This window comes from Bidens hawaiensis, unplaced genomic scaffold (assembly GCF_021521415.1).
Source record: "Bidens hawaiensis isolate Kalapana, Puna unplaced genomic scaffold, B.hawaiensis_p1.1 tig00044780_1, whole genome shotgun sequence".
In the NCBI taxonomy this organism is placed as follows: Eukaryota; Viridiplantae; Streptophyta; class Magnoliopsida; order Asterales; family Asteraceae; genus Bidens; species Bidens hawaiensis.
Window position 1 is genome coordinate 43215 of NW_027497961.1, and position 72089 is coordinate 115303.

At 37.0% G+C, this 72089-nt stretch overlaps 3 protein-coding genes across 4 annotated transcripts in view; 1 reads left to right on the forward strand and 2 right to left on the reverse strand.

The window, feature by feature from the left end:
• Positions 1 to 3787: 3787 nt before the first annotated feature.
• On the reverse strand, positions 3788 to 23204 carry LOC143595185 (protein FAR1-RELATED SEQUENCE 5-like). Its single transcript, XM_077074288.1, has 7 exons — positions 22952 to 23204; positions 5782 to 6037; positions 5490 to 5620; positions 5261 to 5372; positions 4916 to 5174; positions 4468 to 4675; positions 3788 to 4389 (listed from the first exon to the last, which is right to left on the reverse strand). Exons 1-7 carry the CDS (start codon positions 23202 to 23204, stop codon positions 3788 to 3790), a joined length of 1821 nt encoding a protein of 606 aa, XP_076930403.1.
• A 19648-nt stretch (positions 23205 to 42852) lies between these two features.
• Positions 42853 to 50600, forward strand: LOC143595186 (alpha-crystallin domain-containing protein 22.3-like). The gene is made up of 3 exons (XM_077074289.1): positions 42853 to 42978; positions 49106 to 49332; positions 50288 to 50600. Exons 1-3 carry the CDS (start codon positions 42962 to 42964, stop codon positions 50458 to 50460), a joined length of 417 nt encoding a protein of 138 aa, XP_076930404.1. The 5' UTR covers positions 42853 to 42961; the 3' UTR covers positions 50461 to 50600.
• A 16834-nt stretch (positions 50601 to 67434) lies between these two features.
• LOC143595187 (lon protease homolog 2, peroxisomal-like) overlaps positions 67435 to 72089 on the reverse strand; it is a 9844-nt gene continuing 5189 nt past the window's right edge. For both annotated transcript variants that reach the window (XM_077074291.1, XM_077074290.1), the window contains exons 12-17: positions 71664 to 71877; positions 70631 to 70936; positions 69557 to 69751; positions 68459 to 68707; positions 68198 to 68299; positions 67435 to 67687 (exon numbers count right to left, since the gene is read on the reverse strand). In XM_077074291.1, coding sequence (XP_076930406.1) covers positions 67601 to 67687; positions 68198 to 68299; positions 68459 to 68707; positions 69557 to 69751; positions 70631 to 70936; positions 71664 to 71877 — 1153 coding nt within the window. In that variant the 3' untranslated portion in view covers positions 67435 to 67600. The remainder of the gene's footprint in view (positions 67688 to 68197; positions 68300 to 68458; positions 68708 to 69556; positions 69752 to 70630; positions 70937 to 71663; positions 71878 to 72089) is intronic.

Consider the following 72089-nt stretch of genomic DNA (forward strand, 5'->3'; position numbering starts at 1 on the left):
CAAAAAAGTTTTATATATATAAAAATCACAAAAAAACACACACACACAAAAATTGTATATTATAACTTAGTTGTACTATAGGACTGGTTGATGTTAATGTTGAAGAAAACTATGAATACGACAGTGAAGACTTGGATTCAATGATAAGGAACACACCTTTTTTTTAATCAAACAGCACAATGTAGAACTCCTGAATCTAAATAAAAAAAATGACCCTTGTTGCTACATCTCCTACACCAGCTGCAAGTTATCATGAAATTGATAAACTACAACGAGAATAAAGAGAAAAAAGACTAGCACCAGCCTTGAAATCACCTTACCTGAATCGAGAAATTGGAATGACTGAAAAAATAATAACTGATGAGCGGATTGTTTCACGATTTGTTATTGTTGATCTTTCCGATAAACATAAATTTGAAGTGATTTACAAGTCAGAATCCGTCACTGCTTTCAAATTTGTGTTTGAATGCTTTTGTCCGGATATATACATCTCGGCCGGTGCTATGGACATTTACACCGAATTGTTGGATCATGAAGAGAAAAAGAGAGATGAAAAATTATCCCCGTTAAGATTTTTTGCTACATCAACGCTTCTAGTAAGTATTACTCCTTAATTTTATATATGCTAACAAAATGATATAAATATTAATCATATAAAAATTTGTTGTTGATACATGAAGCCAACCATTTATTATTTAAAGGAAGCTAATGTCAGCAATCATAAAATACTAAATACTAGAAGTTTTCACAGACAACCTTGACAAGATATTGGCATTACATAAATACAAGTCTCTCGACCCAGTTACGCTGTTTGTTGTGCCAGTAGTTTTCGAAGACCATTTCTATGTGGTTGTTTTCAATTTGAAACAGGTACAATCGTGCTGATTGACAACATGGCAAACGGAGATATATCAAAAAATGCTACCTTTAAATTAGCTCAAGAAAAAACAGATGCTACAAAAAAAGCTTTTGAAGTAAGATACAAGGGTGTCCCAGAAAAATTGGTAAACATTTAAACATTCAATAAACCGATTCAATGAGTATATTAAAAAAATAATAAATACGTTGTTTGACCGCAGAGGGATTTTTTTGCATGTACTTGTTGAGAAAGAAGCACCCGATTGCACCAAGGTTGGAAATATCACATATCAAGAGGCTGCAAATGGATTGGAGAACAAAAAGCAACACACTAGATTGTGGTGTGTTTGCTATAAGACACATGGAAACTTACAAAGGAAAGTGTCCGTGGACATCCGGATTTTATAAAGAGTGTCCAAGGCATAAACGACAACTAAACGATTTGAGGGTAAAATACATGTCAAAGGTGTTACTATCCGACATCAACAAATCCAAATCCGATTTACTTAGACTAGCAAAGGAATTTGATGCATTATCTGACAACCAACTGTTCAGTAACAACATGTTAACTGATAAAATTGATGAGAGGCAAGACGAATAAACCTGACAGATGAGAAAAGATTGGGGAAAGCAAGTTTGACATGTTTATTATATTTTTGTATGGAAATAACCTTTTAATGAGTTTGTGCTTATACTTTATGGTAGTTCTAAATAACTTGGTTTAATTAGATGTTGCTTATACGTTCTATTACATTTTGTATGGAAATGACAGTGAAGACTTGGATTTATAAATTGGTATGCAATTTGGTTTCATTATATTTTGTATGGAACTGACCTGTTAACAAGTTTGTGATTATACGTTCTACGTAGATCTAAATAACTTGGTTCACTTATATCTTGCTTATACGTTCTACATATATTAAAACATAGAAAGTTATCACAAAAAAAACATATTACATAAAGCTAACACATTAAACAAAATAATGTTAAACATAAAAAACATATTACATAAAAAAACACATAACAAAGTTATGACAAAACACATCACACATTAGAAAAAGAACATACAACAATTATTGGGTAAAAACACAGAAAACACAGCGAATCCAATTTATTACATAGTAGACTTGAGAAACTCTGTCTTCAAATCAAGATAGCAATTGAGAAGTTTTATCGCCTTACACAGGTCTTTCAACTCATCCACCTCCTTTTTCCCTGTGTCAATCAAAAACAAAGCACACAAATAGGTAATAGTACTACCTGGCATGTTTACTAGCAAATTTGTAATTTCATCCCTCATATCAATATTAACACCAACGGTCTTGATAAACTCATCGTGTAAAGCAGCACGATTCTTTATATCTTCCTGGATCTGCGCTTGAATCTGTTTCAACAACAAATTCTTAGCTGATGAAGAAGACGACGATGAAGATGATGAACCCTCACAATCCATATCTTGTGGAATGATTTTTGTGTGGATAAGTGAAAAGGAGTGGTTGAAAATAAATAGATAAAAATAAAGGTATAAGACAAAAAACTACAATAAACGAAATTATTGGAAACAGTGAGAATCTTTCAAATATCTCATATTGTTTGAAAGTACACGTTCTTACAGGTTCCAAATCAAATGTCATGTTGAATAAAAATGACAGATGTATGTAATTATGAAGTTACACGTTCTCACACGTTCTCATGAATGCCAATTTGAAAAAAAAATTAATTAGTCCGTATAAACTTTCGTTAGATTTTAAAGTAATTATGTTACTATTACACATTCTAAGAAGTTCCATCAAAATGTCAGTTTTGTCAAAACACTTAAACGTTCTAATACGTTCCCTCAAATTGACCACAAAAATAAACCTACTGAAATGACAAATATTATATGTTAAAACAATAACCAGTTAAAAATTACAATAAAAAAGAAATTATTGTGGAAAATGAGAATCTTTCAAATATTAACAATTTCTTTAATAATTTATGTATCTGACAAGCTATAAGTAGACTTAGACGTCCTTATACGTTCCATCAATGCGGATTTGAAAAAATTGATCACAAAAAAGTAAACCAAGATATAAATATACTGGCAAACTAATTAAAATAGAAAAAAAGGAATTGATTACAAATTGAAAAAAATGGTAATGTAATCATGGCTACTAAGCTGTTAAAATCTAACTAGATATAATTATTCTGAATTCAGATAATTTTGTATGACGCTTGGGCTATGAAAAGAGAGCTAAAACAACACACAAAAAAACACACCAACACCAAAAAAAAATGAAAAAAAAATGGATTCTGGGAATGTTACTGTGAAGAGCATTTTCCAAGCAAGAATCAACATTGAGCTTGCTAGAGACTGTAATCGGCTAAGAGTGGTTGAAGAAATTCAAGGGAGTGAATGATGAAGCAACAAAAAACGACGTTCCGTACCAAGAAGTTCTGAAGCACCCTGATAGCAACTTCAAGAAAGAGGCAACAACCTACCTGGAAAAGCAGGCTTCATGCTATGGTCAGCTTCATGATGTTCTGGAGAAAACAGTTCTCAAGGTGAAGGTTAATAAGAGAGTCAAGCGTGAAGATGCTCAAGAGATCCTTGGCAACAACTAGGGTTCGAGATGACGGCTGGTGTGGTGGTGTGGTGCTGGTGTGATGTGGTGGTGTAGTAGTTTAAAATAAGTTTGTAAATAGGTTATTTTAAAAAGTTTCTAGATGTGGTCCTCTTTTGTAACCTCTGTGGAACCTGGTTTAATCTATCTACTGTTTTTAGTAAGTATTATTCACCCAGCTTACACGTTCCAGTAACCATAAAATGCTTACACGTTCCAGAAAAATAAAAACATAAAAAAGTTTAAAAAAAGAAAATATGAACAAAACAAGAACACTAAAAAAACTATTTTTCTCGAAGTTGAGGACAAGTTCGGCTGTTATGACCCTATTGATGAAAAACTTTGCATCTCTCATATTTTTTGCCAGATCGACTTATAGATATCTCTTTCTGTGATTTAATCCGTTTATGCGACCCACAACCCTTGTTTTTTATACCACTAGGCACACGGACAGACACCTCAGATGGTTGATCATACCCTAGAATAGCAGAAAACCTATCCCTTTTTGATAAATGAGTTCTTTTGTATCTTGTCTCATCGGCTTGTATGATCATTATATTCATTTGATCTCTGACTTTGATTAACTCATCAACATCAGTTACATAGCTATTTATGAGATACTTGCCGGCCAATGTTATTTCCCTTGAGATCTCTTTAACTTTTAAAAATTTGTCGTTACCGAAACTTGAAATAGGAGCAGTTCTAGGATTAAGTTCAGTGGATTTCAAGCATGCAACACCGCTTCTAATATGAAACATTTCATCTTGAAAATCATTAAAAATAGCCTTTGTATACATCAGCTCTGCTTCCTTCTCAAATGGGTTTGAACTAACCGGATCTGGATGCGTGTACCTTGTATCATGATCATTTTTCCTACCATTGTGCCTTTGAATCTCCATACAATGATCAAAATGACTAAAGAACTCAACTAGTGATAATTGTGAGTTAGAAACTTGACAAAAAAAATGATTTTCACTTTCTGATCTCGATGTAGTTCTCATATGACCAGACAATGGTTCATCCATATAATACGCGGGGATCCAATCATATCTCATTTCAAACATGTCAGACAACCATTTATTTGTTTCGAGATCATATTCCTTCATTATAAGTTTCCATTGCGTCTCGAATTCAAATTGAGAAATTGCATCCGTCCAAACAATGTCACATATTTTACGTTTGAAATCTTCATTGTTACAAAGGGCAACACCAACCTGATGTTGCAAAAATAAGAATTTGTTAAATCAGTTAATATCAGAAAAATGGGTATATACGCTCTTATACGTTCTACTAGATTCATAACTGGTGCATACAAATAATACAAAAACTGATACATACTAAAAAAATGTTTACACGTTCTAACACGTTTTGTAAATATATGCAGCTATGTTTATACATTATAACACTTTCTAACACATATGCATAATGCTTTAATACGATAAAAATAAAGTTACCTTGTCAGCAAGTTTTTTCATAATATGCAACATACATAACCCATGTCTCAAATTTGGTAAAACAAGGGAGATTGTTTGCTTCATTGTAGGATCTTGATCAGTAACAACCACCTTTGGGGCAATACCAAATGAATCAAGAAAAGCTTTCAAAAGCCATGAATAAGATTCAATAGATTCGGACGATAATAACGCAGCACCAACAGTAACATTCCGACAGTGATTATCAATGGCAGTAAATGGCACAAAAACCATATTGTACCTGAAAAAACAAATTTATATAAAAACTAATTAAAAAATATGTGTAAAATATAAAAAGGTAAAAAACAATTGTATCAAATGACATACTGGTTTGTCTTAAATGTTACATCAAATGATTTAATATCTCCAAAAGCCAAATAATTTTTCTTTGAAATATCTTCAGCCCAAAACAAACGATCTAACTCACCGTTAGAATTAACTGTATACTCAAACGAATAACCATCACAACAGTTTTTCTTCCCGCTTAATCTTTGTACAACCATTTCAGCATCATACTCACCAATATAACAAGTTAAACTCTATTTGAAATTCTTACAATCATCTTTTGTAGCCCCAACTTCCTCAAATCCTCCAAACTTTGTCCTCATAATATTATACGTCTTAATAGGGCCCAAATTCAATGTTGACATGTCATATATAATATCTTGTTGTACATGAGTCAACTTCCTATTTGATCGAACAAAATGCATATCATTTGCATGCACCATTTCATGATTATGTCCTTCGAAAAAATCATTTATTTCAAACCTCAACCCATCAACAGATTTTAGAAAATTTGAGCTCGACAACCACACTTAATTGTTGGTCTCTTCTTTCTTTTATAATACGGTCTGCTGGAACGATCTTTTTCAGCCATAGAATCATAACTATTTGCAGGCTTGTGACCTTCTTTCGAACAGGTAAAATATTTAGACTTTAATAAAACCTCATTCATGTATGAACCTCCTTTATGAACACAAAAACCAGCTTTCTTTGCATATTCACAATAGAAATCATATGCATGATCAACAGATTCAAAAAACATTCCTTTTTCAGGTTTGCAAGATGCATTAACTTGAGGTATAACAAGATCTGATGAAGAATCTGATAAAAGAAAATTCAATCTAATGCATTCTTATACATTCTTATATGTTCGAAATCAAAAATGCAAAAACAAAAGCTCCTATTCACAATTTGCTATGAAAAAACACAAAATAATTTGAAGTCCAAAACAAAGCACAATTACTTCACCCCCAAAACTAAACGTTCTTATACGTTCTAATAAAAAAACCATTCCTACTCGCGATTTGATATTAAGACAAATAATTTAATGTCTAAATCGATTCACAAATACTTGGCGCCTATACAAAAACATAAACATCAATCATATAATATACAAACAGAAAAAAATAACCTAAAAAATGATAAAGTTAACTTATCAGTCCATAAAACCTACAGTATACAACTAAAAAACATCAAAATATTATTCTAATCACAAAAACTTGCCCAATCCTATACGTTCTAATACGTTCTAAATCAAACAACAACCAAACCTTCCCGCAAATTGCTATTACGACACATAAATCTGAAGTTTATTCGAATTGCAGTTACTAAACACCTATAAAAACACATAAAAACATAAAATTCATAATCGATCATAAATTCATCAAAAAATTAACCTAAAAACCGAAAAATTAAGTCGATTAAACCTACAGTGCACAGCTAAATACATAAAAATTTGATTAAAACTAAAACTAAAATAACTTACTTTGATGATCGTAATACATGACGTTAAACAAATCAACGATACCGTCCAGTTAATCGAATAACAAAAACCGCCAATTCAATTCTTAATGAGTTTTTGGATACATGATCAAATTTATAATACAACGGTTTCTAATACAGGCGCGATCGATTTTGAAAAGTAATGTAAAAAGACAAAAACACCCTTATGGGTACTTAACTAATCAAATTAATTAAATTGCAAATCAACGATAGGAAATCTATCGTACGTAATGTATGATAACCAATTTTCATATTGGATCTTTTACCTATATATATATATATATCAATCAATTGTTTAAAAAGATGAAATGGAACCTGAAGAATTGCTCCAAGCCTACACAGAGAGAGATGAGGCGTTGATAATTGACCATAGGAAGAGGAAGAACAAAAAATAAAACCCTAGCTCCTTATGTAAACAGTTGGAGTTGAGCCCATTCAAATCGAATTGGCCCATTTGAGATGTATTAAAAACAAAAGCCCTAGAAATATTACTCTTTCTCAAAGCCCAATCCCACATTAACTAAAAACAAAATTACCATTTTCTAAAGCTCAAGCTCTGCTCATGGGTTGTTCTTTTAAGCCCCGACTTGTTTAATTGTTTTTAGAAATATCTTAAACAAGTCTAACCTCAGTTCGAGCTCATGTAGTACCTTAAACAAGTCACAACTATTTATTTTAATATAATATTTATTTAATAATATATTATTGTGTTTTGATTATTTTTAATAAAAAAATTAAAAAAAACAAAAAAATGTACAAGTGACTGGGCGCCACGTGGCGCATAACGCCTAGGGGTGGGGCTTTATGACTACACTCTGTTTTTATAAAAAGTCATAACTCTGACTGGGCGCCATGTGACGCATAATGCCTGGGGTTGAAACTTTATGACTACTCATGGTCTAAAGTAGTGTTTTTATCTTTTTAATTATTATAGTTAAATTAGTTAGATATATTAATTAGAGAGAGATTTATTATGGTTATATTAGGTGCATTTATTGGAGAGAGAGAGCATTTATTGTTCTATTTACATTTTTTTATTTATTTTTAAGCATTTAAAACTTAAAACAAAACTAGTGGTCTATATTCATTTCTTACATTTCTTGCAATAATATCATTTCTCTCTTAAATTAAACCTATATATATATATATATATATAAGCATTAAATGTAATTTTTTAGTTTAAAATAATTATTTTATATAAACTATCCAAATTCTTATAAATATTTATTTAAGTGTTTTTATGTATTTTTGTATAATTATATCATATTATTAGTGATAAAACTTTGATAATAAAATTAATAATAAATCTTTGTAATACTTAATTTTCGCAATAACACCTGATCATCAATACCCAATTCTTCATCTTGTTTTAGCTTTATTATACAATCCATATTTATTTCCTAAATTATTGTAATTAGGATTCCCGTCGGTAATTCCCAAAGAGCGTAATTTACCACTTCTTGTCGTATTCTTTTCCGCTTTATTTCTAAGGTGAGTACCACATTCCCCTATTTTACTTGTTTTCAATGTTTTGTGGACTTATGCGTTTTCTATATTATTTCCCTACTGATTAATATTCAAACTGCATTATTGTCATTTGTGTTAACGATTTTGTACCATACTTGTTACGTGCTTACATGCTATTTTGAATCACATTCGGAGAGGTCCAGCATAATCTCAAAATAGTATGATCACGCGACAGTCGTAATAGCCATCGTACTTTTCGACATCTCATTTATTTTGCTCAATGGTTGAATTGTTTATCTCATTTGACTTGTTGCAATATTTATTTTTCTATTATATGTACATTAAAACTGGTGTGTTGCTCTCTCAACCTTGTGCTGACAAAAATCTACTTTATTTTTAACGCATATATAGGTCATCGTTTGATGTGAAGTTAATTAAAGATTGGAAAGAAAACTTAAGAATCAAGATAGAGAAATAAACAATACATATCTTTCATTATTTATGTTTGTTTGGTGAACTATTTGTCATTTTGGATATTGTATGGAATATTTTGTTTTAATTGAATTTTACTTAATAGATATTGAAATTTCCATTATTTCATGATAGTACCTTGAGAGCTGTGAGCAATCAGTTCACGCCCTGGCATTTTCGTTGTAGGGTGGGGTGTGACATTAAGGATGGTGGAAGCCTTCCAAGATGCTTGTAAATGAGTTGAAGTCAACAATTGTTTTAGAGTTAGAAACAATGGGTTAAAATCTCTTCTGGACTTCCCTTATTTTCTTTCTGTATGGCTCTATAAATTGTAAAAAGGGAGACATGGTTATGTTTTGAGAGAAAAAACATGGTCATGTTCAAGGAAAATGCAAATCTAAGCCTCTAATTTGGTTCTTTGGTATCCAAAAAAAACTATTGTTGATTGAAGTTACTAGGCTTGGTTAAATTAGTAAACACGAATTCCTGAAGACAAAAGGCTGGGTACGACTTTTTCTTTTGAAGGCACGGTTAATTATGTAACATCCATAAATTTCTAAGAATAAATAATTAATATATTATTTATTTAAGATGGAAAAGTTTACTTGAGTTAATAGAAAAATAGTAAAATTATAAAGATGGAAGGATAGGTAGGCTAATTAGATGTAATTTATTATGAACCAAAAGGAAATATGGGCCTAAGGTCCATGGGCTTAAGGGAGTATAAATACCCCTTAAAACCCTAATCCTTTTCATTGTCATACATCTCCACACCATAGCCTACACCATCAAAACACACACTTAACCCAATTCCCGTTTTTGAGAAAACCACCCACAAAGACAAAAAGATTCCCGGATATCTAGCCGTCGGATCGGTCTCAAATTTTAACGTAGTGTTCCTGGTATATACACTGATTAGATCTTCGATCAGAGGTCAGGAAGTCCAATTTTTATCAGCAAAACTATAGCAGCTCAAAAGTGAAGACTCCGGCAACTGTTCAGCTGTTCCGATGACTGTAGCTGCGGTTTCCGGCAAAGGTGAGCTGATGGGTTTGTAGATCGGGATGAGACGGTTCCGTGGCCGCTTGAATCACTCAAATCGTAGTTCGTTTGATATGGTTTTCATACAAAAACCTCAAATGTACATTTTTGTTAAAAATGCTTAATTTTCATGAACGGGTTTACATGAAAATTGGTAGGATGACTAATAATAAACGGGTTAGTTGGTTCGTTTCGGGTAAAACGAGTAGTGTTCGGTTTGCGAAAAGGACGTGTAAACGAAGTCGGTTTTGCATGAAACTTAGTAGGATAGTAAATCGAGTATAGCTATACTATAAAGTTGCAAACTTGAGGATTAAAATGGACTTAACGAAGTTATGGTTATGTACGGTTCATAAAGGAAACCTTAGAACTAGCTAGAACATTTTAACACTATAAAGGTTTAAACTTTATGACTAGAACGGGCTAGATCTTGAAGCCGTAATGATGATGGGTGTAAAACGTTTATGAATGGTGGAGAAAAGTGGTTAAAAGTTCATGATATGAACCATAAACAGTTAACGGAGCTAGGTAAAAGTGATAAAGATAGAAAGATGAGCTGAACACCCAACCTGAGGGTTCTCTATCCAAGATGATGGTTCTCGGCCAAGACTGAGGGTTCTTGACCATTGAGTTCTCGGTGAACTGAGTTCTCGGTCAAGAAAAGAGTTCTCGGTCAAAAAAGGGAGTTCTCGGTCAACATGAGTATTCGGTCAACATGGGTTCTCGGCCCCAAGGGTTCTCTGCCTTGAGTTCTCGGATACTCAGTTTTCTGTTTGGTTTGGGCCTAACCCAGTTAGGCCCAGATGCTTTAATGGACAATGGGACTGACTTAACTAAGTCTACAAGTGCCAAGCCCATAAGTTAAAAAACTAGCCCATCATCATAAACTAAACCAGCAAGCCCAACTTAGAAAATACGTTGATTAACTAAACTGCCAACTTAAGTAATTATATGGTTAATTAACAAATATATATTTAACAGTTAGCTGAGCTCAGTTAAAGAAGGGAATAACGAGCCCAGGTGAGTTTCTAGCCCCACTCCTTGTTATGTTTTTCGGGGTTGTGTGCATACTCGATGTGATTAGTTAATACACTTACCTTAAGTGGTAGGTGTATGCCTATTATGATATATGTGAAAGTTATGAATGTTTGCTTGACGGTATATGAACAATCTTTGGATATCGCATGATTTGTTAGGAGATAGTTTAAAAATGTGATTGACTATATAAGTATATGTGTGATGTATGTTATAGATTAATGAGTATGTAAGAAAGTATATTTATATATAAATGATTCGTAAGAGAAAGAAAAGTATGAAACGAGGAATTGATGGTAAAGGGTGGCAGACCCTAATAATATATGTGAAGGAGGGTGGCATACCCTAATAATATCTGTGAAGGAGGATGGCAGACCCTAATAATATCTGTGAAGGAGGGTGGCAGACCCTAATAATATCTACGAGGTTATAAAGCGAAAGGCTCTTTAAAACGTAGAAGTATGTATGTAAAGTAAGATAAAATTTGAAAGTAATAAAGAAAGAAAGTATGAAAGTAAGAATGAAGGTATATACTTACGTATGTACTAAAGAAAGTAAAAGAGGTTAAGTATGTAATATAAGAACGTATTGTATGTTACTTGTATTAACTAGAACTCACTCAGCGTAGCTGACTTGAGGGGATGAGGTAGCTAGCTTGAGGGGAACACGTGGCATTGAATAAGAGACTGGCATCGGAAGACTCAAGACGTCTATCAGTTTATGTTTAATTACTTAGTTTTCTAAAGATAACATGGGTGTTTAAGACGTGTTATGGATCGTTATGTAATAATTTATGGAAGTTTTTATATTCCGCGTAAAAGTTTTAATTAACTCTGATATTTAGAACTGTGTTTATGAGTAAATCCAACGTCCAATGTGAGGCACCGGTATCGGGGATTTACAAGTTGGTATCAGAGCAAAGTTTGAGAGATTTAAGCATCCTACATGCTTAAACTCGAACAGAGAATGGGATTCAAGTAAGAAAAAAAAGAAGATGTCAGTTCAAGATAGCCATGTGTCACTCAAGCAAGCTTAGTAAAGGTAAAGTATATGGTTAAATAATGTGTAAGGATGATAGCTTAATTGTTAAATAATGTGTATGTAGGGATAGGATTAATCGATTGTTTGATTGATTAACTATTTAAAAGTAGAAAATAGCACAAGTGAAGTCATAAAGGGAAGTATGTAGAACCTGAGGAGTAATGCAAATAGTTAATTACACTTGGCCACTATCATTAGAGATAAGATAGATGACTGCTACAAATGGGGCGGGCGCGAAGAGGTCGTACTAGACGTTGTGGTAAGACACGTGCCAACCAGACACCTGTTGAAGAATGTGTGACAAAGTAATATACGAAAACAATAGGACTTCGACTTTAGGAAGTAAAGAAGAAGGATCACGCCTGGAGCTTGTGATTATATACACCAAGGGAGTTGCTCAAATGTTTCGCACTACAAAGCCAACAATGTTCGCCGAAGCATCAAAGGTAGCCCGAATTGTGAAGTCCAAATGGAAGTAACATGAAATAAACAAAGATAAGCCAACTAGAATGAGTCAAGACAGGTAGTATGTCTGCAATAGTTAACTCCATAAAGGAACTTGCTAGGATCGTGAGTAACGAAGCAAATGACAAGAAAGTAGAGATGATCGAGAAGGACGGGTGAAAGTCGAGGCATCCTAATTGAAAAGGAATGAAAGTACGAGACTACATAGTTTAGAAAATATGAAAGAAGACATTAAGAAGAATATAGTTGTGTACCTGACACTTTATGGAAGAGACCACTAGCAATACTTTCGTCAAAGCATGAGAATGGTTAAGAATTGTAAGGTAGAACTAGAGGGACGTGAGTTCCTTTCTACTCTTTATGATTGACCTTAAGAGAGTTCGATGTCGTTTGGGAATGGATTTGACGTCTGTGTTAAAGATCGTATAGCATGTAAGAGTAAGTTGATAAGGTTTATGTAATCGGATGGCGGAACAGTGACGGTTTATGGTAATAAGGAAAGTTCAAAGCCTAACGTCATTCCGATGATAGAAGCTAAAGGTTTGTTAAGGCAAGGGTGCAGTGCCTACCTGGCGTATGTTGTCAAAGCTACGGCCGACACGAAAGAAATGAAAGATGTTCCTGCAGTGTGTGACTAACCAGAAGTGTTCCTGTAGGACCTTCCGTGGTTACCACTGGAACGAAAGGTGGGATTCCAGATAGAGTTAATACCAAGAGCACAGCCCGTCGCGAAAGCACCTTACCGCATGTCGCCGTCCAAGATGAAAGAGTTAATGCCCGAACTGCAAGAACTCCTCGACAAGGTTGCTTTAATGTAGAGTGTTTCCATGCGAGGTGTACCGGTGATGTTCGTGAAGGAGAAAGACGGAAGTATGGGGATGTGAATAGATTACTACAAGTTGAATAAGCTTAGTGTGAAGAATAGATATTCGTTGCCACAAATAGACCTCAGAGCAGTCTATCATCAGTTGAAAGTGGAAAAGGCAGACATCCCTGAGACAACATATCAGACGCGATATGAATACTATGAGTTTCTCGTGATATCATGGATAGACGAATGCTCAAGCAATAGATATGGTTATGATGAATAGGGTGTGTCATCCGAACGTGGGCAAATCTGACATCGCAATTGTTGATAATAATCTTGAAATATTCAAGGAATAAGTCCGAACATGTTGAACACTTGAGAGAAGTGTTGGAGCGCTAAAGAAAGAGTAATTGTATTCTAGGTTTTCAAGGTGCACCATTAATACATGTCATAAGAGTTTGGATATCTCTTCAAGTAAAAAGGAACATAATATAAGACAAGAAGATGGGTAAGGCTGATAAAAGAATTGTGATTTTGAAATCAAGTATTATCCTGGTGAGGCTAATGACGGGTGGTCCATGGGACAACCCTTAAGTGGTTTAAGACCGTTAATATTCATGTGTTTAATTAGTTTATCTTGTTGAATTGGATAACTATGTTTACTCTTGTAATGGTAGGTATGAAAAGCTAGATGATGGGATTATGAGAACGTAGGCGAAAACGGACATGGAACGAAAAAAATATCAAGTAAATAAGATGGAAAAGAGTGAAGTCCACCGTAGCTTACGGTACCCACCGTAAGCTACGGTGGGAGTTGAAGATTATAAGCTGCCGTAAGGCAGTTTAAACCCAGCGTGGTTTTTTTGGAAGCCACCGTAAGCTACGGTGGCCACCGTAGCTTACGGTGGACGCGTGCTGCAAATTGTAACTGACTTTTTTATTTGTCTTTTTGGTCGGCTTTTGAGATTATTATCATTACTTTTCATCTAGAGGAGACCTAGAGGCGATTTTGGAGTGCAAGAATATTATTTTGAGTGTGGTAATCATTAAAGACTCGTTTTTGATTCATATGCAAATTATAATTGAAGGAATGATGAACCGAATCATGCTCGGCTAAACTCCTTTGTGTTTTCCCTCGGATTGTAAGGTTTATTATGTTTGTTTGGTTGAATGTTTAGACAATTTCTGAGATAATATTTGATCTTATTGATTTCATTATTATTGTGTTTACGTATATTTGATCTTATTGATTTCATTATTATTGTGTTTATGTATTGATTGATAGATTATTAGTTTATCGATTTTGTGTTCTAAACCGTCAGTTCTTGCTTCTTTAAGTAATCGAGATTAATCTAGAGGGATTTAGGGTTAGATAAACTAATTGGTTTTTGAGTGATCACCTTGCGTTGTATAATCCAAGTACTTGATCTTCATTTATCGCATTCGTTTACATAAACACGAACTTTACCTATTGTTCATCTCAGTTAAACATTAACTGTAACATTCATGGAAATCTGAAACCGAGGAAAGGCATATTTTCGCATACTGATTAAAACTCGTTTATTGCTTTAGTTCTTTTTGTTATCAAAACCAAACAACCAAATCATTGAATTTATTTTCTGCACTTAGTTTAATTTAGATAAATTACATATTACTTGGTAACACAATTTCCACAATCTCCCTGTGTTCGATAGCCGCTTATCGCTATCTAATAGTTGTAATCGGTTTTTTTTTTAGTGAGTCTTCGACATAACGTCAAATTTTGGTGCCGTTGCCGGGGAGTAGTGCGCGACGTGTGTTAGCTTTAGTAGTTTTTGTGTTATTTTCGGGTTTACGCTGGTTGTGTTAATGTGCAGGTACCTACAGGTGTATGCATACTAGAGGCTCTAATAGGTCATCACCGCTAGTAATTGATCCCGAGATTGACAGAACACTTCGAAGAAACCGAGTCTTACTTATGGAGAATAAGCTTCTTGGTTCTCCAACCGCATCAAACAACATGGATTCACCACTTCCCACTTCTGGTCAAACAATCCCGACTACACCTCCACCAAATCCACCTCCACCGATCACTACTAATATATCTACAACATCAAGTGAACTCGAACCACCACCCACAACCGAACCCATGGCTGCTCAATTCACCAATGCAACATCATCCACATTGCCACCTATTACCAACCTTTTTCCTAACTTTGGTGCGTTATCATCTTCTCAACAATATCAACCACCAACCTTTCAACCATCACAATCAAGTTACCAATATCAACCCCAACCTTTCATGCAACATTCAAGATAACAAGGTGACGGATACGGATATGGGTTTGATAGTGAATTTGAGGGGTATGAAGTGGAAGGTCCACTACATGGGAGGTGATGGAGGAAAAACGGTAAATCCGGGAACTTTTGGTTATGGTCAATGGCAACAACCACCGCCGGTTATTCAACAACAACCACCACCAGTTCAACAAACTCAACCACCAGTTCAACAACCGCCAGTTATACAACAAGCTCAACAAAAACCACTGGTTGTTGTTAATCAACAAGTTCAACCGCCACCAATTGTTCAACAACCACAAGGGCAACCTCAAGAACAACAATTCCAACCACAAATGCCCCAACCACAGTTTCAACAATAATATGCGCAGCCAAGGCCCGTTTATAGGCAAATGGGTCAACCAAGAGTACCAATGGGGGTACCAAGAAGGCATGCAAGAGATATGGTAAGGGGGATTGAAGCCCATTTCCGACCCATAAATTACTAATAATCTGTCTCCGGTGGTTATCCCTCTCAATCATCAAGGGAGGAAATTTGAAGTAAGAATAAATTCCCTTCAAAGTCTTCCGAAGTATAAAAGTCTAGCAACGGAGGAACCTTACTTCCACTTGGAGGCATATGACTCCATTTGCAACACAACTGGGGGTCAAGGTTTTACATCGGATGATGTTAAGTTGGTGTTGTTTCAGTTTTCGTAGGAAGACAAGGCAAAGAGATGGTTTTACACTTTGCCTTCCGCGTCTATTTATACTTGGGCCGAAATGCAACAAAGATTTTTAGAAGAATTGAAGGATTTGCCAAGCCATCATTGGAAAGCCCACCGAAATTGGAATTGAAGGATTTGCCAAGCCACTTGAAGTATGCGTGTTTGGGGGATAATGACACATTACCGGTCATTATTGCATCTAATTTGGAAGAGGCCCAAGAACAACAATTGTTGAAGGTGTTGAAGACGAATAAAGCCGCCATAGGTTGGACAATTGCCGATTAAAAAGGCATTAGTCCATCTATAGTTATGCACAAAATCATCACCAATGAGGAGGCAAAACCAACCCGAGAGACTCAAAGAAGGTTGAACCCAATTTGAGAGAAGTTGTGAAGAAAGAGGTAATAAAGTGGTTGGATGCGGGAATCATCTATCCCATCTCGGATAGCGAATGGGTAAGTCCTACACAGGTGGTACCGAAAAAAGCAGGTATGCAGGTAATTAAAGATGAAAGCAGTGAACAAATTGCCACCCGACTGGTCACCGGGTGGCGAGTTTGCATTGATTATCGTAAATTAAACGCCGCTACATCTAAAGACCATTTTCCATTACCTTTTATTGACCAAATTATTGAAAAATTATCGGGTCAAAAGTATTACTGTTTTTTGTATGGGTACTCGGGTTATAACCAAATTGCTATTCACCCGGATGACCAACACAAGACCACTTTCACCTGCCCGTATGGCACTTTTGCTTTTCGGCGAATGCAATTCGGATTGTGTAATGCCCCGGCCACATTCCAACGTTTTATGATGAGTATTTTTTCGGATATGGTCGGGGAGTCACTTGAGGTATTTATGGATGACTTTTCCATTTTTTGTCCAAATTATTAAACTTGTCTCAATGAATTAGAAAAAGTTTTAAAAAGGTGTGTTGAGACAAATTTAGTTCTAAGTTGGGAGAAAAGTCACTTCATGGTGCAAGAGGGTATCGTGTTGGGTCACGTTATTTCAGAAAGGGGAATGGAAGTAGACAAGGAAAAAGTCCGGGTAATATCATCTCTACCTCCACCTAAAAACATTAAGGGGGTAAGGTCATTTTTGGGGCATGCGGGTTTTTATAGAAGATTTATTAAAAGCTTTAGTGTAATCACAAAACCTTTATGTAATTTATTGTTAAAAGATGCTCCTTTTGATTTTACTAACGAGTGTTTGCAAGCATTTAATGTTTTGAAGGAACAGTTGGTGAAAGCTCCCATTCTACAACCACTGGATTGGTTAAAGCAGTTTGAGATCATGTGTGATGCTAGTGATACTACTATAGGAGCGGTATTGGGTCAACGAGTTGATAAAAACCTGTCGTCATTTATTATGCGAGTAAAACATTATCCGAAGCGCAACTTAATTATACAACCACCGAAAAAGAATTGCTTGCGGTGGTATATGCTTTGGATAAGTTTCGCTCGTATATTTGGGGGAGTAAGGTGATTGTTTATTCGGACCATAGTCCGGTTCGATATTTGATGGAGAAGAAGGATGCAAAAGCGCGGTTAATTCGATGGGTATTGCTTTTGCAAGAGTTTGATTAGAGGTTCGAGATAAAAAGGGTGTGAAAATGTCGTGGCGGATCACCTATCCCGAATTCCATTGGAGGGTGTCGATGACCCGATGGAGATAAACGAACGGTTTCCCGATGAACAATTGTTAGCCGTGTCAACCGCACCGTGGTATGCCCACTTTGTGAATTATCTAGCAACAGGATCTATTCCAAGTCATTGGGTGAAGAAAATAAGGCAACGGTTCATGGCCCAAGTGAAACAATATATTTCGGATGAACCAGACTTGTTTAAGATTGGTTTGGATCAAATGATAAGGAAGTGTATTCCCGATTCTGAGGTATGGGAGATTTTGACTCATGCACATACATCGGCGTGCGGAGGTCATTTTAGCGGTCAAAAGAAGGGTTACCGGGTGATCCAATGTGGGTTTTATTGTCCCACCATTTTTAAAGACGCAAGTGAATATGCCCGACATTTCTTGAATAGCCAAAAGTTGGGTAGTATCTCGAAACGGGATGAAATGCCATTGCAACCAATTTTGGTGTTAGAGATTTTCGATGTATGGAGAATTGACTTTATGGGCCCGTTTCCAAACTCGAATGGATTTTTATATATCTTGGTTGCGGTTGATTATGTGTCCAAGTGGGTAGAAGCGGTAGCAACAAGAACTAATGATCATTCGGTAGTTTTCAAATTCGTTCAATCAAACATTTTTGCTTGGTTTCGTATCCCGCGGGTTATTATAAGTGATGGTGGGTCACATTTCAAGAATTTCAACTTTGGGAAGCTTTTAAAATGGTACAATGTAAATCACCGAATTGCTACTCCTTATCATCCACAAACAAGTGGACAAGTTGAAGTGTCCAATCGCGAAATCAAAGAAATCTTGATGAAGACGGTGCGGGTCGATAGGAAGGATTGGTCTTCTAAGTTAAATGATGCATTGTGGGCGTATCGAACCGCCTACAAAACTCCTAGCGGTTAGTTTATGGAAAAGGGTGTCATTTACCAATGGAGTTGGCACATAGGGCGTTTTGGGCGATTAAGAATGTGAATGCGGATTATAAGGAAGCGGGTGAATTGATAAAGTTGAAATTGAATGAGATCGAGGAAATCCGGGATGAAGCATATGAATGTGCTTCCACGTACAAAGACAAACTAAAGAAAGTCCATGATGCAAAGTTGAGAAAACGGACTTTTGAAGTGGGTCAAAGGGTGTGGTTGTACAATTCATGGTTGAAACTGTTTCTGGGTAAACTAAAGAGTAAGTGGATGGGTCCATATATCATCACAAAAGTGGGCCAATTTGGTGATGTAGAGATAGAAGATGTTCAAGAGCAAACGAAACAAGTTGTGAACGATCAAAGACTTAAACCTTATTTGGAAGGAAAGGACATCAATATGCTCGATGTGGACCGGGTGAGTTACTTGTTAAGCTCACCGGATGAGGAAACGAATTAAGAGGCCAAGGTATGTTGTATATTTTAGTATAGGTTAAATTAGTTTTTATTTAAAATTGGTTTTAAAAATTACCTTCTTCGCTTTGGAGTTGTCCAAATCAAGTGTGGGGAAGTCCTTGTGATTTTTATACCGTGTTGAGGACAACTCGGGTTTTTCATGGGGGGTTGATGTGTGAAAATATATATATATAATAAACACGAATCGCAACTAAGCTTTAAAAACCAAACAATCTATTCTAGTTCACACAAATGGCAAGTGTACCGGTCGCGTATAGCAAAGATAAGGAAAGTCCGGATATCGAACTCGAAGACACGTGAGAACGGCTCAGATTATAAACCCCAATACAAGTCCTACCTTAAAATATTTAATTGATTTTATTATTATTTTTTTTTATATTTTGTTTTAATTACTTTACTAACTTACTTAAATTAATGAAACTGGACAAGAAAAATTTAACGGCACTAACGGAGCTCTCAAATATGATGAAGGTGAACCACCTAGGTAAGGTATCTTAACGAATATCAACGACGCTCGGGTGACAACGAACACATAAAACCGGGTTCTAAAGGTTATCTAACTAGACAATTATAAGGGAAAATAGGTCCCCGCGATCAGTTTTACTAAAGACCCATAAAAACGTCTAGAAAGAATAATAAAGCACGGTTGATTTTCTAAGTACCCAATTGATTTATTATTTGGTCCGTATAAAAATCACAAATTCCTCTAAAGCTCGTAATCGTAACAAACCTCGGGAATAAGTGGTAATTCAATATTAAAGATTAAATAATTCGGCTTACAAATTAACCTAATAAACGGCTAGAAAACCGCACGTGGTCTCGCAACGGAAAACTATATTGAATAGACCAAAAATACAAACCAACTCCTAATGTCTTGGTCCAACTAAAAGGAGATGAACCATTGAGATAAACAATTCTAACCAATCAAACCCTATGGTGACGTCTACCACAAACAACCAAAAACACCAAGTAATTAGTCTAACATGCAATCCTAAACCAAACAAAAAACTAATTCATGTAAATATAAAATCACATGGGGTTTAATTAATATAATATTGAACAACTCACTAGCAATCATAGAATAAAATCATAATAATATGAACTTGATACTAGAAAATCAATTATATGTTCGTTACTCAACCCAAAACAATCGTCAAAACATCGTCAATTAACCAAACCTAGGTAGTTCTAGTAATTTAGCTACTCATGTCCAAAGCAAACTCCAATATATAAGTATTAAAAGAAAACATCCGGTGAATATTTAAAAATAAACAAATAATTATATTCTAAGAATAATAACTAAAAAGAAAGACGAACCAGACTACTATTCTTCAATCCTTTTCGTTACTTTTTCTTTTTGATGATGATCTCTCCATAAATTCCACAGTAACAAAACTTTGGTATATAATAATAATAACTCTATTGTTGTGTAGCAGTCAATCAAACTTTTGTGCGCTGACCTTGGAACAAATAATATATTATGCTTGTATCCTTCAAAAGTGGCGGCTCTCTCGCAAGAATATATTCTCCACGGCAGTAGTGTTCTCTCCTCAAAATAATAATATTCGCTTATAACCAAAAATTCACCGCCAATGTTTTCCTTCAGCCCTACGTCAAAGTTTTCTATATTCTCCTTTGGACTCGTAAAGAGTGGGCTGCTATTGTTTTTATTAACTTTTATCTTGGGCCTGATTCAAAAATATATTTATATCATCAAATTTAATAAAATGAATAAAGCTACAGCATGCAACGTGAAAGTAAAACTCATGAAGTCTTTTGTATCATGTGTACTTTTTATTTATATTATTTTCTCATTGTAACATTTACGCATCACATGATACTATCAAATTTTGATTTTCTTTTCTTTATAGTAAACATTAATAATACTCCATTTAGCTCGTTGTCTTATGAAACCAATAAAATTTAACCATGAACCAATTTAGAATAATATTCAATAAAAACTCGGCTCAAATATACTTAAAAGTGTAGAAAATATTTATATAATAATATGTATCTTTTAGACCACATCAAATATTCCCACACTTAAACATTTTTCGTCCCTGAAAAAGAAATCTACATAGGATCATAACCAAGTAAAAACAACAAACTCTCAGATTATTTAGCATTATTATAGCACAAGAAATAGCTCGACATATTGACCGCGATTGCCGGTATTGTTGTCCACTTAAACCCAGCCACCAGCCAATCAAGCCCCCCTTTTACATTAAACGTTTTAAGACCAAAAATTAAGGCTACACCTACCCCATCTCAGACAAAGAGAGCTAGAAAAAACTAGAGTCGAAGCAAACTGGCTTGACAAATCACCATGAGCCAAGGACTCGTTGATGGTACTAATTAGATGTACTCGGTGAAATTTTGATGGATGAATGGTCAAGTGGAGGTCATACGAGCTATTCCTAAATATTATTGGACTTTGTCCTATAGATTCCTAATTTTTATTTATTGACTAAGAACCTTCGAGCCCCAATAGTGTATTCTCAGAGTCACCATCCCCAAGGTAACACGTAAACTCTAAGTCCCGTCTAGTATGTGCACTTTGGCCTCTTTTACTAACTTTAAAGAATGCTCATTTGGCATTTTACAATACATAACTTTTTTTCACAAGCATTTTGCTTTTCTTGAACAACTTTTGAGAATACACAAACATAACTTTCAATACATACTTTTCTTTTTCTTTCTTTTCTTTTTTTTCTTTCTTTTTTTTTCAACTTTTTTTTTCTTTCAATCTTTTATATCACCCTAAAATATATAACTATTTCTAAGCTCGTAGAAAGATGGACATGTGGTGTGTGCTGGTTTGAGTGCATATAAGTATAACCATCTCAAAGTTTTCAAATTATGGTAATCCTCCCTAAGCATCGAAATTCGGTTTCACCGTTTTTCAAATTATTATATATATATATAAAAACTGCTAAAAAGGACTATCAAAGCTAGTTGGGCCTACCGACACATCCCAAATCAAATATGTGAACCATCCCTTCTTTTATTATCATATTATATATTTCAAAAGTTCTGAGAGTTCGTTAGCACATTGGTAGTAATATCATTTCCTGTTTAACGTAGAACAAAAACAATTTTCAATGGACATTTTTCTTTAAAACTTTTTTTTTTCATATTCAGTCGCCCCAACCACTTTCAGTTTTCGGGTCAATGGCTATCCCGTATGTCTACAGGTAGATAACAGGACCAAACATATACAAGTATATGTCCCTCGAACTTATGTAGCCGACATAATTTTCAGCGAAAGAACAAAACAACTTTTTTTATTTTTTTATTATATATTTATTTTATATATTTTTTAATTTTTTTTCCTACAACTAAGTAAAATAAATTCTCATCCCCACACTTAGAACGAAATCGTCCTCGATGAGAACAAGGAAAAGAAATAAAAATAGAATTAAAACTTAAAATAGCAAAAAGTAAAACAGAGAACGGGTTACTCCCCTGGTTTATATGCAGGATCTTCATCAGCTGCGTATAATCAAGCGACCGTATAGCATTTCATTCGCGGCCGCAACCCCGGGAGAACTAGTTCCAAAACTCCATCAGAGCTACCATGCGCATAATAATACCTGTAATAACTCAAACTCGCTCGCATGTAGCGGCGTACACAACAGAATACAAAAAACATAAGAAATAAACATATTTTTGTGTTTTTGTATTTTTTTATATTTTTTATTTATAAATGAAAAGACAAACAGAATACCCTCAAAATCAACTGCTCGAATGGAGATTGAGTACGAGCGGCTTCAATCGGGAGGATCCTTAAAAACAAAAATAAAAAAAGATAAACAAAACTCGGGCTGCCTCCCGAGAGCGCTTGGTTTAACGGGTCCTCAGCCTGACCTCTCTCTCACTTCTAACCCAAATATACTGTAAGGCGCAAAACCTCGCCTTCCTCCATGCTCGCCTTCTCACCAATGTAGTGCTTCAGACGGTGACCATTAACTTTGAAGCTCCCATTCTTGTCTTCAATTTCTATCGCTCCATACGGGAAGACTTCCTTGATCGTGTACTGTCCATACCATCTGGACTTAAGATTTCCCGGAAATAATTTGAGTCGGGAATTAAACAAGAGTACGGCGTCCCCACACTTCAACTTTTTATCACCTCTCATCTTCCTATCATGTATCTATTTGGTTTTCAGCTTATAATTATAGAATGTGCATAGGCATGATCGCGGAGCTCCTCTAACTCATGTATCTTATGGAAACGGTTATCTCCAGCAGTTGAAAGATCAAGGTTAACCGTTTGAAGCGCCCAAGAAGCACGATGCTCCAACTCAACAGGCAGATGACAGGCTTTCCCATGAATCATCCGAAACGGTGTGGAACCGGTTGGAGTTTTGTACGTTGTACGGAAAGCCCACAAAGCATCATCTAATTTGTCGGACCAATCCTTTCGGTTTAGCCCAACCGTCTTCTCAAGAATTCGTTTGATGCCCCGGTTACTCACTTCCACCTATCCACTGGTCTGTGGGTGGTAGGCAGTCACAAGCCGATGGGTGACCCCATAGCGTTGCAACGCCTTCTCCATCTGCGCGTTGCAAAAGTGAGTACCTCGATCGCTGATCAAGGCTTTCGGTACACAAAAACGAGAGAAAAGATTTTTTAGAAATCTCACTACAATTCGGGCGTCGTTAGTGGGCAAGGCCTTGGCTTCCACCCACTTGGAGACGTAATCAACCGCCACGATTATGTACTTGTTCCCTCTAGAAGACGGGAACGGGCCCATAAAATCAATACCCCAAATGTAAAAAACCTCGCAAACCTGAATAGCAGTTTGGGGCATCTCATTTCAGGATGAGATGTTACCGACACGCTGGCATCGGTCACAGCTTTTAACAAACGCATGAGCATCTTTGAAAATCGAAGGCCAGTAGAATCCTGAATCGAAGACCTTCTTAGCAGTAAGAACAACACCATGGTAACCTCTTGTCGGTCCCTCATGACAGTGGCTCAAAATCCGCCACCCCTCATCAACATCCACACATCTCCTCACCAGCTGATCAGCACCTATACGAAAAAGAAACGGGTCGTCCCGGATGTAGAACTTTACGTCAGCAAAGAATTTCTTCTTTTGCTGGTGAGACATCCTCCTAGTGAGGGAACCATCGACGAGAAAGTTAGCGAAATCGGCAAACCACGGGTAGCCGTCATCCTGGGCTTTAACAAACATAAGATTCTCTATCGGGAAATGGTCATTGATGATGACCCCAGCATCTCCAATCTCGGCTCTCTCAAGACTTGATAGTGATCGGCCGCTACATTCTCGGCCCCCTTTTATCACGGATTTCAATGTCAAACTCCTGAAGTAGAAGAATCCATCGGATGAGACGTGGTTTAGCATCCTGCTTGCTGAAAAGATAACGAATGGCAGCATGATCCGTGTAGACGACTGTTTTGGACAGAACAAGATAGGACCTAAACTTATCGAATGCAAACACTACAGCTAACAACTCTTTCTCTGTGGTAGTGTAATTCTCCTGAGCACTGTTTAGGGTCCGGCTCGCATAGTATATTGGGTGGAAATGCTTCTCCTTACGCTGTCCAAGCACGGCTCCAACGGCATAGTCGCTCGCGTTGCACATTAATTCGAATGGCACAGACCAGTCGGGAGCAATCATGATCGTGGCGTTAACGAGTTTATCTTTTAGAAGATCAAACTCCTCGATACACTGTTCAGAGAAGACGAATGGAGTGTCTTTCTCTAGTAGCTTGGTCATCGGTCTCACAATTTTTGAGAAATCTTTGATGAACCGGCGATAGAAACCAGCATGACCTAAAAAGCTACGTATGGATCTCACAGAAGTGGGCGGGGGAAGATTAGAAATGGTTTCAATTTTAGCTCGGTCTACCTCGATCCCCGCACTCGAGATCCTATGTCCTAAAACAATGCCCTCACGTACCATGAAGTCACTCTTCTCCCAGTTTAGGACAAGGTTGGTGTCGATGCAACGAGCCATCATCCTATCAAGGTTGGAGAGACAATGATCGAAAGAATTCCCGAAGACAGAAAAATCGTCCATGAAGACCTCCATGGAATCCTCGATCATGTCATGAAAGATCGCAACCATACATCGCTGGAAAGTAGCTGGAGCGTTACAGAGTCCAAAGGGCATGCGTTTATAGGCAAACGTGCCGTAGGGGCAGGTGAATGTGGTTTTCTCCTAATCATCGGGAGAGATCGGGATTTGGAAATACCCGGAGAAACCATCCAGAAAACAGTAGTACTGCTGACCCGCCAAATGCTCAAGCATCTGATCAATGAAGGGCAAAGGAAAGTGATCTTTCCTAGTGGCATCATTCAGTCTGCGGTAGTCGATGCAGACTCTCCAACCGGTCACGGTCCTAGTGGGAATAAGCTCGTTCCTTTCATTGGTGACGACAGTCATGCCACCCTTCTTGGGAACCACTTGGACCGGACTCACCCAGGCGCTATCAGAAATGGGAAAAATGATTCCCGCATCAAGGAGTTTAATGATTTCTTTCTTAACAACCTCTAGCATTTTCAGATTAAGCCTCCGTTGAGGCTGAACGACGGATTTGAAATTATCCTCCATGAGGATTTTATTAGTACAGAATGAGGTATTAATCCCTTTTATGTCGATAATCTTCCATGCTATTGCCTCCTTATGCGCTTTCAGCACCTTCAACAACTTCAACTTCTCGACCTCCGTTAAGGCAGACGCGATGATGACGGGTAGCTTCCTCTCTTCGTCTAGAAATGCATACTCCAAATGATCTGGTAGATCCTTAAGTTGTAAGGAAGGAGGAGGGCTCTCAACGGAAGGTCTGTCTCTCGGATCGTCTCGCACGATCTCAAAAGCTAACTCTGAATCTAGGGGTGGTGACACGGTGTCATCCATCAATGGTGGAGCGGTCATAGCAACCATCTCTACCTCTGAAATCTCCCTATCGAGAATCTGTGGGTCCAAGGTAGGTCCTCCACAGATGTCAGTGAAAAACTCCCGCACATGAGATACGATGTTGTCAACGAAATACAGGGAGTCGTCCGCCGACATGGGGTGTTTAAGTGACTGTTTTACGTCAAAGGTGACATTATCATCCCCAACTTTCAGAATCAATTTGCCCTCACGGACGTCGATCAACGCCTGTGCGGTGGCAAGGAATGGTCGGCCTAAAATGAGTGGGACACTATCATCCTCATACATATCCAGAATGACAAAATCTACCGGGAAGATGAACTTGTCGATACGAACAAGCATGTTCTCGACCACCCCTCGCGGATATTTCACGGAACGATCAGCAAGTTGGATACTCATTCGAGTTGGCCTCGGTTCTCCAAGACCCAACTTACTGAACACAGAATACGGCATGAGATTGATGCTGGCCCCATGGTTGGCCAATGCATGTCGAACCGTATCGTCACCTAAGATGCAGGGAATCGTGAAACTCCCAGGATCGGCCATCTTTTCTGGCAAGTTGCTCTGCAACACTGCAAAGCACCCAGCACTCAGCGGAATAGAAGAGACCTCAGCTAGATTCTCCTTATTAGAAAGAATGTCCTTGAGGAATTTGGCATATTTGGGCATCTGAGTGAGCGCCTCAAGGAAAGGAATGTTCAGGTGAACCTGTTTGAGAAGTTCCAGGAACTTGGAGTTTTGCTCCTCGTCTCTGTCAGATCGGAGTCTCCCAGGATAGGGCAGTTTGGGTTTGTAGACTCTGAGTGGTGGGTTAGATGATGATGAAGGTTTATCGGCCGGCTTCATACTCGCTGGTATAGTCGGTTGGTGTGCCTTGGCCGGAGGAGGCTCCATCTGGATCTCCTCGTCCACCTGCTCTTTTTCATCAACCGCAGGTGTGACAACTCTCGATGGACCGACCTTTCTTTCTTTTCTAGCACCGCTCCTAGTAGTCACCGCTTTGGCGAACCCTCTCGGATTTTTCATAGTATTACTTGGTAGTGAACCTGGTGCTCTCTCGGATAACTGGATGGCAATCTCTCCTACGTGACGCTCAAGATTAGCTAGAGGCGTGGCTTGGTTCTTTAGCATAGCATCGTGTTCCGTAAATTTCGCCTCATTTGTCACTCGGTTCCTCTCATCTCGCTTCAACAGCTCAGCCATCATCTCCTCTAGTGAGGCTTTCTTCTCCTCTCTCCCCACTTGTTCCGAACTCTCCTGACCTGAACTCCCCTGACCGAATAGATTGTCTCGATGCTGGTTTTGGTATTGGGCTTGGTAGCCACTGGCTTGTCCCCCTCGATAGTTATTCTGATTTCTCCAGCCAGTGTTCCCGCCGAAGGCGGGGTTTTGATATCTCAAGGGGTTGTTGACGAAGTCAACTTCCTCCTGATTGCTACCCGGCTTAACAGGACATACAATGGTGTCGTGAACCCCTCGACAAACCTCACACTTAGCGACGCTCTTAACAATAAGATCTCTAACGAGTTTGTTCAAAGCATCAATCTGCGCCTGCATGCTAGTGTTTGAATCGACCTGAAGTACTCCTCTTGATGACGTGGAAGAATTTCTGCCCCCGTACCCCTCATAGCTCGCTGCTAGATCATCAAAAAGGACGACGCACTCATCGGGATCTTTATTCTTAAGAAGGTTCCCGTTAGCAGTTTGGTTCAGCATCTCTCTCACGCGCTATGTGGCTCCATTGTAGAATTTCTTGATGAGCATCCACTTGTCTAAACCATGGTGAGGACAACTAAGAAGGAGGTCCTTGAATCTTTCTCAAACTTCCCCGAAAGACTCGTCGGGCCTCATGCGGAAGGAACATATCTCCTCACGGAGTCGAGCATATTTAGATGGCGGAAAGAATTTGGTCATGAATTTCTCTTGAAGGCCCGCCCAAGTGGTGATGGATCCAGCAGGTAGTGACTTCAGCCATTTGTAGGCTTTACCGGTGAGTGAAAAGGGAAAAAGACGGAGATAGATGGCTTCATTGTTCATGTTGCCGATATTGAAAGTTTCGCAGATTTGAACAAACATGTCGATGTGGTTTGAAGGGTCTTCGCTCTCTAGCCATTCGAATTGGAGTGGAGTTTTGATGAGTTGCATGACGTGGGCAGGAATGGACCAGTTTCCAGCAGCGGCACCGTTCGGTAAAGTGATGCTTGAATGAGGATTCGTTGTTGGCCTACCATAGTCAGCTACTACTCTCCTAGGCGGTTGGTCACCCATGTTCCTATCCCTAGAAGAAGCGGAAGAAACAGAAGAAGAAGAAGAAGAAGAAGAAGAAGAAGAATCAGAACCTGTCGGTGAAACAGAACGCTCTCTTTCATATCGATTTTTGGTAATGAATAACGTAAGGATAAGCCGAAATAGTGTCGACCGGAAGATCATACCGCATTGTCGATTAATAACAACATTGTTAAAGAAATATGGTGCTATTCGAGTGGGTGATAGGGGTTCTTATAAGAAATTCAAGCCATTAGACATTTCACATTTGGGGTGCGGTTGGGTGTATTCATAATCCGAACGGTACCACAAGTTGAAGAGTGATGGAAGGAGATGGAGAGTCTTGAAGGAAGATGCAAGACCATTAAATGTGGGTGAAGCGGATGACCCGGAAAGTGAAGATGAGATGAGTGGTGATGAGATGTATCATGATGAACCAAATGTAACTCATATGAATGTGGATCAAGCGGGAACGAGTGGGGATGGAAGGCACCCGGGAATGCAATCGGGTTATGTGAGAAGTGCATTTGACTATGCACAAAGGCCGTATGATTTGAGTTGGGCTTATCAAGGAACAATGCAAGAGGTGGTAGAAAGACAAAGACCGCCCACGTTTGGGAATTGTCCCGAATATTCCCAAACCATTTTTGATCAACAAACCTTCATGGGTGCGAGCATGGAAAGGGCATTAAAGCATAATAATGATCGACAAGAACAGTGGAACCGCACCCATGCATATGCCTTTGAGAATGACATGAACAACCGATACCTTGATAATCTCAGCGACGGATGCATGACGCGTGGCATGCGGGACAGCCGATTGTGGCCGACCCGCCATATGTGGATTACACCACTTTGCCACCGTATGATGGTAGTGTGTCATACCCTACACCACCATTGCATCATTCCATGTGGGTGGATCCCAATCAAGGTTCAAGTCAAAGCACCTCGCAACAACAAGGAGGTGAACAAGGTGGTGATGGTCAAGATGCATTTGGATTTGGTGAGTTCAACGATGTGATGACGTCCATTTTCGGGATGACTCGACCGCCCTTCTTCTGATGGAATCTCGTGTTACCAGGTGAACATCATTTTGTATATTATTGTATAAGTTATCTTTTGTGTTTTTTTATTTGTTTGGGTGGATGGGTGGTGGACAAAATACTTTTGATTAAGTATTAAAGGGTTGTGTTGAAAAGAGGGTTGTGATTTTGAAGTAGTTTGTTTATTTTGTCTCTCAAAAACCGTACATTGGGGACAATGTATCCCAAGTGTGGGGAGAGGAAAATTTTGTTGTTTTGAAAAATTTCTTTAAAAAAAATCAGAAAAAATTAAAAAAATCAGAAAAAGAGTAAATTTTAAAAAAATAATGTGTTTCAAAGAATCGGAAAGTGGTAAGATGGCGGGGTAAAGTTTTGGTCCCTTTCCATGGTCACAATTCCCTAAATAACATGTGCCTAGTTGTTTTTAAATGAAGATTATGTAGTTTTCTAATCAAGGTTAGCATGCTTTCGGTGTAATAACTTGCATAACACGTTCGTTACACTTGAAAGTGAGAAAGCAAAGATTGGTGAAATGGTTGATATTCTCCGATAGAACTTGTACAATTAGTGCATTTCGAGATCTTAGCGTGGCATGAGTGCAAAAGTGATATAGGCACTTAGGTTAAGCCTCGTCTGGATGAGCGAGAGTGTGGGTTTTGGGGGGTTGGGGCCTCATATATTATACATATGAGGATGGTTATGTGAGGGGCGGGGGTTGGTTCCTTTAGAAAACCTTATTGGGCCTATTCTTTTATTTAATCAACCCCGGTGTTATATTGCGAAACGATCCGACTTAATAGGTTTCTATGTAATTGTTTTAGTATTTATCAGTTAGATTTGTGAAGTATTATGTTTATCATGTTGGTATGTGATGTTCAAGTATTATATTAGTTCATCAAAAAAAAAGTTTGTATTAGAGTTGCAATGTTTATGTATGCATAGTTCAAAGTATTATTTATTGAGTGAAAGAAAAAAATATAAAAAAAAAGAGAAAAGAGAGAAAAAAGAGAAAAGAGAGAAAAAAGAGAAGTTAGTGATGTTTGTAGTTGTTTATTTTATTTTATTTTTCTTAGATTGTTTGTAATAAGTCGGATCGGATCGCTTGAGCTACTTTCAATATTCCTTTCCATACCCTTACACTTGGCCCCATTACAGCCCGTTTTAAGACCTCTTGATTTGAATTCATGTCAAAAGCATTTACATAGGTGGAGATTTGATGATTGTACAAGCGTATGCGAGGAGAATTGATTAATATGAAATGTATGGATGATCACCAATAAAAAGGTTAATGTGTAAATGTGTTATGTATAGGTAAAAACCGAAGCATGTTAGGTTTGGTTAGAAATCTTCGGTTTAAATGGAAAGTCAAGTGAACAAGTGCAACCGATAAAAATAAGGGAATAGGGTATGACTTGGGACCGTAACTGAACCGAATTTGTGGTAAGATTGGTGGATACAAGTTGAAAATAATAAAGATTTTGTTTCGAGATGTTGCTTGAGGGCAAGCAACAGGTAAGTGTGGGAATGTGACGGGTGGTCCATGGGACAACCCTTAAGTGGTTTAAGACCGTTAATATTCATGTGTTTAATTGGTTTATCTTGTTGAATTGGATAACTACGTTTACTCGTGTAATGGTAGGTATGAAAAGCTAAATGATGGAATTACGAGAACGTAGGCGAAAACGGTGGCGAAAAAGGACTTGGAACGAAGAAAATATCAAGAAAATAAGATGGAAAAGAGTGAAGTCCATCGGTACCCACCGTAAGCTACGGTGGGAGTTGAAGTTATAAGCTGCCATAAGGTAGTTTAAACCCAGCGTGGTTTTTTTGGAAGCCACCGTAAGCTACGGTGGCCACCGTAGCTTACGGTGGACGCGTGCTGCAAATTGTAACTGCCGTTTTTATTTGTCTTTTTGGTCGGCTTTTGAGATTATTATCATTACTTTTCATCTAGAGGAGACCTAGAGGCGATTTTGGAGTGCAAGAATATTATTTTGAGTGTGGTAATCATTAAAGACTCGTTTTTTATTCATATGCAAATTATAATCGAAGGAATGATGAACCGAATCATGCTCGGCTAAACTCCTTTTTGTTTTCCCTCGGATTGTAAGGTTTATTATGTTTGTTTGGTTGAATGTTTAGACAATTTCTGAGATAATATTTGATCTTATTGATTTCATTATTATGGTGATTTCATTATTATGGTGTTTATGTATTGATTGATAGATTATTAGTTTATCGATTTTGTGTTCTAAACCGTCAGTTCTTGGTTCTTTAAGTAATCGAGATTAATCGGGAGGGATTTAGGGTTAGATAAACTAATTGGTTTTTGAGTGATCACCTTGCGTTGTATAATCCAAGTACTTGATCTTCATTTATCGCATTTGTCTACATAAACACGAACTTTACCTATTGTTCATCTCAGTTAAACATTAACCGTAACATTCATGGAAACCTGAAACCGAGGGAAGGCATATTTTCGCATATTGATTAGAACTCGTTTATTGCTTTAGTTCTTTTTGTTATCAAAACCAAACAACCAAATCATTGAATTTATTTTCTGCACTTAGTTTAATTTAGATAAATTACATAACTACTTGGTAACACAATTTCCACAAACTCCCTGTGTTCGATACCCGCTTATCGCTATCTAATAGTTGTAATCGGTTTATTTTTTAGTGAGTCTTCGACATCACGTCAGCTAATGAGGTCACTGGCGCACTAAGTCGTAAAGTTGAAGAGGCTATCACGACAACTAAGTGGTATAAATTCGTTAGTACTTCGGATTGCATGAGCGAGATCCATGAGACACAGTTAGAAGTTACAAAGGATGAGAGCAAGATGAAAAAGAAATGAATTCTCTAGTTACACATTGAGTTGAAAGATAATGTGAATATCGGATTTGGTTGGCTGAGTCACGTCATGGATATCTTCTAGGCCAAATCCTAGATGAAAGTTATAAGTCTAGATACTCGGTTTACATCGAAGCATCAAAAAGGAAATATGCCGATTACAATGAAGGTAGATGCTAATGAAAGTGAAACGCTTAAGTAGAATTCAAATGAAGATGAGTCTAGGGTATGTGACAGCTGTGGATAGACAGGATAGTTTGCCTACACTGATAAGAAAAACCACAAGTGTTACGAACGTGGAGCCAAAAGTCACACCGCAAGAGGATGCTAGAAACCAAGAACAAAAGATAGAAAGACATGCTCGGAAAGGAAGTCAGTTAAGACGATTGGTTTTGATATATGAGGTGGCTTGATATGCAGCAACAAACAACAATGAATTCATCGGACAAGGTGCGACTAGATTAGTCAAGAAAAGGAAGATGTATCACCATGGATTTCATGATCAAGCTACCTTAGACAACTATAACTCATGAACCCTACGTGTTGATACAGAGCTGAGAATGAAAGAATGTTTAAGTGGTAACTTAAGGAGTTCTCCAACAAGTTATGCAATGGATGTACTCAAGGATTGCAAGAAGTATTCTACCTTAAGGGATGGACAAAGGGATTTCAAGAAATAATCATTAAGGAGGAACTGGGAGTGCTTCCTTAAGTTTTGAACACATCGCATACAGTATATTTGCTAAAGGTTGCAATTGGACAGAATGGTCATTCAGTGCTCAGTGTAATGATAGTAAGTGCAATGTTTCTATTTTAAGGACAAGAAAGAAGATTATGCTTGTGGAAGTGATATGCACTAGCAAAGTCTGGATAAGGAAACGTATCATCAAGGACTTCATGGACAAGATACCTAGAAAGCTAAAACTAATTAACATCACTCGATGATTGTGAGACAAAGGATAAACCGGTAAGTTAGGAAGCTAAGCCAGTTCAAGAAAGAATGTGAATACGGGAAGTATTCCTTTTTACAAGGACTAAGCATGTTTCGAGGACGAAACCTCTTATAAGGTGGGTAGACTTATAACATCCCGAAGTTTCTAAGAATAAATAATTAATATATTATTTATTTAAGATGAAAAAGTTTACTTGAGTTAATAGAAAAATAGTAAAATTATAAAGATGGAAGGATAGGTAGGCTAATTAGATGTAATTAATTATGGACCAAAAGGAAAGATGGGCCTAAGGTCCATGGGCTTAAGGGAGTATAAATACCCCTTAAAACCCTAATCCTTTCCATTTTCATACATCTCCACACCATAACCTACACCATCAAAACACACACTTAACCCAATTCCCGTTTTTGAGAAAACCACCCACAAATACACAAAGATTCCCGGAGATCTAGCCGTCGGATCGGTCTCAATTTTAACTAAGTGTTCCTGGTATATAACTGAATATTTCCACCGATTAGATCTTCGATCAGAGGTCGGGAAGTCCGATTTTTATTAGCAAAACCATAGCAGCTCAAAAGTGAAGATTCCGACAACTGTTCAGCTCTTCCGACGATTGTAGCGGTGGTTTCCGGCAAAGGTGAGCTGATGGATTTGTAGATCGGGATGAGACGGTTCCGTGGCCGCTTGAATCGCTCAAATCAGAGTTTGTTTGATATGATTTTGAGCATCTCGAGTGATTTCATACAAAAACCTCAAATGTACGTTTTTGTTAAAAAGGCTTACTTTTCATGAATGGGTTTACATGAAAATTGGTAGGATGACTGATAATAAACGGGTTAGTTGGTTTGTTTCAGGTAAAACGAGTAGTGTTCGGTTTGTGAAAAGGACGGGTAAACGAAGTCGGTTTTGCATGAAACTTAGTAGGATAGTAAATCGAGTATAGCTATACCATAAAGTTGCAAACTTGAGGATTAAAATGGACTTAACAAACTTATGGTTATGTATGGTTCATAAAGGAAACCCTAGATCTAGCTAGAAGGTTTTAACACTATAAAGGTTTAAACTTTATGACTAGAACGGGATAGATCTTGAAGTCGTAATGATGATGGGTGTAAAACGGTTATGAATGGTGGAGAAAAGTGGTTAAAAGTTCATGATATGAACCATAAACAGTTAACGGAGCTAGGTAAAAGTGATAAAGATAGAAAGATGAGCTGAACACACCCGACCTGAGGGTTCTTGGTCCAAGCTGAGGGTTCTCGGCCATTGAGTTCTCGGTGAACTGAGTTCTCGGTCAAGAAAAGAGTTCTCGGTCAAAAAAGGGAGTTCTCGGTCAACATGAGTATTCAGTCAACATGGGTTCTCGATCCCAAGGGTTCTCTGCCTTGAGTTCTCGGCCACTCAGTTTTCTGTTTGGTTTGGGCCTGAACCCAGTTAGGCCCAGATGCTTTAATGGCAATGGGACTGACTTAACTAAGTCTGCAATTGTCAAGCCCATAAGTTAAAACAAGACTAGCCCATCATCATAAACTAAACCAGCAAGCCCAACTTAGAAAATACGTTGATTAACTAAAATACCAACTTAAGTAAGTATACGGTTAATTAACAAATATATATTTAACAGTTAGCCGAGCTCAGTTAAAGAAGGGAATAACGATTAACGGCGAACGCAACAGGATCCAGGTGAGTTTCTAGCCCCATTCCTTGTTATGTTTTTCGGGGCTGTATGCATACTCGATGTGATTAGATAATAAACTTACCTTAAGTGGTAAGTGTATGCCTATTATGATATATGTGACAGTTATGAATGTTTGCTTGACGGTATATGAACGATCTTCGGATATCGCATGTACTGTTAGGAGATAGTTTAAAAATGTGATTGACTATATAAGTATTTGTGTGATGTATGTTATAGATTAATGAGTATGTAAGAAAGTATATTTATATATAAATGATTCGTAAGAGAAAGAAAAGTATGAAACGAGGAATTGACGGTAAAGGGTGACAGACCCTAATAATATCTGTGAAGAAGGGTGGCAGGCCCCAAATAATATATGTGAAGGAGGGTGGCAGACCCTAATAATATATGCGAGGTTATAGGGTGAAAGGCTTTTTAAAACGTAGAAGTATGTATGTAAAGTAAGATAAAATTTGAAAGTAATAAAGAAAGAAAGTATGAAAATAAGAATGAAGGTATATACTTACGTATGTACTAAAGAAAGTAAAAGGGGTTAAGTATGTAATATAAGAACGTATTGTATGTTACTTGTATTAACTAGAACTCACTCAGCGTAGCTGACTTTTAGTATGCACGCAGGTGAGTAGGATGAGGCAGCTAGCTTGAGGGGAACACGTGGCATTGAGTAAGAGACTGGCATCGGAAGACTCAAGATGTCTATCAGTTTATGTTTAATTACTTGGTTTTATAAAGATAAGATGGGTGTTTAAGACATGTTATGGATCCTTATGTAATAATTTATGAAAGTTTTTATATTTCGCGTAAAGTTTTAATTAACTCTGATATTTAGAACTATATTTATGAGTAAATCCAACGTCCAATGTGAGGCACCGGTATCGGGGCTTTACAAATTAGATATGTAGAAAGGAGTGGCATGATCATGCCATTACAAAGACATGGTCGTGTGTGAATAGATGTGTAGTTAAGGATTATGACATGGTCATGCTAGTTTATTGGCATGATCATGTTTGCATACTTGTTTTGTAACTCCACTTTTTCACATTACTCCTCCAAAATTCTCATTATTCAACACCAACCCATGAAAATTCATACTTCAATATATAAGCATACATTCCCACAATTGTCCATTAAATTTCCATCAAAAGTGTGTAAAATGAGATAAAAGATGTGCAATAAATATGTGTAAATTTGGGTTCATCAGTAACCGGTGACAAAAATCAAGAAGCAAACATGAATATATAGTAATTTCAAATAAATATTTTTTTAAACCAGCCTGTTTTGGCCCCAAACCCATTCCGACTCAACAACGTTCCGACCTGGCCCGTTTCTACTCGAACCCAAACCAATTTAACAATTTTTTTCGTATCGACTCATTTCGACTCTAATCCACTTTTACAAATGACCCGAGCTCGCCCGACTCGACTTGGTACCGGTTCAAAATAGTAATCGCGTAACATGTTAATTTTTTTAAAACTAAAAACTATAACAATACCATACTCAAATTAAAGTGAATAAATTGTTTGTTTTTATGATGTAATTTTTTGAAAATATATAAACGTGTGAAAAAATTATAATCATTAAAAGGTCGCGGGGTCGTTGGTTTTGAATTAGGGGGCTTAGGTGTAACTATTATTTAAATTTACAAAAAGTATAGTAAAGTTGAGAGACCAAAGTTGTAAGTATATTTGAAAAAATGAAAATTTATGTAGGGTATGTTTGGTTGAATATTTTTTAATATTTTTTACATAAAGCAATGAGTTTAATATCTTTTAAAATTTAAGAGTTCTATGACTATATATAGAGGTGCACAAATCGGGTATTAGAAAAACCCGGGTTCGGGTATGGAACCGGTTCAGGTATGATCGGGTATTAGCAATACCCAGGTTGGGTTCGGGTCTGAGTATTGGCTTGAAAAACCATACCCTAAGTACCGGGTTCGGGTCGGGTATTGAACTGGGTCTTAAATACTCGGGTATTTGAATACCCTATTTCCGGGTATTGGAAAAACTCTTTCCGGGTATTTGAATACCCTATTTTCAAGTATTAAAAAAAACCCATTTTCTATATAGATAGTTCTGGTCCTTCCGGATAAAATAAAACTACTAAATCGTCTTCGATGAAGTTGATCGTCTTTATTTAGTCCTGCGGGTCCTGAGTTCCAATTGTCTTTTCAAAAAGTCTTCGAATCAAGCCGCTCGACATGATTTTACATGTTGATTCAAAATTGTTATTGAATCCGACCTCAACATAGAACCACAGTGAACGCAACGAGCTTTCGCTGGATCGGACAACATTTGACATAACTTGAATTGAACCCAAATTGGTGATAATCGAGCTGTAGAACTAGAAACAGTGCCAATAGAAGAGGAAGCCATTTTCTTCAAGTGTTGTGACTAAACCATATGCCAAACATTTATACCACTTATGGTGTAGAAAACTAGGGATACATTAAGACATTAACGATCAAAATTCAAAAAAGGACAATAACCGCTTTTGAATGGTTTTGGAGGTTTTTTTTCCCTTTGGTATATAAAAAGACAAAAGCTGCTGCTCTAAACAATTACATATTGCTCAAAAAAAATGTTGGAGAATGGGAGATTATTTATGTGGGTAGCCATACAATCAGTGACAAGTTCTACACGTACATAGGTGCAAAAATATTAATATCCGAATATGCAAAAAACCCGGGTTTCAGGTATAACAAAAGCCGGGTTTCGGGTATTATCATGTGTAGATCGGATACGGGTTCGGGTTCATGTATTAAAACCCAGAGTTTAAAAAAACCCGGTTCAAAGTTTTTTTTTTGTCCGATTCTGGGTTCAGGTTTTTTTTGTGCACCTCTAACTATATATAGATAACTAGTTTGAGCCCCGTGTATTACACGGGTAATTGATGAAAATTTTAAGCTTTAACCATTAAGTGAAATAGTTACATATATATATATATATATATATATATATATATACACACATAGTCAAAGAACTGATCATATATTGTTAATACAATTATAATTTACATTAAAATTACAAAAATTATATAACTAAGATTACACAAATATGTTACAAATTTCTTAAAGTTTTTACAACTCATCAAAGTTCTCAAAATAACCCTCCCATACATATATAGTCAAAGAACTGATCATATATTGTTAATACAATTATAATTGACATTAAAATTATAGAAATTTCATAACTAAGATTACACAAATATGTTACAAATAAGTAAAAACTTCCTTTTACACTACATTTGTGATTGTATTAGTAGGTATACATTGTTTATCAAAAATCAAAATCTTTAGCCCATGTCTGCTTGTATTAGTAGGCAATTACAAATGACTTTCAAATTTTATTCTAACAGGCCTACAAATTCAATTTTGATATTTCCTTATTTCACAATTAATGTTAATGAATGAATCAGTTTGCATTTAATAAAAATAAGGGAAAATTCCCAAAATAAGCGTTTATAAATAAGTTTTTCAGGTTTTAGGTGACATTTCTAACAAATTTCCAAAATAGATATTATAAACTACTCGTGACGAATACTTTATGATTACACACGAGTAGTTTGCATAACCAATTAAAACTTGTCACGTGTCCATAAACTAACCGTAACGACCAGTTTCACTAATCATCTACTCGTAACGATTAAATAAGTTTCAAGCCTCGTAAACAACGCCCACGAGTAAATAAGAAATCCTTTAGTCGCGACGAGTAGATTTTAAAACTTTACGAGACACGATTAGTTTATCAAACTAACCACGATGATGCGTTTGTTTACCAAATACATCGACTCGGTTAGTTTTACAAAGTACTAACCAAAATGGTTAGTTTAATAAGTCAACTAGTCGTTACGAGTAAATCTTGGTCAATGACTAGTTTACATTCACCATACGAGTAGTATATTAGTAATTAACTCGTCTCGATAAGTTTACATGGTAAACATTACGCATACAAGTAGTTTATATGTAGTTAACTCGTCGAGACTAGTTTACCATGTTTACATTCCCGATACGAGTACTTTATTAGTAATTAACTCGTCCTGATAATTAAGTTTACCTGATTTACATTACCATACGAGTAGTTTATTTGTAGTTAACTCGTCGTTACTAGTTTACCTTGTTTACATTTCCTATTCGAGTAGTTAACTAGTAACTAACTCGTCTTGGCTAGTTTAACGTAACAATCTACTCGTTGCGACTCGTTTAAAGGTATTCCGATTTATTTTATATATTTAAAAAATTAATTTTTTACTTATTAAAACGAATGAAAAAACACTGTCACACATAGTTTTTACTAAATAAACGAAAAAACACTACCACACATTGGATTTTGCAAAATATTAAAAAATCGTAACCAAGCCCCGCATCAAACGAACTACTAATTAATGTTACAAATATTTTTCTCTTCTTATTATAACACACGTAACATCAACAAAAATTGCAAGCATAGTGCATATAACAAAAAAGGTCCATTTTCATAAACTAAACACATCTTCAATCTTTTGTTTTGAATTTCGTTTGCTCTGGCCATGGCTTCTTGTTTGTTGGCGGATCTCAAAGGACCTGGAATGATATCTTGAGCTCTTATGCACAACGGGGTATCGAACCAACATACGAAACCACATCTAGATGCCTGCAAACAATGTATTGTGAAATCAAAATTAATAAAAATGAATAACCAAAAAAACACTCACACTCGTGCAGCAGTAAAATCTTCTGCTTGGATTTGCTTCGGTCCAAGAAGTGAATCATTGTAACATAACCATAAGAACAAATAACCCTTCCTTCGCTGCGTCGGTGACAAAGTGATTCCGACAATTCATTTGACAACATAGAAATTTTCTACTTTTGTTTTTTTTTCAACGGTAATGGGTTGATTGGAATGTTAACTGGTAAGGGATTATAGTAAACTAAATGAGTAATATACAAATTAATATATAGCCTTGACTACTTTATAGCAAGATATTAGTCTTGACGAGTTAACTACATATAAACTATTCGTATGGGTAATGTAAATCAGGTAAACTTATCAGGACGGGTTAATTACTAATAAAGTACTCTTATCGGGAATGTAAACAAGGTAAATTAATCACGAAAAGTTAACTACATATAAAGTACTCGTATACGTAACGTTTATCAGGTAAACTTATCGAGACGAGTTAATTACTAATAAAATACTCGTATGGTGAATGTAAACTAGGCGTTGACCAAGATCTACTCGTAACGACTAGTTGACCTATTAAACTAACCATTCCGGTTAATATATTGTAAAATTACCCGGTTCGATGTATTTGGTAAACAAACGCATCGTCGTGGTTAGTTTGATAAACTACTTGTTTCTCGTAAAGTTTTAAAATCTACTCGTTGTGACTAAAGGATTTATTATTTACTCGTGGACATTGATTAGGAGGCTAGAAACTTATTTAATCGTTACGAGTAGATGATTAGTGAAACCGGTCGTCATGGTTAGTTTATGGACACGTGGCAAGTTTTAACTGGTTATACAAACTACTCGTGTGTAATCGTAAACTATTCGTCATGACTAGTTTATAATACCTATTTTGAGAATTTGTTGGAAATGACACATAAAACCTGAAAAACGTATTTATAAACGCTTATTTTGAGAATTTTCCTTAAAAATAAACTTAAATTCATATATTGAAATGACTTAAAATATAAGAACCGTATATTAAATTGGTATTGGTAAGTGACAAATAATTCAAACAAGATATGTTAACATTAAGGGGGGGTTTGGCCTAGCTTATATTTTTGTGCTTATGCTTATATCTTTTTGAAGCTTATAGCTTATTTTATATCATTTGATAAGCCCTTTTTAAGTTTTTGGATTAGTTTATATTCTACAAGTTGATTATACATCTTTATAAGTTGTTAAGTCCATCATTTTTAATTTGTTATAGGAATAAGTTACTTCAATATTATTAATCCATCACCATTTGAAGGCAAATGAGTAATTTACCCCCTTAAACAAATAAGGTTCTTCAAATAAGCTAAATAACCATCTTCAAATAAGCTTCAACAAATCTAACTATCTATATAATTGTCTACCAAAAAATCCTATGTGTCGCTCTTACGTTGCACCCCCCACCTTCTAGAGCCACCATATTGCTTCATTTGTAAATGGTGAGCTCTCATTGATTTAGCCCGGTTTGACCCGAATGATTGTTATACGGGCTATAACATCTCAAGTAACTTTCTTTATTATTTTTGAAACCTTAAAATCCAATACCCATCTTATCTTATCAGACTCCCTCTCATAAAAACCTCCGTCTGTCCCTTCTCCGCCTCTATGTTGTGCAAGTGGATGAATGAGATTGAGGTAACTTTACCCGATGTAACGGTAATCGCCGGTGATCCCGGTTCGTCTCTGATTTATTTATTATTGTTTCATTCTGATTAGGGTTTTGTTTTAATCATCTCTTCCTTTCAATTGATGTTGCAGGTTGGGATTAAGGCAGACAACAACTGAAATCTTCACAATCACTAAGGTACAATGATTTTTATAATAAGCGCTTGATTGTTTCATATATAATTTTTGGCTGTATTGGGCATTTTTGTTGGTTGAGGTTTGATTGCTCTGTTTTGTTAGTTAGTTAGTGCATTAGGAAGTCCTGATCTTTCAGTCTATAATCTACAGTCTACGGTTATGGTGTATAGGTTACCGTTTAAGGTTTGTTGTATATATGCATGACTATTTTGGCCGAAATAATTTTATGTTAATTGATGGCTTTCGATTGTTAATTAATTGATGTGTATAGGTTACTTAATTGATGTGTCTAGGTTGTCGTTTAAGGGTTGTGTTGTTATATGTCATTTGTTATATAATAATGTTATCGTTTTTTGGTTTGTAAACCCTAGGGTGTTCTTATTTTCTATTTGTGTAATATCGATTTAACATTCAACAATATAGGTATTTGCATAGTATTATAGTGTTTTAGAGAATGTTCTTATTTCTGTGTATAAACTAACTAAAGGTTGGCAAACATTACTCATACTTACAAATAATGACCTCTCATATTCAACCATTTACTTCTGAGTAGTGAACCTGATCCTCTCACTAAATGATAAAAATCTAATACATGTTTTGAAAGGCAAAAGGATGAATGTTAGTCACTGCTCATTGAATTGCTTATAAATTTGAGAAAAGAAAACATTTAATTTTGATATTACAATTATTGTAGAACTTAGTTTACATTTAGTTATTTTCGTATCTTATAGCAAGAAGGTAAAATTTTGAGTAGCCAAAGCTACATTACATCATCAGTGGCATCAATATTACTATTTTAACCTTCAAATCTAAAGCTATTTATAATGTTGAATCATTTCAGGGTGAGGATGATGACGTTGAAGCAAATGATGAGGGGTCGCCAAAGAAAGTGATGTGATCAAAACTGTTAGCATTCTACATGGTTAGTTTTTTTTAAGGTCTACAGTGACAGACAAGTCTAATAGTGTATCCGAACAACTGTAACACCTAAACTTGAGTGCAGTATTGTTTGTATGGAAGTTTGTTTAGATTTCCCTTTGTACTTTCTCCTGTGTGTATTACACGGTTTTGTATTACCCGTGTTGTTTCGGTCAATGACATCTCACTATTCAGAAATGCGTTTGACGACTTCCTAAGGTAGTTGTTAACCTTTCTCAAATATGTGTATAATAACGAACCTCCCTGTTGTTTTCACAAGTAGTATTTTTTTTAATCGATCGTTAAAACTTTAAAAGGGTATAACCGTTAATATCATTAAAAAAGTCGAATACAAGAAGATTTTTTTTGTTGAAATATGCGATCTCACTAATATAAAAAATAATACATTCACAATAACATAAAAAAATTTAAAATAACCTGCATAACACGCAAGCTAAAAGTTAGTTAGCTTATATAAGCTTATAAGCCTAAGCTAAAAAAACTAAACCAAACACAAAATAAAGCTTATTTAAAAAAAAAAAGAAAAAAACAGTTAAAAAAGCTATAAGCTTTGGTAAAAAAGCTAGGCCAAACACCCCCTAAATATTTTTGATTTCATAAACCCTATATAAGTTTCATAAACCCTATATAAGTTGCAACGTTAACACACATACTCACAAAGCAATTAACCTCACAGCTGCTGATTACTCAAGAACCAACCAAACCCACTTGTTCTTTCTCCGAATTCTTCAAAGATGGCTGCTCAAAACACGTATGCTCTTAAACCCATCTCCAAGATTCATTTTTTATTTCAATTTTGTGTTTTTCATGGGATTTGCTACAAAACCATAGTTTTTAATTTGGTATGGAATCGATTGACTGTTGATCTTTGTTGGTGCTGTTTTGGGTACCTACATTTGCGGATTGAACCCTAAATTCATGTGTAAATTTCTTGCTAATTTGTTTATTTCGATTGTTCTTTAGTTTCGAATGTTGATCTTCCTGTTGATGATTTAGGGCTTTGAAATTGTTTTCATGATTATGAATTTATCTATAAAAAGTTATTTTTTTTAATTTTAAAATTATCAAAATAATATTGAAAATTAATATTTTGGTGTGTTTGTATTAAAAAGAATATATTAGTTAGCGTTTATTTTAATTATCTGCTTTTTTTTTTTGAACGGCCAATAAAGAATATATATATATATATATTTATATATATAAAAGATACAAGGTCAAAAAAAGGACCCAAAATCACACACGAGTATAACACCTGAAAACACCAACTAATAAATATTCAAATTTCAAAGCGTCTCCACTTCTCCCAAGTTAGTGCCCTTCTTTTAGACCGTTTTTTTATCCATAAAAACGCTAGCGACTTGATGTCTCCAAACAACCTTCCCCAATATCGCCGGCCTCCCGTTAAACACAACCTCATTTCTAGCCTTCCAAATTACCCACAATGCGGTGAGACAAACCCCTTGGAACATCTTTTTGTCACTATTAAAGCCCGAATACTTGTGCATCTCTAAGATATCTCGGACACTTATGCATAGCAATTTGGTATATTACACCAAAGTGCAAGTATTTGTCACACATCTTGTGCAAAACCGCATGAAGTAAAAATATGCTCCACCGTTTCATCTACCTCCCCACCCAATACAATATTCCTTTTTGCCAATTCAACTAACAAGGCCACACGTTCCAGCCCCACCTGCCAGGCGAGAACACAAACCTTCTTTGGAATCCAATTGTTCCAACTGGAGACCCAAGTCACGTCCGGATAGCACAATTCCCCCCGCATTTTTTAGTGCTATTAATTGAAAAGTCGTCTGATCCGTCTAGAGCCCATATTAATCTGTCGATCCCATCCCCAACGGTCGCCCCGCTACAAAGGATTAGAAGTTGCCTAAACTCGTTGATCTCATCAGTCGATACCAATTGCCTTTACCAACTCCAAACCCCACACAATTCCTTTTCATAAATTACCAACCGGTCTCCCACTTTGCATTCTTTCATGCGTTCAAGCTTAAACAATAAAGGGAACCGGTCTTTAAGCGGCGATTCCCCGATCCAATTATCAACCCAAAACGTTGATTCTGACCCACTTCCGATCATCCACTTCATGTTGGACCATAAGATAATACCCAACAAATCAAAGGAAACCGAAACATTACCTATATTCCTCCATGGGCCGCAATTGCCATTCTAACCGGAATAAAATTCCACGATCTCGCTGTGTGGTGAATCACCCACACCACTTTACACCATAACCCATTTTTCTCTTGTTTAAATATCCGCCACCATTTTGCGAGCAAAGCCAAGTTCGCGATCAAAAGCGAACCCAAAGCCAAGTTCGCGATCAAAAGCGAACCCAAACCAAGGCCGCCTTTCCCAACCGGGGCAATGACTTTGTCCCAGGCTACCCAATTTATTTTTGCTTTGTCTTCTGTACCACCCCAAAAAACACTTTTCTTATTCGCTCCAGCTTCCTCAATATCCCTTTCGGAGCACGAAATAACGAAAAGTAATAAGTCGGAAGCGAATTTAACACCGATTTTATAACCATTAGCCGACCCCCAAACGAAAGGTTTTTCGCCTTCCATCCGGATAGTCGTTTTTAAAGAGCTCAGTATCGGGTCCCAAGATTTAATCAAGTTCATGTTCCCTCCAACACTTCAACTAAGATGACAGAATGGCAAAACGCCCACCCTACAATGTAGGATCCGAGCTATCCCCAACACTTCCCCGTTGTCCACCTTCGTTCCAAAAACCCGACATTTGTTTAGTTTTACTTTTAGGCCCGATACTGCATGAAAAATCCGCAAAATTCTTTTCAAGTTTATCGCGTTGGCCGTGTTCCACTCGCCCAAGAACACCGCATCATCCGCATACAAAAAATGAGACAAAGTTGTACCATTATGCCCCACCCTTATCCCGCGAAATAAGCCTTTCGACACTGCCTCGTTTAACATACCTCCATAGCTATCAGGAACAATAATGGTGATAACGGATCCCCTTGGCGGATCCCTCTGGTGCATTGGAATTCGCGAGTTGGAGACTCGTTAACAAGAACCGAAGCTCGAGCCGAAACTATAATGGCATTTACCCACCTCCTCCACCGAGTTGGGAACCCCATCTGGATCATAATCGAGTCCAAGTATCCCCAATTAAGCGAGTCATATGCTTTATCAATATCCACTTTGAACAACATACCCTTCATCCCCGACTTATTTAACCAAGCTACAACTTCATTTAAAATTAGAGGACCATCTAGAATACTCCGATTTGCCAAAAACGCAGATTGTTCCACCAATATAAGCCCTCCGATTATTGATTTTAGCCTCCCGACCAAATCTTTTGACACCACTTAATACACCCAATTAAACTTATCGGTCTAAAGTCTCCGCTAGGTCCACTGAATCTTTTTTCTTTGGGATTAGAGCAATAAATGATGACATGCTGCCCCAATTGAACGAGGAGCCCAGAAGAATTCGTCAAAAATTCTTATAAAATCATATTGTAGATAGACCCAACACGTTTTAAGAAATTTAAAATTATACCCGTCCGGGCCCCGGGTCCTATCTTCAGCATCCCAAACCGCATTCTTTATTTCATCTAACGAAAACGGACGAGTCAACCCCTCCATGTCACCCTCCCGAATTCTGACCAAGTTCGGACAAATTAGTTTGGGTCTATGCATTACCGGGTAAGCAAATTTTCTAGAAAAGAACTCAAAACTGGCCTCTTTCAATAACAACGGGTCTGTGACCCATTCCCCATTTAGTAATAACCCATGCATGCGGTTTCCCCACACATTGAACCATGTAACACGTTGTCGGTCTCGTAATGAACACTGACTTTGTGGGCACACCCCTAGGGTTTCTTCCATATTGGACCACACTTTTGTAAGAAACCCCACCCACCTCCGGTGTTACCGTAGCTACCTTCTCAGCACTCGCATTGTTCCCACCATCGGTACCACCTTGGTTTGCTGCTTTTCAAACCCCTTGTCGTTGCTCCCTCCCAAACCTTGCCACCCTCACCGTCACTTTCGAATCCAAGATCTTCATCTCATTAAGAGTCCCCACCATACCGCGAACGTCCTCCACCCCCTTGAATCTGATGAAACTGAAATAATCTCCCCACTTATCCTTCTATCTAGCCATGTACGCATCCGTCATCTTTTCGAGACCTTGAAAAGTACTCCGAAGATGTGAACTCGTCGTCTCTTTCGGGAGTTTTGTCACCATAAATGAAGTCTCAGATTGATGCCGGTTCTGGTAGTTGACCTCCTGCCATTCACCCTCCTTCCCTTCGCTACTATATCTTTGTGCACCTTCCATTTTTTTGCTTAACAAGCCTATACATATGATCTTGCAAATCAAAAGGTCATCAAAATTCTGTAAAAACATTTTTATTAATAATGTGGAAATTTTTATTGTTTTTAAATGATATTTGTGTCCTATTAAATGTTTGTTCTTTATTTCTTGAAACGTATTTTTTTTGGGCAAGTTTGAATGCTTAAACTCAAAATGAAATTGAAAATTGGGCCTTTTTATAATACTTTTGTGATTTTATCTAATGTTTTACTTATTGAAAGTTAGGGTTATTTTAATTATCATTATCATAATTAGAAATAATTTGATTAGGGTATTTTTATAAATATCTCCAATATATGTAGGCTTAAACGCGGTCAAAGTTGGGCCGGTTTAGGGGAGGCGCATGATAGGGTTTAGCCGGCCTTAGTCCTCGTGTGCCCATTTGGGCTTAACTTCTTGATAAAGTTACCAAGGGTGTAACCCTAATTAGGTTTCCTATTTATATCTAATTCTACTAGTAATCTTGTATCACTCAATAATATGAAACCCTAGTTGGTGCCCATGGATGTAGGTCATTCTAGACCGAATCACGTTAAATCCTCGTGTTCTTTATTTTCTTCGTGTTTGAGTTCTGTTCGTGTGAGTGCCTTAATCCCTAAGACCCAATGTACTCTTGCAAATCATTTGATCAACAATAAACAATTTCCTTAATGGGCTTTAATTTTTTTTATAAGGGGTATTCAGTTGAACTATTATATTCTGTTTGTGAACGCGTACGTTCTAACTTTATTAAATGGCAAACAAATTGGTATACTAATTTCTTCAAAAAGATTTGATATTACAAAGTTTGTAGAGTCCACTGATACCATTGAGATCAGACAAGAAAAAAGGTTACACTATCTCATTGCTTGGTTTTAAAATGAGCGCATAATGCGCTGATGTTCGATCGCATCACAACATTTTTTGCGTAGCGAATTAGCGATTACATGTTGTGCTGATTTCGCGCTGGTTGCGGTGAAATCGAGTGAGACGAATATTGCGCTATGATGCAAACAATAGGTAATTTTTTTCTTATTTTTGAAATTGGGTTGATGAACTAAGAGCCGGAAGAGTTTTTTGATACATTGCTACTTACCTGGAGAAGATGAAGAGCGACAATGAAGAAGGCAAGGGAGCCGATGGAGAATACTCGGATTAGGAAACGTTACGGCTGGACTATAAAACCCTAAAAAGTCTTCAAAGTTCAAACCTCATATAATCAATCCCTATTATTTCTCCTCTTTTCAAGCGGCCTTTTTTATATTTTAGTATTCCTCTTTTATTTGACGAATTTAAGCCTTAGTTACTATAAAAACTCAACTTTTTTCATTCACAAAGTTTTTATTTTCTTTAAAATGTTGATTAATGCATTTTTAATTATAAAGTTTACTTATCTTTTGTTATTATTTAACTAAATTACTTATTTTAATAATATGTATAATTATTTTTTTAGTATTTATTTTTAATAAATAATGCATCACATACATGATGCGCTCGCATAGCGCAAAATGCATTGCACATCGGATTTTAGGACGGAACGTATCGGAGCGCATAACGCAATTTAAAACCAAGTCTCATCGAGAACGTGGTCCAGTCTTCTTTTTTTTAATCTCATTTTAAAGCTTACTCTTTTTTTGGTATGGTGATCTTAGTTTGGTGGAAATAGTTACAAATCTAAACAGGCTATGAGGTGTTTCTTATTTTTTTTCATTGTATTAATGAAGTTTTCTTGATTTGTTGATGTGCCAACTGCCAACTATTCATACCTACACGTGCTCGTGTGTGCACAAACTTGTACTCTGAAGTTAATTGTTTTCTTAGAATTTAGATGTTTTTCCTTCTCTCATTGTAGTTTAAGTTGTAGCAATTTTTATAAAGCTCAAGTTAAAGTTGCTTGCTTCAATCATCTAAAGTTTTCATAATCGTTTTAGGTTTTATGATTGTTGTCCAAATTTGGCTATATATCTTGGGTAATGAAAGCTTTCTTTCTTTTTTCTTTTTGGTTTTGGTTTTGTAGTTTCTATATGACCTCCGGTTCACATATTCTTTTTATATCTTAACCAAGATTTGGTAGATTTTCCTCTCGACATTTAGCTCAAACGATTTAAACTTTATTTATTATTCTCTTTGTACCTTTTATGCTTACTTTAATGGTATCTTTTATTTGTTTTGTGTTCTTCGTAGTTATGTATGTATGCATTTATGTGTGTGATGGGATTTTTTTGTCAAAATTTTGACAAATTAAGTGAACAGGTTGTGAATTTAAGATCTAAATTTTTAACGTATATTTTTTTTGGTTAGTAAATTCTATATACATCCTGTTCGCATATTATTTGTCTGTCATTATTAAGACTTGGTAGATTCACTCGCCGATATCTCATTTCATTTAAGCTGAAAGGCGATAATGTTACTTTTTTATAGTCTTATATTTGTTTTTGTTCTTCCTATTATGTATGTATGTCTGTATGTATGTGTGTGTGACGAGATTTTTATTTTCTAAACTTTTAACAAAATAAGTGAACGGGTTGTGAATTTCAGATCTAACATGGATATTGGCAATCAAGTTCCAAAAGTGGTTCTTCTGCCTGAATCACTTACCATGGAAGAACTGAACCAAATAATGTTGATCGCTAAAAAAGGAATAGCAGTTTCAGGATGCGCTGCTAGTGACCGAATTAAGCCACTTATCGGGTCATTCGTTGTTTCTGATAAAGATGACGGTTTCGTGTTTCGTGTGGCTCTGCCAGATGTTGAGAAGAATGAGAGTAAGTACTAAGTACCTTCCCTGTACTTGAACACGATCTGTATTTCTTATTTGTGTGAAAAACTCAAAACCATCAACCCTATCCCACGCACAGTTAAAAATGTGTAACCTAAACATGACTTGGTTGACCCGTTTGTTTAAATGTGCCAAACGGGTTGGCGGGTATTAATAAAGTTGTAAACATGTCACTCGGGTTGGTGGTTGGTAAGTAATCGGTTAAACGGGTCCTAAACATGCTAGTGGGCTGACATGTTTAAACAGTTAAAACAGGTCACTCGAATATGACCCGTTTAACCCATTTATATAAATGTGTTAAAAGGCTTGGCGAGTAATAATCAAGTTGTAAATATGTTAATCGGGTTGGTTGGTTTTTAAAAACAGGTTTGGGGTCGACCTTTTAACTAAACAGGTTAAGCAGGTCAACCTGAACACGTGACTGTATTTATCCCAATGAGTCAACTGTCAAATGGGTTGACGGGTAATAACCATGTTGTAAACATGTTAATTGGAGTGGTGGGCTGTAAAATTCGGGCTAGACGGGTCAAAAACGGGTTAGTAGGTCAACCTGTTTTAACTTAACAAGTCACAAGCGGAACACACCTGTATAACCATTTATCTAAGTGTGACGTGTTGACGGATAATATTCAAGTTCCAAGCCCTAGTTTGTGACAAAAATTACAAGCCCTAGTTTGGTCAGTTTGAATCAAGTTTTTTCTTTAAAAGTCTTAAATTTGTACATTACTATTTAAAATAATAATAGATACACATAATGGGTACATTCCATGGATAAAAAAGGCATAAAATATAATTGGTGGCTAAACAGCTGATTTAACTCACACGACTCATTTCAAGTTTCAAACCGGCTGACTTAATTTTGTTTGGACAGTTCAATCTGTTTCAATGGTTTATGAACACCCGCAATTGATTCGTTTGTATTTACATTATTTAATTTGCAGACGTCAAGTGTGTTGTTGAAGATGACAGAGCAGTCACAATCAGTGGATCAACGAGCAGCGGTGGGAATTCGTCGGTTTCATTCAAGTTGCCTGCGGACGTGAACCCATCAACCTTGGAACACGTGTTGAACGACGGGGTTCTTGAAGGGGTTGTTAAGAAGAAACAGGCTTGATGATGGTCATAGGTTTAGCAGATGTTTGTTGTGTTGTTAAAGACCATAGGCAGGTTTTTCTTGGATTTAAATTTTGAACTTGCTGTATTTGAGAATTTTTATTGGCTCCTTTAACGAAAGAAAATACAAGAGTTTTAGGATTGGAATGTTTGTGATTTTGCGATAAGATTTTTGAAAACCGATCGATTTTGGTTTTTCTGCTTTTAAATATTTTCGGTTTTAAGTTTGTTCGGCTTTGTTTTTGTTTTTGTTTTTTGTTTTCCAGTTTTTGGTCTTCTTAATAGGTTTGTTTAGTTGTAAGTTTACTGGGTTTGAAAATTTTGGGCTAAAATAGTTGCCTAAAATAATGAATTTAGATTTTTTTTGGTTTAATAGAGTAGGATCTAATACAATAATTGCTTATCATACATTATACATTACGTACATGATTACCAACACCCTTGATTTAAAAAAACATATGGTGGTAGAATTGTAAATTTTTTCAATTCGTTTCCATCCTAAATAACTGTTACAACCATTTAACAAACATCACCAATGCCATTGCAAACTCCACTTTAGTTGAAATGAAAAAACTGAAAATTGATTTCAACTGATAAAAGTCTAAATATGTTCCAGATTTGTTCATATGATGAAACTGATGACCAAACTGATGGTCGATTGATGATTATTTGATGATTACGATATTATATGAGGTGATTTCAATGTTTAATTTCATGTCACAAAAAGTTTAATTTTCATATCTGAGCTTGTGAACGTTTATAGTTTTTGCTATGAGTGTTTAAAGTTTTGTTATGACTTTCTTAGATTTTTGTTCTGAATTTCTTAGATTTTTGTTATGAACGTTTTAAGTTTTGTTATGAACTTCTTAGTTTTTTGCTATGAACGTTTTTAGTTTTAGGAAAATTGGTTTTTATTGGTCCCAACTATTTTTTTTTTTGCTGGCGGTGGTCCCAACTTTCATTTTGGATGGCAACAGTCCCAACTTTCACATACGTTGAAACCACCAATCCGCGACTAACGGATTACAAACTCCGTTAATTAAAATCTGATGTGTCGTCCTAGTTGTCAAAAACAGCTGACTGTGCATCCTACACGTATTAAAACAGTTGATTGTGCATCCTACGTGTATTAAACCTGATGTAATATAAAGATTATATATATATATATACACACACACACATAAAGTATTTTCTCTCTCTCTCTCCTTTCACCATCAAAACTACCACCACCCACCTCCAAACCAATCTCCGGCAACCACCGGAAATCACCGCGTGACCAATATCCGGCAACCACCCCGTGACCACAACCATCGCAGCCTATCACCACCACCACATAGATACGGAGCTTTGCAGATCTGGTTTATGTGTGACGGGAACTTCATAATCGGAACCGCATAGATATGTGCAGATAGGCTTGTTTTATGTATGTTTTGGTTGCTGGAAATTGGCGATTAGGGTTTGTACGGTTCTGCTGCGACGGTGTTGACTCGAGGTCGTTGGCCAGAAAAACGGATGCATCGGCGAGTAGGGCGGCGATGGTTGTGGTATTGTTCGAACAAGTACGGAGCGCGCGATTCCGGCTATTATAGTGTGGCGGTCCAAATTCAACCTATTCAGTGTTGCAGATGCTTGGTTTCGATTCAACCTGTTAAGTGTTCCTTGGTTAGATTTTACCCTTTTGGAGTTTGATTGTTGATATTAAAGTTTGATTTGTGGATTACTGATAATTAGGGTTTGTATGGAGGTCGATATTGGTGTGAATTGGGTGTGGATGCACAGTCAACTGTTTTAATACACGTAGGATGCACAGTCAGCTGTTTTTGACAACTAGGACGATACATCAGATTTTAATTAACGGAGTTTGTAATCCGTTAGTCGCGGACTGGTGGTTTCAACGTATGTGAAAGTTGGGACTGTTGCCAGCCAAAATGAAAGTTGGGACCACCGCCGGCAAAAAAAAAAAATAGTTGGGACCAATAAAAACCAATTTTCCTTAGTTTTATTATGAACTTCTTAGTTTTTGTTATGAATTTCTTAGATTTTTATTCTGAACGTTTTTAGTTTTGTTCTAAACTTCTTAGTTTTTTATGTTATGAACTTCTTATATTTTTGTTCCGAACGTTTTAAGTTTTGTTATGAACTTAGATTTTTAACTGAATTTCTTAGATTTTTATCCTGAATGTTTAAAGTGTGTGTTCGTTTTAGTCAGAACGTTTAAATGTATATAGTGTCTTCAATTTTGTTCAGAACACTTAAACTTTGGCTACATCTGCCCCTCTACTATTATCTAGTATCTAGTATTATTTTATTTTTAAATTAACATAAAAAAATAGATTTTTTTTCTAATAAAAAAACATAATCAATAAGCAAAATTTACATTTGTCTATATTTTCGATTGATTTTGAATTGGAAATAAAACTTCAAAAAATATTCGGAAAAGTATATGATATAGAAACCTATAATATCAATGCATAAAAAAAAGAAATACAAAGAGAAACACGCAAATCGAACCAAACTATAAAAAGTCCTCGTTATTTTGAAATAAACTATGTAAGGCAAATAGTACTAAATAAAAAAAGGAGCAATAACGCCCTCTTGTTTTATCAAGAGGGAAGCTATTGCTCATATTTTAGTTCAAAAACTATTTTGAACCCTAATTAGAGCTCAATCGAATGTATTATTCTGCAATTTCATAATCGATTGATGATTTTAAAGCCTCTTACACATCAATTCGACTGATTAAATTATCAATATTTGATCGATTTTGTAGATTCTTGATGCTCAACGACGTTCTATTTTGATTTTGATATATGATATTTCATAATTTAAACTCTGATTAGGGTTTAGATATTGAATGAGATAGAGTGCGCAGTTCAGAATTTCGATCATAATCCTTTTGTAATTGAAGAATTTGATCACGGACTAGTTGTGGGTTATATAGGAAATTACCACCACGTGTTATGTAATCTAACGCTTTGGAAGGTTGCGTACATAATGTACGATAAGCCACTATTGTACAATAACCTGCTATACTTATGCGCTAAAATATATACTTCGCTCGAACACATTATACAAGTTAAATGGTGTTTGACAATCACAAAAATTCCTTTTATTTTAGCTCTTTGATAGGATTAAAAAACAGTTTTCTAATAGCTCCAAATCCAGGCTTTTTAAAACGGTTCTTTGAAAAAATCAATAAGTCAATAAGGTGTTTTTAAACTCAATCTCAAACATGCTAATATAAAATGTCTTCTAAAGATGTTCAAGAAGATGGCTGAAGCAAAACTAAAATTCAATCCAAAGAGTTCAAAAACCACAAAATTATAATGCATTGTTTCAATTCAATTCAAGGGATTACGGTACATTAAATTACACATGTTAAATAATTTATCACTGAAATTGTTTCAATTCAATCAACATATGCTTTCTTCTGTTACACGTCTACCAATCCCATGCACACTTGATCGAGCCATGCATGACGTCCACCTGCATCTGGATTATTATTTAGTATTCGTTTTAATTATTTGTCTTTTACATTGTTTTGTTATTTGTGAGGGAATAAAGAAGATCGTGGGCAATGATCGGTTCTCCATCTTTGCATGTTCCAATTTAGTAGGAAAGTGGAAGTAGTGGTAGTTATAATTTGTACACTTTAAAAGGGAATTTCGTTTTTGAGTAATATTATGCAGAAAATTGTTCCAGTTCTCCCTTCTAAAACGCCTTCCTTTCTCTTCTTTTTTTGCTTGAACCGATCTAACCACATTAGTGGTATCAGAGCGGTGATCTTCAATGAATACCCGACATAAAGCTAATGAGCAATTCCAACAACACACTCAAGAATCCCTTGACAAACTCCAAGCCATGTTCGAAAAAATGATGGGGGGTTACCAGGCCCTCCATTCCACCGTTCAAGCCATCTAACAAAACAACTTCCAAGCTTCAAGCAGTGACCTAACCCATGGCCATAACAACCACCACTACTTGAAACTCTTCTTGGTCTGGTTCGCGGGAGATGACCCGATTAATTGGCTGTTCCAAGCCGAACAGTTCTTCAACTACCAGAAGGTTCCTGATGACGAGCACACCCACCTGGCCTCTCTCCACCTCGACGGCATAGCCCTTCAGTGGTACCATTGGTACACCAAATTTCGTGGGCCACTCTCTTGGGCAGAATTTTCCATTGCTCTCCTTCACCATTTTGGCCCGACTGACTTCGAAGACCCCTCCAAAGCCCTTTCCTGTCTCACACAGACGACGACTGTTTCAGCTTATCAAGAAGAGTTTGAGCGTCTCTCGCACCGGGTTGACGGGTTACCCTATGTTTTGCTCCTCGGTTGCTTTGTTGGTGGGTTGAAAGACGAGATCCGTTTGGAGGTCAAGATTAAGAAACCCCGGAATTTATCCGAAGCCATCGGCATCGCTAGCTTGGTGGAGGACAAGCTGAACCTCCAGTGTAAACCTTTTTCCTCCTCCAAAACCCTAACACCCTCTGCCCCACCCACTTCGACTGGCCTATTGGGCCATGGCCCATCCACACGCTTATCTCTACCGTCTCCTAACCCTATCCGTCGTCTTTCCGGACAAGAGGCCCGAGCCCGTCATGAAAAAGGGCTCTGCTATTACTGTGACGATCGTCGTTCCCCAGGCCAGAAGTGTACCAAGCCTCAACTCTTTATGATTGAAGATGTCCAGGAGACATCGGAGGAACCCCCCCCCCCCCCACCATCCACCGACGACCACCAGGCTGAGATTTCCTTCCACGCCATCTCCGGGGCTCTCACTCCTCAGATTCTACGCCTTCTCGGGCAGATTCAGAACAAGCAGGTGATCGTGCTCGTTGACGGCGGTAGTACCCATAATTTCATAGATCAAGCCCTGGTCGAGCGTTTCGGGTTGATAATGGATAAAGATATCTGTTCAAGGTTGTTTTGGCTAACCATGAACATGTCTCTTGTGCCGGCTGCATTCGTGGGTTAACCCTAACGATTCAAATGATCACGTCTGATTTCTTTGTTTTACTCATGGCAGCTTACCCTGTTGTCCTCGGAGTCCAGTGGCTAAAAACTCTCGGTTCAGTCGAGATTGATTATGACAAGCTTACCCTTGGGTTTCACCTAGCCGGCTCCTCCCATAAACTCCAGGGCCTTCGTGGCTCCGACTTGGCAGCCTTACAGTTACATGAAGCACTCCCCTCGCATGGCCCTGTTCTCCTGTTACAAATCAGCCTTGCCTCCACTGAGCCATCTCCCGAACCCACCCCTTTTCTCGAAATCCAACGGGTCCTCCATCGTTTTGCAACCATTTTTGAAGAACCCACTTCCTTATCACCTAGACGTTCCCAAGACCATAGTATCCCATTTTTTCCGGGAGCTCGCCCGGTCACAGCTCGTCCTTAACGGCAACCCTATCTTCAAAAGACTGAGATCGAACACCAAGTCAAGGAATTACTACACCAAGGGTTGATCCGTCCGATCCATAACCCTTTTACCTCTCCTGTGCTCCTGGTTAAGAAAGCGGATGGTTCGTGGCGATTTTGTATCGACTACCGTTCTCTAAATGACATCACTGTCAAAGACAAATATCCTAATCCGGTTATAGATGAGCTTCTCGACGAACTCCATGGTTCTTGTCTCTCTACTCCAAATTGGACCTCCGCTCCGGTTATCACCAAATCCGCGTGCACGATGATGACATCCATAAGACGGTTTTTCGCACTCATGACGGCCACTATGAATTTGTTGTCATGCCGTTTGGTCTCACAAACGCCCCTGCTACGTTTCAATCGCTCATGATTGACCTTTTTCGGCCTTATATTCGTAAGTTTATATTGGTTTTCTCTGACGGCATTTTAGTGTATTCAAAGTCTTTAGCGGATCATGTTGAGCACCTCACTATTGTTCTGGGCATTTTACAAGCTAATTGCCTATATGCCAAACACTCCAAGTGTTGCTTCGGGGTCCCGCTGGTGCATTACTTGGGTCATCTGATTTCGTCTGACGGGGTGGCGTTCGAACCCGCCAAGGTTTAGTCTACTCTATCTTGGCCAACACCGACCACTACCAAGGGTGTCCGAGGTTTTTGGGGTTGGCTGGTTACTACCTGAAATTCATCTAGGGTTTGGGGTTATTGCCTCTCTGTTACACCAGTTGGTGGGAAAGGGTCCTTTTGTTTGGTCAGCGGACGCCGACCAAGCCTTCAATTCCTTGAAGGTGGCTTTAACCCCCACCCCCACCTTGGGCCTTCCGGACTGGTCACTTCCGTTTACCATTGAGTGTGGCGCAAGCGGGGTGTGTAACTGTGTATCAGGGCCGTTTTGACCTAGAAGGGCAAGCCACTTGCTTATTTTAGCGCACCCCTCAAAGGATCCATGTTATCGTGGTCAACGTACGAGAAGGAAATGTTGGATGTTGTGCGGGCGGTGCGTACGTGGCGTCACTATTTGCTTGGTCGACCCTTTGTGGTTAAAACTGAACATATGAGTCTTAAATACCTGCTGGAACAACGCATCACTACACCTGCACAAGCAAGGTGGCTTCCCAAACTCTTGGGATTTGATTACACTATTGAGTACAAGAAAGCGGTCACCAAAAAGGGGGCAGATGCTCTCTCTAGACTTCTAGAATATCACTTTATGGTTGTATCCCACCCTTGTTCCACCATTTGGCAGGACATTCAGCAAGAGGTACAGTCTGACCCATTTTTTAATAACTTATCTCTGGGTTCGACTAGCGGGGTTTTAAAGCACTTGATTTTCTGAGATGGGGTTTGGTTCCGGAAAGGAGTTATCCTTTTGAGTCCAACATCCCCCTTAACTGACAATGTCTTAAATCTATGCCATGCACCGCCCGAAGGGGGTCACTTTGGGTTCCAAAAAACCTTGCATAAGGTTAAACAAAACTGTTGGTGGATCGGTCTTAAAGAGCGGGTTAAGAGCTATATCAAACACTGCCAAGTTTGCCAATATTTCAAGTCTGATAGTATGTCACCAGCTAGCCTTTTGCAACCCTTGCATATTCTGGAACGGGTATGGGACAATATCAATATGGACTTTGTTGAAGGTCTTCCTAATTCTAAAGGGTTTACTGTAATCATGGTAGTAGTCGATCAGCTTTCTAAATACATCCACCTTGTTCCCTTGCGCCACCCTTTCACAGCTTCAACCTTGGCACAAGAATTTCTTACGCATGTCGTTAAACTTCATGGTTTCCCCAAAACAGTGGTGAGTGATAAATATGGTCTTCACAAGCTCCTTTTGGCAATCTCTGTTTAAACTCCAAGGCACTACCCTATGCATGAGTTCTAGCTACCACCCTCAAACGGATGGCCAAACCGAAGTGGTTAATCGCATAATCGAACAATATTTGCGTTGTTTTGCAGTGACCAACCAAAGAAGTGGGTGGATTGGTTTCCTTGGGCCGAGTACAGCTACAACACCTCTATTCATTCTTTTTCAAAGATGGTTCCTAAGGTTGTTTATGGGCGTACAACCCCTAGTCTTCTTCCGTACCTTCCAGGAACAACACAACATCAAGAGGTCGATGATATTTTACGTGATCGTGAGGGCATTCTGCAACAACTTAAGAAGAATTTGGTTGTGGCCCAAAACCGTATGAAGGGTCAGGCGGATAAGAAGCGACGGGAGGTTCATTTTAATGAAGGTGATCTCGTTTTTGTTAAGCTACAACCTTACCGCCAGATCACGCTTGCACAAAGGTCGTCTAACAAGCTGGCACCAAGGTTTTTTGGGCGATACAAAGTTCTTCGGAGGGTGGGCAGGCTGCCTATCAGTTAGAATTGCCGCCCAATTCGTTAATCCATGACGTTTTCCACATTAGTCTTCTACGCAAATGTGAAGGACCATATACTACCCCTAGTCCAATGGTGATTAACGACACTACTCTCACGCCTTCGCACCCACAGCCGAAGTATGTCTTGGATGAAAGGGTGATCCAAAAAGGTAAATACCGTCCTCGTACAGAGATCTTGGATAAATGGATTGGTCGTAGTAGGGAGGTGGCAACTTGGGAAACAAAGTGGCGGTTTGCAAAAGCTCATCCTGATTTTCACCTTGCGATACAAGGTTGGTTCAAGCGGTGTTGATTGTTACACGTCTACCAATCCCATGCACACTTGATCGAGCCATGCATGACTTCCACCTGCATGTGGATTATTATTTAGTATTTGTTTTAATTATTTGTCTTTTACTTTGTCTTGTTATTTGTGAGGGAATAAAGGAGATCGTGGGCAATGCTCGGTTCTCCATGTTTGCATGTTCCAATTTAGTAGGAAAGTGGAAGTAGTGGTAGTTGAGATTTGTACCCTTTAAAAGGGAATTTCATTTTTGAGTAATATTCTGCAGAAAATTGTTACAGTTCTCCCTTTTAAAACTCTTTTCTTTCTCTTCCTTTTTTGCTTGAACCGATCTAACCACATCATCTTCATCTAAAAAAAGGTAACATGAGATTGCAAGGAAGACTATAGAGACGAATAATGAAATTAGAACTAATTTTATGAAATTCCAGATAGAATCTCTTGTTAGAGATAAATTACCCTGGTGCTAAATAGCAAATCTAGATTATGAAGGATTACAGAAAAAGCATGCTAAGCCATAATCAACTAAGAAGCATAAAGAAATTGAGAAGAAGATAATTATTAAGAAGTTGAAGAATGTTGGTAAATCCGACGCAATTTCCATCTTAGGTGAACGAGTCATGGTCTCGCAAGGCACTACTGTAGAGCTCTTTAGGCCTGCCACTGTCTCAATCGATAAAATATGCAAACTGGTATGATGAACAAGAACTGAAGAACAAGAGATTGAATTGAACTTTGTGATATTAATAAACCGTATCGTTTACAAAGGAGTCGATGGGTTTATATACCCAACCAATAGGCATAACATTTCAATAAAATGTCGTGATTCTAGCGCTAATAACTGTAAATCAGTTTCTAACTTTACATATGTACATACTAGGCCCTTCTACTTTAACAAATACATTAAACATACTTTCCACTAATGACACATTGATCACTATATTTAGTTTAACTATCAACACACTCCCCCTTAAACTAAGTAAAGTTTAAGAAGGTCTTCAATCTTCCTTGAACTTTCCTTGAACTCCTTTCACAATAGCAATGACTCTTCTTCACAGGCAAGATGAGCCTCTTCTTCCTTGTCTTTATCCTTCTCCTTCCATTTAGAACATTTTCTTACAAAGTATCTGTATTCACCACAATCAAAACATCTAAACCTGATCTTGTCTCCGCTTTCTTGATTCATACTTTCTTCACATCCTCTTCCACGGTTTTGATCACCACGCCTTCTTCCATAATGTTGACTATCTGAATTAGTGGCACTTGATATCAACAACCTTCCTTGATCACCGTACTCCATTTTTTCTAAAGTTTTAAGCCATTCTTCAAAAGCTATTATTCTTCCCAGTTCTTCTTCCAATGGCATCCTATCAATTTCTGAGTATTGTTCGATATTTTCCACGACTGGTAGATGGTTCTTTGGTACCGAGATAAGCAACTTCCTTACAATGTTCATGTCTTTAAGAGTTGCATCAAGACTTTTAAGCTTGGCATGTATACCATCACACCCCAACGTAGGGCCTAGAAGTGTAACCAATAGTTGGTACTTGTTTTGTAAATATATCATAGTTGAAGTTTTTAGAAGAAGACTTTGTTTATAATAAAATATTTATTTATTTTAAAAGCTTCTAGAATAGTGAATATCTGAGTGTTTGATTTACATATTCTGTTTAATCTTATTACAATATTTTAATTATTAAAAACTGAGCCATATTTATATAACGAGCATCTAACTCCATGAGTGACTCTATTCCTTGCTATCTGTGCTAACTTTATTCCCTGTAACATGGTGGAAAAATACGCCAGTGATATGCTATGCTGCTGAATTTTTGACTCTTAAAACATTTAATAAACATTTATTTGACAAGATAGTTGTCTTGAACAAACTCAACAGGAACGTCTTTTATTCCTGGGATTTGTATCACTTGCCACACACACAAAATTTAAGGGTTCTCCTGGAACTGATGCCCATTGGAGAACTGATTATGAATGCTTGTTCAGTTATGTTTGGATTCAGACATATGTGTACTTGGTCTGAGTTGCTTTTATTTTCTATCTTGTAAGTTATGGGTCACGTAATCCCTTAAATCTTTGTATGCTAGAGATCGCATGATCTCATATACACATTTGACTGACACTTTAAGATAAACAACCCGTTTATCTTATTGAGTTTAAAATTTTGACTGCTTGTAAATGTTTAACATATTCACCTGTGATAGTCTGTTTTAAATGATGTGGTGATATTGTTTGAAAACCTTTATGAACGAATGATGCTTAACCTATACCCGGATCATCTCTTGATCTGGTTATAGACCTTTAGTTTGATTTTGATAGCTTTAAATCTTGATAGATCATTTGTTTGAATAAAATATTTAGACCTGTAGTCTTTCTATTTATTTACCAATCTTGTGTTGAATTTCTTCTTCATGATGAAACATCTATGATAGGTTTCTTTTTCAAAAAGAAACATCAATTTGACTATAATCCTTGTATGTAAAATCTTATATTTATAAGTCACGAAGAAATATTAATTTTAATTTACCCCTTGCATATATAGCTTTATGTTTAATCGTAAAAAAACTATATTTAACTATATCCTCTTGTATGTAAAAGGTTATGTTTCTTAATCATGAAAAAAATAATATTTTAGCTATTACCTTTGTATATATAAAGCTTATGTACACATAAATTTGATCAAGGTTGAGCTATACCCTTGACAAGGGTCTAAGTCATATAATATAATAATAATACTAGTGTGAGAGCCCGCGTATTGCGGCGAGGACAAAATGAAAAATCTGTTGGTAGCGTTTTGGTTCGATGCCAATATTTTGGTTACACTTTGCTTGTTCCAACATATCTGGATGGTTGAGAATCAATATGATACCAAAATTGTGTCTACATAAGCAAGATGTCATACAATTTTAAACAAAAATTTGATTGTTTGAAGCAGTTTTGTTTTGTAACCTTCTTGAAAAACCCAACAAATGTAATGTTTCAAATACAATAGTTGATACACAATAAATTTGACATTTTAACTAACCCATGAGGTCCTAGTAGGTTAAAAAATAATAGCATATGCCTGAATTCTTACATAATATTCTTTAGTCTGGGTAAAAAAAAATAATATGTTTTCACACCCCGAAAATGAAAAAGAATCAATAATTAAATAATAATAATAATAATAACAAAATTACATAATCAATCTTCCCTTTTTAAAATAATTTATGTGAGGGTTTAAGAAGCCAGAAACACATCTAACCCCTTTACTTCATTCATTTTTTAAATTAAAGTAGTTTGAATTTGACTTGAGTTGTAACAATTTCAAGCATCCATGTCTCTTGTTGATGACGTATGGTTACTTAGTATATTCATTGAACCTGTTGGACCAGTCAAGCCAGATTCAAGAACTCGATAAGTTATAATAATTTATTCATTATTTAATATACAAATAAATATTGACGAACGATTATCATAAGCCTTATTTATAGTAAACTAAACGGAAGTATTTTTACCCACACTTTGCTACGACGCACGTCAAATACATTTCATGTTTGAATATTTTTTAACATGTAAATTTAAAGATTTAGCTAAAAAGAAAACAGGTCAAATCAGGTCGAATGACACCCATGACCCATACGGAAAAAAAACATATGGGAAACTAATGCGTATATTTTAAACATATGTATTATATGGATATTTTTAAGTATGCTTCCAAGTAAGAAACTAAAAAAGGAAAAAAAAAGGAACGAACACATTACGACGAGGGTGTAACGGGATTCGTTCGTTAGTGTTTGGTGTGTTGGAAAAATTTATAGTTGATATAGACAAATAAAGAATATATAACACAAATAAGAAGTGTATTGAGGCCTCCCCTCTTTAATAGAATAATCAAGTTCAATTTTTTTATCACTGCATCAAAGAAGACTTTCTTCAAGATAATAAATAGTTGGATATAAATCTAAAAAAACATTCAAAATAATACCTTGTAGTAAAGCATAAGAGAAATCACATAACATACTCCCTCTCAACTTTCATTTACCTATGCAAGTTAATATAACTTGGTGAATTTCCTTGATATTTGGCAATAGAAAGTTACGCAAGCTCGTTGTTTTGGATAAAAAATCAGCTAAGGATAATGTATCCAAATCTGTCAAGTGAGGTATAGTGCTAACACGATAAAAGCGAATGTATAACCGAAATCTTGGTGAACACAATGATTTGATCACGAGGGAAAAAGCCCTTGATTATGATAATCTTACTTCGGTAAAAAACTAGCAAGGTAATCTTTGGTCGAATTGCTTCGGTCAAAGGTTAACAAGGTAATCTTTGGTCGGATGGTACGTGATTATAATAATCTCCGCCACAAAAAACCCTCGGACGGTGAAAACTATCACCGTCAAGTTTATTAATGGTAAAAGGTAGTTACAAGTGTTGTGGGGTTTATGATCGATGTTACAAAGTAAGCTAGTGAGTAGAGAGAGTTATTGATTCTACTCTAGTGTGTGTGAGAGTACAAGTGAGTCCTAATCGATCATAATTCGATAATTATATAGAAATTACATATAACAATATCTCTTAATAATCCGCAAGTCCTCCACTAGCAGCTCCCATCACTTTGACCACGTGCCATAAAAGTCCAGTAGCGAAATAAGTGAAAGAATAAGTCTAGGAGCCGTTATTGATATTTAAACATCAATCTTCACACGAAATCTTCCATTAATAGCTACGTTGAATAAAGATCCTGGATCCATACTTCAGCTAGAGAATACTCCATGAGGATAATTGATGCAAGCACGTCTTAGAGTTGTTATACCTGTCTAACACATCACCATACTAAATGCAATCATTAGTAAACAAATAATACAGAGGATCGTTTATCCTTTATAACCTGATACATATCTCAAGGATAATCTATCCATAAGATAGTTAAGGATTAAGGATCCTCAGCATAAAATTCATGCACTAACAATCGCCCCCAAAATGGCGGGTGATAGTGGAACATAGCTGTCATTTTGAAATTCAAACTTTTGCGAAAACTGATAGATGGGACGGTTTTGCCAGAATATTTACCATTTAGCCCCTGAGCTAATAATAACCGTCTATATATGCAACACTATATCTTTGATTATAATCATACCTTCAGCCGACGCATCAGGTATCCTTCCTATTCCTTTATCATTTTCTTTAACAATGTCTACTGCTTCATCTTCTTCTTCTACGTCTCCCTCTAAACCTTCCGAATAAACCTCTGATGACTCCGAGTTTTCGGAAATGGAACCCCAATGTCTCTTAGCCAACCCGTCTGCCGAAATTTGCAAACTCACGGATCCTGAGATTGATGATTTCCGCTCGCTGTTCCCTCCGAAAACCCTATTCAAACCTTACGAATCCAGCGTCCGCTGCGATGTCTATTCCAAGGTCTGGGTCTGGTTTCCGGCCACTCCATTTCTGATCGGCTACAAATTTCCCTTTCCTCCTTTTACTCAAAGCTTCTTCGATTCCACCGGCATATCCTATATACAGGCTATGCCTATGGTTTGGAGGGTTCTCAGCACTATCGAGAGAATCATAGAAGAGAAAGAGATGGATGTTGGTCTTCCAGAGTTGTCACACTTGTACACCCTCACTACCCACGGTCATGCCCGATTTATCTTCAAATCCAAGCCTCGACAACCTCACCCGATACTAAAATTCACCTTAAATGATTCCCTGTGGAGGAATCAGTTTTTCTTTGTAAAACATTACTCGATACCAGGAGGAATCAACCTTCCTTCAAAGTGGGTTAGAAAGGGTAGGATCCTGGATCATTAAGAAATTGCAGGATCCTTGATGCTTTAATATGAATTCTGAGTTTTCCTTTTTGTTTGCAGTTGACAATATAGAAGAAAAGACAAAACGGTTCCTAGCACTGGATACCGAGATTAGAACCTTTCAAGCCCGTTTTATTGAAGCTTTTTGTGATATCTCCTCAGGTTCCAGCATGTCAAGTAAGTTAATAATTTTAAGATAAATAAAATTAGAATAAGAAAACTTATCTGTTAACTTTTTCCTTTTCAGGCGCCAAGAAATCCCAGAAATCAGCCGGCAAGTTCTCCCTAGAAGACATTGATTGTATGGTCACCTCTCCTGTTGTCAAGAAAGAGGCTTCAAAGGCAGGCACTAGCTCCGAGCCCAAGACTGCAACAACCAGTGCTAAGTCCGCTGCTTCCAAAAGAAAAAGGTCCTCAGATTCCGAGACCCATTATGACATTGTCCTCTCTGTAAGTATCCTATATCCTGACACTTTGAATTGCAGGATCCAATATCCTTCTGATTTTGAGTACTTTGTTGTGTATAGGCTGTGAATGCTTTCAAAGAGCACTATGAAAAGACTATCATCCCAATGAGTGACAAGCTGTCGGGGTTAGGGAAAGCAGTGGTTTCCAAGGATAAGGCCATGATCCAACTTTCTAAGGAGAAAAAACAGTTGGAGGATCAGCTATCCTTAGCCGAACCCCAACGTCAAGAGGCAGTGGAGCAGAAAATAGATGAGGCCAACGTGTGGGCTGCCAGTTCGGTATTCCAAGCACGGATCAAGATGGCGAAGGAGGCCGATGATCCCGCTTTTGACAAGTGGACCTGGAATGTGGAGAAGTGGAAGGCTGCCCTTGACGATCTTGGTGGTGAGGATGACGAGGAGATGGCTGAAAACACCGAGGCTGGGACTAGTGGCGCCAAGGAGGTGGTTGAAGCTGGCAAGGGAGATGGTGTTGCCGAGGGTGAAGATGCAACTTAGGTGGGCGATGAAGGATACAGAAGACAAGGCCCAAGCCCACTTTTTATTTGTGTTGATGTTTTTCTGAACAATTATCTTGGTCTGTAATAAACAATAGTAACTAGAATAAAAAGAATCCATGATCCTTAAGACAATCTGCGGGGGTGACAAAGGTGGAGGGATCCTCTGTTTGTGGGGATGAAGCCTTTATTGCCCCTGTGTTTTAATTTCCTGCACTTATGAACTGTTAGTAACACTCACTTAACCCGGATGGATGGTCCATCTTTTGCATGGTGAAGTCCGGGTTAAGATTTTTGGATAAGTCCTGGTGACTTATTTTAATTAATATAAATCTTTTGACTATCTGCCAGTTGTTTATTTGTAAAAGTTTGTTAGATATAACTTTAGCCTTTTTGATAGTTTTGAAAAATAATTTTAAGTATAAGACTTCAGGATAAAAGATCCCTATGAAAATTACTTAGGATAGAATATCCTTAAAGAACAAACAGTAGGACAATGTATCCTTAAAAGTTGATAAAAGTTAATCAATAGAATATCCTTAAGTACAAATTTTAGGATAAAGTATCCTTAATAATAGGTAAAAATTTTAGTAATAAAATATCTTCAAAGAAATAATCCTCTAAATTAGAATATCCAAAATTACTGCAACTAAGATAATACATAAATTCGTTAACAGAGACCATACCAGAAGGTCTAGGTAGACCTAAGTTACCATAAGTACTGAACTTTCAGTGATCCTTGAAGGAACAACTTTAGGATTCTGGATCCTTAGAATTTTGATCCTCACAATGAACTTAGAAAATCTGTTGCAAACAACTTATAGTGTTAGTGGGAATAAATTCATTAAGCTGGGGACAAGCCCATAAAATTAACTTAGGACAAGCCCATGCAACTGGGGACAAGCCCGTGTAATTTGGGGACAAGCCCGTGTACTGGGGACAAGCCCAAAACTGGGGACAAGCCCGAATACGAATGTTAACTGGGGACTCGCCCAAACTTGAGTGACGTGAAAACGCCAAAAACCTTAGCTAACATGAAAATGTTAGAAACCTTTGCCTTGAGATAATGTGAAAACATTATAAACCGGTGGTATGGTACGTCTACCATAAATCGTAGGATCCTCCATATAGCCAAAAGCAACGAAATTGTCAGCCACTAAGCGTGTACTGGTCCCGCTGTCCCGGACTATATGTTGGATAACGTGCGCTCCAGGCGAGAGTGTAGAAACTCTATTTATAAGAAAGGTAAAAACCTTTAAACCTTAGATGATATGACCATCGGGGGTCATATCCAAACGTGGGCTAGGCCAAGAGAAATAGGATAATACCTCAAATGTAAAGGAGAGGTGGCCAACCTCAAATGTAAAGGCTGCCCTTGACGATCTTGGTGGTGAGGATGACGAGGAGATGGCTGAAAACCTGAGGCTGGGACTAGTGGCGTCAAGGAGGTGGGTGAAGCTGGCAAGGGAGATGGTGCTGCCGAGGGTGAAGATGCAGCTTAGGTGGGCGATGAAGGATATATAAGACAAGAAATATTGTCTTGGGACTCATTTCCAAACAAAAGTACTACTAAGTAGACGTGCACAATATCGGGTGTTTTTTAAACCAGGAACCGGTTCCGGTCAACAAAAGTCAAATCGGGTTCGGGTAGGAACCGGTTCCGGGTATAGTTGGGTATTTAACCGGGTTTTGACCGGTTCCGGGTCGGGTTTTGACCGGGTATTTCCGGTTCCACCGGTTCCGGGTCGGTTCCGGTTCCAGAACTGGCTCCGGTGAGAAATCCTATACCCGGTCCTACTCACGGGTAGGGTATGGATAGGAATCGGTTCCGGGTCGGGTCCACCAAGTCGGGTCCGGAACCGGTTATTTTGTGCACCTCTACTACTAAAAAGTGTAAATAGAGGATCTTCTTAAGATCATCGAAAATATTGTTTGGATGTACTAGAAGAGTCAAATTGCTTCAGATAATAAAACATTTTATGTCAAATTGCCATGTATAATCGTTGCCACTTTTCATGTCAATTGCCATGTATAAATTGACACACCATGAAATCATAAGTCACTTTTTTATAAAGTTTGCGCCCGTGTAGGAAGAGTATCTAGTAACTGAGCACGCCTATCCATGACATTATAAAAATATTAAATTACGCGGTTTATTTATACACATTATGACGTGTAAACCTATGAAAAGTACTTGTATGGTGCATACATACACACAATAAAATACATACAACGTAAGACATGGGCAACCATCAATATATGACCAAATGACGGTGTCATAATCTTGAATGCTGCTGTCTCCAGGGGCACCCACCTTCAAAAGCTTGTACCAGTACGTCTTCCATTCTCTTAGCCACCAGTATCTGCACCAACCAACACTATTATTAAAAACAAGATATCTTTTCAACTTTGGGGGTTGTTTGGCAATCTTGTGCTGAATCATTAAGAGGTCTGACTTATTACGAGGTAGCCTCTGAATCATTCAGCATGTCTCTGAAACTTAACCATTACGAGGCTCCATGAACAATTAAGAGGTGTCTGTTTAGTGAACCAAATACACTCTTACCTCTTAACCGATTCAGAGGTAGCCTCATAATGGAATTAGAGGCAACCAAACAGCCCTTTAGTTGAAGCAATACCTAATGTTTTTTAAAACTATATTTTTTAGGATAAAATTAACCCAAACGTGTTAGGTACATGAAGTTTGAAAGTCGAAAATTTCGTAGTATAAATAAATGTTTTAGGTAAATGAAGTTGAAAGTTGAATAGTAATCCAATTTGACCTCAAAAGTCAAACTCTCTGTTATTTTAATTACATAGATTATGCAAGTAATAAATAAATAAATACTAATTCCAGTTAATTAATGCCATACCTCCATACTTCCAAGAACAGCTGAAGGCACTTCAACCAAATCTTTCAAATTCCTCTCAGGCAAGATAACTCGCTTAAGGCCGTACCGATGTGCTGCCAAAACCTGCACAATATCACAAATCATTTTAAAAATGCATACCAAAAAGCTAAAATTAAGATGGTAAATTTTATAAATGCATAAAAGAGACAACTAAACCCTAATTATAACTACTAAAGATTATACTTAACAATTGACAAATAGTGGAAAGAAGCAACGAGTAACCTTATCCTTAATGCCACCAACAGGTAAAACGAGGCCTCGCAAAGTCATCTCTCCAGTCATGGCTGTATCTGAACGTACTCTTCTACGACTGAAAAGTGAAACAAGTGCAGTGACGAGTGTGACACCAGCTGATGGTCCGTCTTTTGGGACAGCCCCTGCAGGGAAATGTATATGAACGTCCCGTCCTTCAAGCAGATTTCCACTTTCTTCTGCAGAAGTTAAATTAAGCTCTGTTGCCCTTGCTCTTACCTATTTCCAAACAAACCAAAACACACAGTCACATACTTAATTCTATATTAACTATAAAACGAATCAGATCCTTCAAAAAGATTTGTTAATGCTTTTCTGATTATTAGATGATGAGACAAACCATTCAATTAGACTTCATCATAAATGTGACAATTTCGATAAAGCTTCATCTTTAACGAGTATACTGAAAAAGAAATGAAAAAACTTCACACATTAGTAACCAAGTTTACCACTAAAGTCACTTTTTGTCTCTCTAAAGCTAGGTGTTTAAATCCTATGTAACCTTTCTTTATAAATGCTTTAACTTTGTAAAAGTTAAGTGACAAGAGGAATCTTCATTACTAATAAGTGTCAATTTTTTTCCAAATAACATAAAGCAGGAGGGTAATAATGAATAAAAAAAATTCAATAAATAATAAACAGTAACCCAGTTTTCATAAATGTTAAATTAAAGTCAAAATAGAAAAAGGTGACTTAAATGATAAAAAAAAATTTCATATTTTAAATTACATAGGATTGAAACACCTAATGGAAGTTGAGTGACTTTAGTGGAACAATAAGGAAACTTGGTTGCAATTGTGTCAAATTATCCCTGAGAATAGGCAAAAGTGTTTTTGTTATACAAATATCACCCATTTTGACACCAATAAATTAACAGACAACCTTCTCCATTGTTCCTCATGCATGCACAGATTTTGTCATAAAAAAGCAACTTGAGAAAAATTAAAAAAAATAAAAAAATGGAAAATTAACAGATAACCATCTCCATTGTTCCTCATGCATGCATAATTTTGTCACAAAAAAGCAACTTGAGAAGAAAAAATGGGAAATTAAGATGAAATGAAGTACCCAGGTCAGTGCTATCTGTGCAGATTCTTTAATAACATCGCCTAGTTGGCCAGTGAGGTGCAGGTCCCCCTTGCCCATCATTGATGTAGCCTCAATGAACTGCACTTCTCCACCAAAAGAGGTCCACACTAGCCCCACCGACACCCCCGGACTCACTACTCGTTCTGCAGTTTCCTTATCATCATACTTTGGAGGCTGCATTCAGTAAAAAAACAAACTTATATACAAAAGATGTACAGTAACACCAATATTCATGTGTTGGGAAAATATCTGAATCTTGTGATTACAATGAAGGGGAAACCTTCAATATAAGGGAAACAACCTATAACGGTTCCAAGGGGTGTGCGTAAAACCGAAATAACCGAACCTAAACAAAACCGACGATTTGGTTTTCTGTTTTCATAAAAACCAAACTTTCGGTTCGGTTTCAATTTTGCCTATAATTAAAACCAGAAAAACCAAACCCAAACAACAACTGACGATTTGCCTTTATGTTTCCGTAAAAACCGAACTTTCGGTTGGGTTTCAATTTTGCATATAATTAAAACAAAATAAAACGAACCGAAATAACCAAAACCAACGTCTTGGGTTTATCCATTTATATTTTCATAAAATACGAACCGAATGAAAATGACCGAACCCAAAAAAACCAATGGTTTGGTTTTGTGTTTTCATTAAACGCGTATAATTAAAAGCAAAAAAATTACAAACCAAACCAAGTTTTTGGATTTTCATTTTTTGTTTTGAACTTTAAGTAATTTATAAGAATGTGATAAACAACAGTGTGTGTTTAACCAATTAATTATTTATTATCAAAAATATTTAGAACCAAATTCAGTATATTGGGACAATTTTTTTCTTGTGCCCAATGGCAAAACCGAAAAATTCAGAGCTAAACAATTTTCAAAAACCAAAATTACGATTTTTGGTCCGGTTTGAGCCCAAAACTTACCCAAACTGATCCATGCACACACCTCTAACAGTCCCGTGGGTTAAAGACAAAAAAATCCTAATAATAAACTAGTGATGATAAATCATAATTATAATTAACAATATGTAAAGTAAAGTGCTTACCCCTAGTACTTTTTCCAGCATATCTTCATCCACAGTTAACGGCGACATAACCCTGAACGCGCTTGCTATTTCATGATTGTTAACACCCATTGGTATGACCTCCATCTCCACTTCTCCTTCTGCAAGTCTACTCTCCATTAATGGTGATGAAATATGTTGCACATCTTTGTTTAGTGGGCCCACCACTGTTTGGTCTTGTTCTGCCACCCTTACTGCTGCTGCACGTGCTAATGCAGCCAGATTTCTCTCTAGGTTCCTCACACCCGCTTCTCGAGTGTATCGTTGAATAATAAGTTTCACCATCACCTACCAGATATATGAAAATATTCTAAATATTTTTCTTTATAGATAAATTACACTTTCGGTCCTTTAGGTAAATAGCAGATTTCAGGTTTTGTCCTTAAACGAGGGAAATAACTAAAGCTGTCCTTTATGTTGGCATTTGTAAAGTTAAAGTCATTTCACTAACGAACTTTAATTTTTTCCATCAAATCCAGTCATGTGACTTGCACATGAGAGCATTTTTGTCATTTTACTATATTAATTACAAAAATTGTAAAAAAAAATACAACCCTAGACTATCTACTCTCTCTCTTCTATCTTTTCCCATTCTCTCTCTATACTCTCTCTTTACAACCACCTACACCATACACATGTGCAAGTTACATGACTGGATTTGACATCAAGAACACAAAAACGATAATCACACAATTTACTTGACAACCCCCAATATAATAGATCTTGGTTGGTAAACAAATTTTTATAGACTCGCCAAACTTGGTAAACAAGAAAACTAATAAAACCCTAATTACCCCAAACTCTAAAACCCACTTGTTATTAGAGTTACACAGGTCGGCCAACCAACTTGTGAAGCCTCAGTAATAATACGGCCAACAGAAAGGGTGTAAACTGTGACAAATATGAACATATTTCATATGGACAAATTATGTTATTTCCTTAGTTTAAGGACAAAACCTGAAAACTGCTGTATACCTATATACTTAAGAAAAACTCAAGAAAAAGAATTGAATACCTCGGGAATTTTAAGGAACTCAGAATTCAAGCCATGCTGAGTTAGAACACGTGGGATTAGGTGGCGCATTGCAATATTAAGCTTTTCTTCAGCTGTGTATCCGGGAAGCTCGATGACTTCCATCCTGTCTAAAAGTGGAGGAGGAATTGGCTGTGCTCTATTAGCAGTCGCCACGAATATCACTTTTGATAAATCAAAAGGAACATTTAAATAGCTTTAAAACAAGGAATTAAGGAATCAATTTCTGAAACAATGTTTTAAGTCACTTTCTAGTCTCTCAAATTCAAATGATATGAATTTAGCTTATCTTGATTCTAAAACTAGTTGCCACACTTTAACCAAGTACCCTTGTATATGGGCATTTAAAGAACCGAACAATCAGTGAACAGTTCATGAATCGTTAAGCGGTTTATGTTGGTTTATCTA

Coding starts and splice junctions, on each gene's coding strand:
- LOC143595185 (XM_077074288.1), bottom strand. CDS start 23,204: ATGAGAGGTGATAAAAAGTTGAAGTGTGGGGACGCCGTACTCTTGTTT. Junction 5,621..5,781: donor AAAGATCGTTCCAGCAGACC/GTATTATAAAAG, acceptor TCGATCAAATAG/GAAGTTGACTCATGTACAAC. Junction 4,676..4,915: donor TGAAAAAACTTGCTGACAAG/GTAACTTTATTT, acceptor TTGCAACATCAG/GTTGGTGTTGCCCTTTGTAA.
- LOC143595186 (XM_077074289.1), top strand. Junction 49,333..50,287: donor AGATGTTGAGAAGAATGAGA/GTAAGTACTAAG, acceptor TTTAATTTGCAG/ACGTCAAGTGTGTTGTTGAA.